Source organism: Pleurodeles waltl, chromosome 11 (assembly GCF_031143425.1).
Source record: "Pleurodeles waltl isolate 20211129_DDA chromosome 11, aPleWal1.hap1.20221129, whole genome shotgun sequence".
Lineage (NCBI taxonomy): Eukaryota > Metazoa > Chordata > Amphibia > Caudata > Salamandridae > Pleurodeles > Pleurodeles waltl.
This window is the reverse complement of record NC_090450.1, coordinates 215,347,828-215,419,916: the sequence shown is the minus strand read 5'-3', so window position 1 is coordinate 215,419,916 and position 72,089 is coordinate 215,347,828.

The following is a 72,089-nucleotide window of genomic DNA, read 5'->3' as shown; positions in this document are numbered from 1 at the left end:
ATGACTCCAAATCAGATTTAATTCTACCCTTAAAGGCCCTAAAGCGGCAACTCATACAAAGATCCAACATTTGCAAGCCAGCCTGCGGGAGCAAAGATAAAAATGGGCTCGAGATGTGTGAAATACACCAATGCTAATCTTCCTCTCCAGCGACTTCATTATAGAGTATTTATGGCTCAAAACAGACATGTAAATCCCAGCCGCAATCACAACCAATTCTTTCTCTACTAAGGTGGAGAAATAATCAAGGGCTAAACATCTATAGTGAAGCCAAAAATTATGTAAAGAATGCAGACATAAATGTGGGTGATAAACTCATCTACAGGATATCCCGTCAAGAACAGCTTTTCCATCTTGTTTTATATAAGCAGTGAGCATCATAGTTCACCCCAATATATATTTTCACTTCTTTTGAAATGTTCCTGTTGTTCTTAAACGGAGAGGATCTACTCTATTTTAAAATATTTTCTTATTCATTGCTTTCCTCGCTACTTTTCTAAATCCCCTGGTTGCTTTTTCCTTTTACTGCTTCACCATTGCTTCCCAAACCTTATTCTATTCATTATGTTATGAAGTTCATGTGCTTGTAGGCCAAACCTTATAAACCTTGGCCTAGGTTTACTGACATCTTGGGCAGCACAATGAAGCAAGACTCTTGCTGCGCTGCGCCAACTGGAGAAAGCAGAAAGACACTATGGCCCTCATTCTGACCTTGGCGGGCGGCGGAGGCCGCCCGCCAAAGTCCCGCCGTCAGGTTACCGTTCCGCGGTCGAAAGACCGCGGCGGTAATTCTGACTTTCCCGCTGGGCTGGCGGGCGGTCGCCTTCAGACCGCCAGCCAGCCCAGCGGGAAAGAGGCTTCCACGATGAAGCCGGCTCGGAATCGAGCCGGCGGAGTGGAAGCTGTGCGACGGGTGCAGTTGCACCCGTCGCGTATTTCACTGTCTGCGCAGCAGACAGTGAAATACATGTAGGGGCCCTCTTACGGGGGCCCCTGCAATGCCCATGCCAGTGGCATGGGCACTGCAGGGGCCCCCAGGGGCCCCGCGACCCCCCCTACCGCCATCCGGATCTCGGCGGTCCGACCGCCGGGATCTGGATGGCGGTAGGGGGGGTCGGAATCCCCGCGGCGGTGCAGCAAGCTGCGCCGCCGCGGAGGATTCAATGGGGCCGCGGTACACTGGCGGGACCCCGCCAGTGGTGCCGGTCCGACCGCGGCTTTACCGCCGCGGTCGGAATCCCCATTGGAGCACCGCCGGCCTGTCGGCGGTGCTCCCGCGGTCCTCCGCCCTGGCGGTCAAAGACCGCCAGGGTCAGAATGACCACCTATATTTACAATGATATGGAACATTCTTGCTCTCTCTCTGTACTGGTGCACTGAGTGTTGTCTAGAGACAATGCATACAATATTCTGTGTTATGAGCAGGATTATTTTTGTGCCAGAGGGACATCTTCCTGCGCAATAACAATTTTTAGAAGCATACTCTTCTTTCTTTTGTATAATGCAGAATGAAGAACAGGTAGAAAGACTAAATAATGAAGAAAATAAACATATTCTCCTTCTTATGCCTCTGGATGAAGTACCATTTTGACGCATAACCAGGGTTTCTAATCTTAGTAAATCTGGGAATGCACCAAAAGCCATGGGTAAAAGCACACACTCCACTCATGAAACGCTTTCCCAATGCAGAGTAATCCAAGGCAGTATCTTGTGCTGACTTGGATTGCTCTAAATTTACTAAGCCACGCTGAGCCAGGCAAGGTGGCTTTGTGGTACTGATTGAAGAAGAAAGTTATAATTGTTTTTCTCTTTTGTTCTGTCATTAACAGAGCATGTCAAGTAGTATTAGTATATACTGAGACAAACCTAATATTAGAGTTCCTGTGTCGTGGGTGTACAAACCAAATTTTGCAAAACACGGACGTTTCCCAGATATATGCCTAGACTGAAAATGTATACAGACATCTGAAATCTCTATAACAATATCAATGCTATTGATACCAGTTGTTTGTGGGGTTGCATTTAGGAATGAAATTGAGTAAATTGAGAAACAAGTAAAAAACGTAATATTATATCAACACACACATCATTCAAATATGAGATGTAACTTAAAATGATACTTCTATGTGACACAACTGAAGAGGGGAGTTAGAAGGGAGATGGAAGGTTTTTTTATTCACCAATTGTTCCAGTTGCTTAGTAACATTTACTTACTATTGTCAGTTCATATGGCTGAGAGTTGCGGCACGAAAGGAGATGCACAAACAAGTTGAGCCTTGGGTCATCAAATAAACATTTGAAGTTGCCTTCAAATGGGAACAACTTTTATTGCTAATTGGCTCATTAAGCTGCTGTTGTTCAAAAGAGAACCTTTGGTTACACTGAACTGAACTTTTCTCTAAATGAGATTTAGAGCTTATGTCTTCTGGTAGCTTCAACAAAAGTGAGAATGTATAGAGCTCCTTACAGTATGAAGCAGAAATGGCAAGCTGCAGTAGGGAGTAATAGATCTATTTTAGCCATACTGCTTTTAGGTGAATAGAGTAACATGAGATTTATCAGGTTGCTAAACTAAATATTTTTTCCAATGTGTTCTTCATGCCGTTTGAGATTAAAATAGACGTGTTGACGATTTAGGTTATTTATGCTCAGCTTGAAGACTTCAGGTCGCATTTAGAGTTTGGCAGAAGAGAAGCAGTGCAGTGAATTAATGTTGTTTTGACTCCATCAAAGTCACTATTCCCCCATTTTTAGGTTTCACCAGCAAAGCGCTTGAAATCTATTGTGTTTAATATAAAGGGACTTACATCCAGCTTTTCATTGGATTTTGTGCTTGCTACTTAGCTTTCTTCTGTTTCTATTGGCTGTTGCACTATTTCTTGCATTTACCAATGCTTGCTCCTCTATGTTTCCTCTTATCAGTGTCCCGAGAACCTAGTACTGTGTTCACATCTGCTTTGGTTTCCTAACTTCCTTTCTTAATTGATTTTCTACATAACACATAGCACAAACTCCAAAGAAGGTATAGGAGTGTTTTACAGGCATGGAAAGATTAAGGGAAAGATTAAGGCCCTCATTACAACCCTGAAGGTCGGTAATTAAGTGGTGGTAATACCACCAACAGGCTGGTGGTAACTACCACCAAACTATGACCATGGCGGTGAGAACTCAGATAGACAGCCCCTTTACCACACCGACCGCCAGGGCGGAAACAGCAGAGGTAACCGCCTATAGCCAGGCAGAAGCCAATGTTCTGCCCACCATAGTAAGACACACAAATCCGCTGACTTTTCCGGGATGGTACCAACGACATCAAAAGCCTGGTGGAAACATTGCACAGAAGTGAAAGGACTCACCATTGGAGGCACAGGGAACAACCACGCCACCATTGAGCCGGAACTTCAGATATTCCTGATGGTTTTAAACGTCCTGCTCCACCATGGACACCAACGACAGCGAAGACGACCACAGTGAGTACAGCCACCCAACACACAGGAGAGGAAGGGAGGAAAAAGAGTGTGACACAGCCACGCAACACCCCCACCCCCAACACCATACACACAATCAGATGCAGTAATAAAACATATTTACCATGTACCCCTCATGAATAATGCAAGAACTACAAGAATGTGATAAAGTGATTGTAGTAATACAAATACAGTAGAAATACGAAAATTCAATCAAATGGTATATACGTATGTACAGTTCAAGGGACACTGCCTACTCCTCATTGTGTGTGGGCTACAGGGCCACAGGCCAAAGTCCAAGGCCCCACATGTCACCTGCAGCAACACAGAGAGAACGCTGCAGGGGCTTCAGTTGGAAAATAGGCAGGCACCTCGGGGATGGGGAAAGGGGGGCACCTCAACTGGCAGATGAAACAACACCACTGATCCTGGACAGGGCAACATGCCCTATGCTTGGTCCTGGGGAGTGCAAGGCCACAGTCTCTCAAGTGGGTGACTTGCCCACATGCTCTGGAGGGGGCAACATGCCCTGTGCTTGGTCCTGGGGAGTGCAAGATCACAGTCTCTCAAGTGGGTGACTTGCCCATGTGCTCTGGAGGGGGTAACATGTCTGTGCTCTGACCTGGGGAGTGCAAGGCCACAGTCTCTCAAATGGCTGTCTTATCTACTGGTTCTGGAGGGGGCATCATTCCCTGTGCTCTTCATCCTGGGGAGGCTGAGGTTGATGGGTCTCTTACAAACTGGTTCTGAAGGGGGCATCGTGCCTTGTGCTCTTGATCCTGGGGAGGCTGGGGTTGGTGGGTGGCTTACCCACTGGTTTTGGAGGGGGCATTGTGCCCTGTGCTCTTGATCTTGGGCTGGCTGGGGTTGGTGGGTGTCTTACCCATTGGTTTTGGAGGGGGCATCGTGCCCAGTACTCTTCATCCTGGGGAGGCTGGAGTTGGTGGGTGTCTTACCCACTGGTTCTGGAGGGGGCATTGTGCCCTGTGCTCTTGATACTGGAGAGGCTGGGGCTGGTAGGTGTCTTACCCACTTTTTCTGGAGGGGGCATCGTGCCCTGAGCTCTTCACCCTGGGGAAGCTGAGGTTGGTGGGTGTCTTACCCAGTGGTTCTGGAGGGGGCATCGTGCCCTGTGCTTCTATTCCTGGGGAGTGCAAGGTCACGGTCTCTCAGGTGGGTGTCATACCCACAGGATTTGCTGGGGGAAGGACGCACAGCAGCCCATGGAGGCAGGACTACATACTGTCCATCGGCGGTGATGGCTGCTCAGTGGTACTGCTGCTGCTGCTAGTGGTGGTGGTGGAGGGAGGCTCCAGCCCATCCCCTGCAGCCTCAGACAGCTTCCCACTGCTGGTGGTGGTGGTGCTGCTGCTGGTGGGGGGCGCTCCAGCCCATCCCCTGCAGCCTTGGACGGCTACCCACTGCTGGTAGTGGTGGTGGTGCTGCTGCTGCTGGTGGTGGGGAATGCTCTAGCCCATCCCCCACAGCCTCGGATGGCTGCACAACCATGGTTGGTGGTGGGGGCTCCGTCTGAGTCCCTGCACCAGGACTCTTGTCCTTTCTGCCTGCTGATGCAGGCCCCTTGCCCTTCCTGGCAGCAGCTGGGGCAGGCTCCTTGCCCTTCCTGGCAGCACTAAGGGCAGGCTCCTTACCCTTCCTGGCAGCATCTGGCGATGGCTCCTTGCCCTTCCTGCCAGTGCTTGGGGCAGGCTCCTTGCCCTTCTTGGCAGCACTGGGGGTAGGCACCCCTTCCTTAAGGCTGCCGGTGCCCTGGATCCTTTCCCACCTCAAGTGGGTGCGGAAACTACTGGTCCCATGGACCTTGTGGCTGAGATGCTTGCCTGGGTTTTTGCCACCCTGGCCAGATGTGAAGGACTGGGAGGAGGAGTATGGGAGAGATGAATGGTGGAGAGGAAAAACTTCTTAGGGACATTGGGGTGAGAAGAGGGAAAAAGTTTGAGAGTGGAGGAAGAGGGAGTGGTTGTAGGAGGTATCTGTCCGCTGTGTTTGGATGCAGGTGCATTGGCCGGATTCTGTTGTGAGCTGGATGGATGTTGGGTGTCTCAGTGCTTGTGTTTGTGTACCTTGGGAGGGGGTGAACAGCCACAGTGGGAGAGGACACAGGTGTGTAGGTGTGAGTGTAGACGCAACTGGGAGGGAGGTGGAGAAGGAGGGGGGGAGACAGTGGATGCAATGGATGTTTTCGTGTATGCAACTGTATGGTGTTTGTGTGAGTGCCTGTGGGATGATGTGTGGTTCTTCTGTTTGCCTGTGCCACTCTTGTGCGTTGTCCTGTGTGCATGCTCCTCTGCCTGTGTGCATGGGATGGGTTGGGGTTGAGGGGAATGGGATTGGGAAGAGGAAGTTGGAGGGGGGAAACTGGGACAATGGCTGCCATCAGAGAGGAGGCCAGAGCCTCGATTGATCTCTGTTGGGCCAACAAACCAGTGTGAATGCCCTCCAGGAATGCATTTGTCTGTTGCATTTGGGCTGCCAGCCCCTGGATAGCATTCACAATAGTTTACTGCCCTACAGGGAGGGATCTCAGGAGGTCAATTTCCTCCTCACTCAGGGCAGCAGGGCCCACTGGGGCAGGGCGTGAGGTGCCTTGGGCGAAGGAGATGCCCACTCTCCTGGGTGAGTAGGCACGAGCAACTTGCTGATGGGCTGCTGGGAGGGCGGTGCTGGTACCTGGTGGTGGCTGTACCTGTAGCTGAGGTAGTCACAGAAGTGTCCACCACCACCAGGGAGCTTCCATCAGAGGAGGTATCTGTGTCTGAACTGTCCCCTCTAGTCTCTGCCGTGGTGCTCCCCTCACCCTCCATCCCACTGGTGCCCTCAGCGTCGGTGGGCTCTGCCTCCTGTTGGATGCAGCTCCCTCCATCACCGGTGCCTCTGCTCCTCTGCCAGATTATGCTAATGCACATAAGGACAGGGTGACAAAACAAAAAGGGGGGGAAGAGACAAAGGATACACTTGGTCAATGGCTGCACCAACACTACAGTTGGCGTACACACCATCATCACACACACGGAACAGTCCTCCACACTATGCAATGCACTACCAGTAATAATGCTAGTCACCAGGGCATGGGGAGGTGCTCATACCACCAACTGCAGCACACCTGGGACCCACACAGCCCTGACCAGTTGTGGATACCTACAAGCCAGGTAGCAGGATTATCACTTCAGAACCCTGCCCAACATAGGACCTACTCTGCAATGTCAGGCCTGGCCTAGGGGCACCCACTGACACACATCCCCCACCCAGGTCCCCCCTACCATGCATACGTTGTAATGATGGGAACTGTACTCACCCTCTTGTGGCAGCTGTGATGCCCTCAAATGCCCATCCAGCTCTGGATAGGCCACCTCCAGTATGCGAGCCATCAGGGGGTCAGGGTTCGACGGGCACCCCTTCCTCATTGGGAGGCCATCCCCAGCTGGGCCTCCGCGGTCTTCCATGCCCAGTGTCTCAGGTCCTACCACTGTTCTGACAGTGGGTGCTCTGCCTGCCATAGACCCCAGGGTCCGCACGTCCTTGGCGATGGCATGCCATGTTCCCTTCTTTTGATGGGCGCTGACCTACAGAGAAATACACACAGAAAAGGGTATCAGTCTGACCATCCTGCCTGTTACTACTATGGCCTACCATACTTTTTCACATTGCCATTTGCACACACAGGGCCCACCACACAAGCTGCATGCCGCCCAGGGGACATCCACCAATCCACTCTACATGAGGCCTTCACACACACCACTCCATGCATTCATGTCCCATGCATCGTGCTCACAGTATACTCACCTATTGGTCTGGAGGCACATACAGCTTTTGGTACTGGGGCAGGACCCTATCCACCAGTCGCTCCAACTCCGGCGAGGTGAAGGCAGGGGCCCTTTCCCCGGTCCCATCCTGTTGAAGGCCAGGTAGCAAGTGAGTGATCAGACAGAAAATGGCGGTCATATCCGCTGCAGTGCATACCGTCACTGCCAGCGTACATCACCATTGGCCCCTGTACCCCATAGGGCCCAATGTTAACCAATGAGGATTTGCACGGCAGTGCCCGTCCACCTCCCGCAACGGTGCACAACATCAGCGGAATTACCTCACTTCCACATGTCCCTCTACAAAGGACAGGTGGACGCCATTTGAGGGGTAGGGGGGTCAGGCCCTGGACAATAACTGCGTCATGGTTCAAAATTAGACATACAGCTCAAATACCACTTATACATTAAAAATTAACATCATGCATTGTACTGTTGTGGCTACGATGTTCAGTTTGTGACCGGTTCCTCACTTTTTTCTCCCTTAGACTGCAACCACTGCGGATAAATAGGAAATATAGACATACCCCCCTATACAGACCCCTGGTGGACTTGGCAACAATGGAGGATAGTCACATTATCCTCACCCTTAGACTTGACAGGGCCACAATCACGGAGCTGTGTGCCCAACTGGAGCCTGACCTAATATCTGCTACCTATCACTCCACTGGGATCCCCCCTCTTGTGCAAGTCCTATCTGTGCTCCATTTTTGGGCAACTGGTTCTTTCCAAGTGACAGTGGGCTTGGCAGCAGGAATGTCACAGCCAATGTTCTCAATAGTGTTTACAAGAGTGTTGTCTGCCCTCATTAAACACATGTGCATCTACATTGTTTCCCCCCAGATGGAGGATTTGGCCACAGTGAAGGCTGACATCTATGCAATGGGACATATCCCCAAGATAAATGGGGCAATTGATGGAACACATATTGCATTTGCCCCCCCAGGCAAAATGAACAGGTGTTCAGAAATCAAAAGAGTTTTCACTCCATGAATGTCCAGATGGTGTGCTTGGCGGACCAGTACGTCTCCCACGTCAGTGCTACGTATCCTGGGTCAGTGCATGATGCCTTTATCCTGAGGAATAGCAGCATCCCAAATGTGATGGGCCAACTACAGAGGCACAGGATGTGGCTCATAGGTGAGCCAGGGAACCCACCTAGTAGATGTTGGTGTATGGTGTGGACCATATAGGATAGTGTGTGCCTAAATGTTGTCCCTCAATATTTGCAGGTGACTCTGGTTACCCAAACCTATCATGGCTACTGACCCCTGTGAGGAATCCCAGGACAAGGGCAGAAGAACGTTACAATGAGGCACATGAGCGAACAAGAAGGATTTTTGAACGTACCTTTGGCCTCCTGAAGGCCAGGTTCCGGTTCCTCCATCTAACTGGGGGATCCCTGTGCTACTCACCCAAGAAGGTCTACCAGATAATCGTGGCATGCTGCATGTTGCATGTTGCACAACCTTGCTTTGAGATGCCATGTGCTTTTTCTGCAGGAGGAGGAGGCTGGAGATGGCCGCGTGGCAGCAGTGGAGCCTGTGGACAGTGAGGATGAAGAGGCAGCGGATGAGGATGAGGATGAGGACAACAGAACTGCAGTGATTCAACAATACTTCCAGTGACAACCAGGTAAGACAGTGGTACTTCACATTTCATTGTCATTTTTTGGATTATCTTTGTCACAGGCATGCTGTTATTTCCCACTTCTATGCCCACTCGCTGTATCCTTTGACAACTCATTTTGCAGATGTTGGTGCCACACTATCCTGGTGTGATCCCTGCAGCCAACTACAGTTCTTTCCTATGTGAACATTACTGTGCAGTTGAATAGCAATGTTTGAACATGGTTAAATGAATACATACCTAAAACAGTTGACATACACCATATTTGTATTTATTCAAAGGGTGTTTATTGAAGTGCTAAAAAAGGAGAGGGGCAAGTGCATTATGATGGGGTGATGATGGAGGAAAGTCCAGGGTATTGTTTCAGTCTGTTTGTAGCACTGGTGCATTGTCCAAGGAGACATAGGAAGGAGAGCAATGGCAGTGCAAGGTGGACAGGGTGACAGAGTGGGACACAAGGGTGACAATCAGGAGAGTCTCACTTCCTGGCGGGGCTCTTGGCAATAGTCTCTGGCTTCTGCCTGGATCGCAGGGAACGTTTGCGGGGTGGTTCACCTTCTGTAGGGGGAGGGGTGCTGTGGCCTGTTGGTCCAGTGGCGGGGCCTCCCATCCATTAGCGGCAGCGGAGGTGAAAGGCAGTTCAAATGTCTGGCTAGTGGCATGTGTCCGCTGTTGTAAGACTGCCTCCTTCATGATGTTGACCATGTCTGCCAGCATCCCTGTTATGGAGACCAGTGTGGTGTTGATGGCCTGCAGGTCCTCCCTGGTACTGTCCCTCCAACATTGTCTGGGCTACCTCTGTGGATGTAAATGCAGTGTTATTGTTTCTGTGTGTGGCATGTTGTGCATTAGTGGGTTGTCAATTTTGTTTGCCTGGCATTTTTTTCATTAAGCCTCTACAATCTGACAGTGGCTTTTTGTTTGACTAAAGGGCTGACAGGTCTATAAGTAGCAAAAAAAAAACATCATATTGTTAATTGTGACCTACTTGTCACGCACCTTTAAGGCACCCTCTTACATTTTCGTTTACTTTTACTTTAAGTTTGGCAAAGCTGTTGTAAGCCCTTAAGAAAACATTCTTAGAAGAGTTTGTTTTAGGGTGTGTATTTCATCTGCTGGCCACATTATAGCGTTTTATTTTAATAGACATGATGCACGTACCTAGCACTGCTGTGTGACATGTCTAAAAAAAATTGACAAAACCAATAGATTTTGCAGAGGCAAAACCCATTGGCTTTGCCACAGCTTGTTCTTTACAGCTGCGGAAGCACTGTGTTTACAGTAGCAGAGCCCACTCTGGCTTCAACAGTGAAATCCTCTAACAGCTGACTGTCAAGCAAGGAGCTGCCAGGTCACAGAGATGGCTGTACAACCCCTTTCAGAGAGACTGTCACTCACATTCCCTGATAGTGTCAGGTGCAGGGAAAACATAGAATGGCCCCCAAGCACAGGGTGAAAGCTCCCTTCACTTTTGAGCCATTTATTTTTTGAAAAGTCAAAAAAATATCCTACTTTGGGAGTTTATTTTCTCAAACAAAAACAATTACTGAGTGGGAGCTTTAAACATGGTGCTAACTTGCCAACTCATCAATGCTATGAAGGGAGCCACAAAAGCAATCGCTCCCTTCTAAGCACAAAGATCAAACTAGGTAGGTGGAGATATCTCAATAGGAAGGTGGTCCTCCATCGTGGGGGTAGACGTCATGGTCTCCATAACTCTTTCACGCAGTGTGCTACCCGCCAGGTTTTATATGACATCATTTGTTACTAGACTTTCTAAAGGCCATTAGTCTCCACTTTATGTTCCAGCAAGGACCCAATGCCTCACACTGACACCTCCACTCCTTTGCCCACAGCACCTGAACCGATGCTGCACCGGATACAGCAACACCTCGATCGCTGACTCTGTGCACCGGCTTGTTTCTTCATTTTTACAAGGTAATGTAGAGGGGCGTCCTTGTGACTCAGTGACCGGCCCCGTTGGGGTCGGATTGTTGGAAACAACTCCATCACGATTCAGTGATATCACCAAATTGAAGCATGTGTGTTTCTAAGCACTACATTGAAGTTTGATCTTTGAAAATTCGTAACTCGACTTGTTCATGTTGTATTTTTGTCGTTTTGGTCTTGTTTTACTCAGATAAATATTGGCTATTGTTATAAACTGGTGTTGCGTGATTTTGTGGCGTTTTCACTGTGTTACTGTTTGTGTTGGTACAAACACTTTACACATTACCTCTGAGATAAGCCTGACTTGTTGTGGCAAGCTAACAAGAGGGTGAGCAGGGGTTATCCTAGGTATGTATCTCCCTTACGCTGACTAGAGTGAGAGTCCCTGCTTGGACGGAGTGAAAACTAACTGCCAACTGGAGACCCCATTTATAACACTTTGTATTATCTTTCAGCAAGGATCTGAATAATAGAGACATAGGTGTGAGGTTTGATCCTGGGTTTATGGATAAGCTGCCTGTTGGGGATGATCGTGACAGATGTGAAGGTACCTTTAAAATGTATGTGCTTGCCAGTATAATTTTTTTAAGCTAACTGCTTACCTAGAAGTGCAGCATGTGATTAATTTACTGTTGGGTGCTGTTAATTATATATTCTGGATATAGGTGTGTAAAGTGCATTGAGTTTTCTTTCCTCAATCACCATTACACTGATTTTGTACTTTCTACTGTTTATTTTCATCTGTCTCCTCCACACTACTTATTATCTAACATTTTCTGTCTCCCTAATTCAATTCACCTCCTCCCTCTTATCCTCCGGTCCTCTTTCTCCTTCTCCCAACTACAAGGACCACTTATTGACATTGTGTTATTTGCACTATTTCTGAAATCTAATTTTCCTGTTCTCATGTCCCTTCTCTGTCTCATAGTCTGGTCTGGCTTCCATTCAGACCATACCTCACCTAGCTTCTATAGAACATGCTCACTTCTCTTTTTCCCTAATATTCCTTTCAATCTTTGATTTTGTTCTACATAATGTTCTTCCTTTACATCTGTTTTGGGCCCTTCTTTAACTTTCCACCTATTGGATTCCAACACTATTCTCAGACTTTTATGTCCTAGATCATGATGGAATATTATGTTTTCTTACCTTTAAATTCCAACACTAAAGATGGTTCTCCATTCTTTCTATTGTAGTGCCTGGCAGATGTAACTTTGTGCTATTAAAACAACAATAACGATTTCCCATCCTCAACAGTATCATCTACAATACCAACCATTGACCACATACTACATGCCAATGTATTATTTTATCTCACAGATAACTAAATAGCAATGTGAATCTGAGACCAAAGAGGCCCAACCAAACAGCTGATGCAGATATTGAGCAGTGGGAAGGGCTTGTGGGGACTTCCTTGGAAGTCAAGGAAGAGGTACCCACCTGTTGATTCTGCTCACCCATTAAAAATGTGCCCAGCTATTCTGTGAAACCAAGGACTCCCTCTTCACACTAAGGTATCAGTTTGATCACCTTCTGGGTACAGAATCATTGAATGTAAATAGAAGTAAACCACCAAAACTGATTTGTAACTACATTTGAAGCTAAAACATGGGTCAAGCTGGGAGCAATATGCACATTATGGTGGTGGCTATATGGGTACACTCATGAGTTGCTACGGTGAACTCTGAGGAGCACTGAGAATTATTTTTATACTCCAGGCTAATGACATCTGTAGGATGAAGTTATTATTTTAACCTAAAGTGAGAGATAGAATACAAGCCGAAAAGCAGGGGTTCTGAACAAAATCCCTTTTGACGCATTAAAAAAAGACCAAACACAAAAGACGACACCACCAGACACTATTTACCTCATTTTTTCTTCACCTGGATATTTGAGGGTGACACCATAGGAGGGAAGGTTGAGTATGGATTAGGAGCCTAAATGGAGGAGGTAGGATACATGGCAGCTGTTGTGTCCTGTGACTGGAGAGCAATCTGCTATCTAGCATTTTCCATTTGCATCCAGAATTCATGTTGAGTGCATGTAGGAGGCTAGCCTGGTTTGTAGTGGGTACCTTGGGTACTTACACCTTACACTAGGTCCAGTTATCCCTTATTAGTAAAATGTAGTAGTGTTCTACCAGCTTAGGCTGATAGAGGTAGCTATAGCAGAGCAGCTTAGGCTGAACTAGGAGACATGCAAAGCTCCCGCAATACCACTTATGGTTACCCAGTATTTATACATAAGTAAAGACAATACTCAGTGTTACCAAAAATAAAGGTAGTTTATTTGAGTGACACAGTACCAAAAATATCTTAGAGGCAATACTCCTTCTGGAGGTGAGTATTATAAACAATATATACACTAGACACCAAAATAAAGTAAGTAATTAGACATAGGATAGAGCAATCAATAAATGCTATAGAATGCAATGGGAGAAAATCGGTCTAGGGGCAACACAAACCATATACTAAGAAAGTGGAATGCGAATCACAAATTCCCCCAAGACAAGTGTAGTGTGTAGAGAATAGCAGGGAGAGTACGAATACCATAAAGGTAAGTAAAATACCCCACCCCAAAGCCCAGGAAAGTAGGAGTAAAGTACTACAAGTTTCCTTAGTACACACTACAAGTTGTGATTAGAGTTATTGCAAGAACCAAGCAATACTTCAAACAACAAATGGTGGATTCCTGGACCTGAAGACCTGCAAAGAGAGGAGACAATGTCCAGAAGTCGGAGCAGCTTCCAGGAAAGACAGGAACCCCTACCAACCTGTAAGAGGGTGCAAATGAAGAGTCCCCTGTTGGACAAAGACTGCAGAAATGCACCAAAGGAAGATGGCTGCGGGTTCCTGCATGATGCAATGGATGTCCCAAGTGGAAATGTTGGATGCAGGTGAGTTTCGGTGCTGGATTCGTCCAACAAGCCTTTGTTCAAGCAAAGTCGCAGATTGCGAAAAGTGGCGCTGCCTGGACACAGGAGGGACCTGGGTGCCTCAACTCAGACTGAGGAGGCAGAGTGGCCTCCCAACACTGGAGGGAACCCACAGATGACCAGGCAGCACCCACAGAGGTCCCAGGACACGGGGACAAGGAAGGTGTAAATTGCAGTTGGTGCAGCACTACAAATGAAGGTCCCACGCTGCCGGAGGACAACTCAGTGAGTTGAGCATCACAGTATAGAGTGCTGGGGACGTGGGCCCGGCTGTACATGAAGGATTCTTGTAAATAGTGTACAGAGGCCTCAGGAGGTGAAGATGATGTGGTGCACAGAGGTATTGTCAAAAATTGGGAAGGCAAGCTCTTACATCCTACAAATTTGGACAGCAGGACCATAGGACAGTCTGTGTCAAAGGGGTTCACCGCCTGTGTTCCAAGGAGCACGCTCATCGCCAGGAGAGGAGTCCAAGAGAACTGGTCATCATCTTAGAATGTGCCTGCAGGAGCAGGGATGGGACCCTGTCACTCAACAGGAGATTTATTTGGTAGAAAGTAGAATCTGAATAGAAACCCACAGGAAAGACCCTAAATATCCCTGAGAGGGGGATCGGCTAGCTTATCAGGTAAAGACCTATCAGGAGGGGTCTCTGATGTCACCTGCTGGCACTGGCATCTCAGAGGTCTCCAGAGTGTCCACAACACCTTGGAAAACAACGTGGCTGAAGCCTGGGACACACTGGAGGAGCACTGGGCATGACCCCTGGGATGGTGATGGACAGGGGAGTGGTCACTCCCCTTTCATTTGTCCAGTTTCGAGTCAGAGCAGGTACTGGGGGTCCCTGAACTGGTGTAGACTGGCTTATGCAAGGAGGGCACCGTCTGTGCCCTTCAAAGCATTTGTGGAGGCTGAGGGAGGCTACCCCTCCCCAGCCTGTAACACCCATTTCCAAAGGGAGAGGGTATAACACCCTCCTCCCAAAGGAAATGCTTTGATCTGCCTTCCTGGGACTGAGCTGCTCAGACCCCAGGAGGGCAGAACCGTCTCTGTGAGGTGGCAGCAGCTGTAGCTGTAGTGCAAGCCTCAGAAAGAAGCTGGTTTGGCAGTACTGGGGGTCCATGTTGGAGCCCCCAGGATGCACAGACTTGGTACACCAATACCAGATTTGGAATGGGGGGCAATTTCATGATCTTAGACACCTTACATGGGCATATTCGGGGTTACCTTTGTGAAGCTACATGTGGGTATTGACCTATATATAGTGCACGCATGTAATGGCGTCCCCGCACTCACAAAGTCCGGAGTATTGGCTCTGGACTGCGCGGGGGCACCTTGGCTAGTGCATGGGTGCCCTCAGACTTAGGGGCATATTTATACTCCGTTTGCGCCAAATTAGCGTCGTTTTTTTCGACGCAAATTCGACGCAAAACTAACTCCATATTTATACTTTGGCGTTAGACGCGTCTAGCGCCAAAGTTCATGGAGTTAGCGTCATTTTTTGGCGTGAACACCTTCCTTGCGTTAATGAGATGCAAGGTAGGCGTTCCCGTCTTAAAAAATGACTCCCAGGCATGTGCGTGGTATTTATACTCCCGGGCAAAAATGACGCCCGGGAGTGGGCGGGGCAAAAAAACCCGCATTTGCGCCTCTTTTTAACGCCTGGGTCAGGGCAGGCGTTAAGGGACCTGTGGGCTCAGAATGAGCACAAATGTGCCCTCCCCTGCCCCCAGGGACACCCCCTGCCACCCTTGCCCACCCCAGGAGGACACCCAAGGATGGAGGGACCCATCCCAGGGAAGAAAAGGTAAGTTGTGGTAAGTATTTTTTTTACTTTTTTTTGTGGCATAGGGGGGCCTGATTTGTGCCCCCTATATGCCACTATGCCCAATGACCATGCCCAGGGGACATAAGTCCCCTGGGCATGGCCATTGGGCAAGGGGGCATGACTCCTGTCTTTGCTAAGACAGGAGTCGTGTTAATGGGGGATGGGCGTCGTAAAAAAATGGCGCAAATCGGGTTGAGACGATTTTTTTGACTCAACCTGACTTGCCCCATTTTGAGACGCCCATACGCCATTTTCCCCTACGCCGGCGCAGCCTGGTGTACGTGTTTTTTTTTCACGCACACCAGGCAGCGCCGGTCGGCTAACGCCATTCTATAAATATGGCGCCCACATGGTGCTTCAGAATGGCGTTAGCCGGTGCTAATTTTTTTGACGCTAAATGCTGAATATATGTAAAACCTGAGGTGGCAATAGCAAACCAAGATATGGTAATTACATTTATTGCTAAATACATGTATACAACATGACTTATTTAATTAAAATATTCATATGAAAATGCTTTCGGCAATACAGTAAAAAATTATCGTCAACTGCTAATGCCATACCTGGGGAGCAAGCACCCTGCAATAATTCCCTGCTTCAGCTATATTAATATCTAAGGATGATATGAGCAACTATCATACTTGTCCACAGGTACCCCAGGTAATATCAGCCGGCAGCATGTGCCACATCTACCCAATCCTCCACCAGAAGAAGGTCCCAAGTGATGACAGGAACTCTGGATGTCTGGATCTGGAAGATCTCCCTGGCACATCTGGCACCTCTGGTCAGTCAGACACCACAAGCGTCACCCAGCCCACACCAGAACACTTCACATTGGAGTCCACTACAACAGCGGCCACCCAATGTCCTCAAACCTCTGTCCCCAGGACACGTCGATCAACAGAGTGCCCACCTTCACAGTGACTGGAGTCGACACCTCCCAGTGGGAGTGGGCAAACAGTTCAGGGGACACAGGCACAGGGGGCCAGGGCCATTGGAAGGGCATCTGTGCTTCAAGGGGTGGGTCAACACAGGGAACCTGGCTAGGAGGCACTGTCTCAAGTCCTGGGAGCAGACCAGATATCCCAGGACAGGTAGGGCCATGTACTCACCACCTTGCAGGAGAACCAGAGGCAAACACCACCAGGAGGTCATGCAGCAGTTGCAGGCCTACAATGGCAACATGGCCTCCATTGCAGGGGTGCTTAGGGAAACTGCCACCACCATGCGTGAGTACTCAACACACCTGCGGGCCCCTTCCACTAGCCAGAGTACTGACCAGCCCTCTACATCTGCACAGCTAGTGGACTAACAGCCCACCAGCACCCCACCCACTGTAGCAGAGGAACTACCCCACAAACGTTCCCTGCGAGCAAGACATCCCACAGAGACTGTAGCCAAGACTAAAACCACTGCCAGGAAGTGAGCCTCTCCTACATGTCTCCCTTGTGGGCCACTGAGACACCTTGTTTACTTTGGACTACCATTGCTCCTTTTCCCTATAGCCCCATGGATACTGGACCTGTGCTACAAACCAACTGGGCCACTACACTGACAATTTCGTCCATCATCACCCCACTCTATTGCACTGTACCGTCCTTTTTCTAATTTAAATAAACACACTTAAACACAACCGAAGGAGTTGTGATTTTATTTTATCAATATGAAATGTCTTGACCTTTATTATCCTGTGCAAATGTAATGTAAATTGTAAATCCATCCAATGTACAGTCCGCTTGGGGTACACATCACCAGTGTACGTGCTTGCCACAAGTTACCATCCACCAAACTGTGTGAAAGCAGTCTGTAGGCATTCCATGAGTACTCAGTAGTGACCACACCAACATCTTAAAAATGGGAACCTTTAGTGACGTTCAAATTATGAGTAAAGGGAAGTAAAGCAACACGAGCCGCTGTAACACACACATGAGGAATGCATGGTCAGCATGAAGCACTACCAATCCCACAATGCATCACCATACACTAACCAAATGTTCAAATCACTACACACATTCCATAGGGAAACCTATCAATGCTGAATATATTTACACCTGTAAAACCTGAGGTGGCAATAGCAAACCAGGATATGGTAATTACATTTATTGCTAAATACATGTATACAACATGACTTATTTAATTAAAATATTCATATGAAAATGCTTTCGGCAATACAGTAAAAATATATCGTCAACTGCTAATGCCATACCTGGAGAGCAAGCACCCTGCAATAATTCCCTGCTTTAGCTATATTAATATCTAAGGATGATATGAGCAACTATCATACTTGTCCACAGGTACCCCAGGTAATATCAGCCGGCAGCATGTGCCACATCTACCCAATCCTCCACCAGAAGAAGGTCCCAAGTGATGACAGGAACTCTGGATGTCTGGATCTGGAAGATCTCCCTGGCACATCTGGCACCTCTGGTCAGTCAGACACCACAAGCATCACCCAGCCCACACCAGAACACTTCACATCGGAGTCCACTACAACAGCAGCCACCCAATGTCCTCAAACCTCTGTCCCTAGGACACGTCGATCAACAGAGTGCCCACCTTCACAGTGACTGGAGTCGACACCTCCCAGTGGGAGTGGGCAAACAGTTCAGGGGACACAGGCACAGGGGAACAGGGCCAGTGGGAGGGCATCTGTGCTTCAAGGGGTGGGTCAACACAGGGAACCTGGCCAGGAGGCACTGTCTCAAGTCCTGGGAGCAGACCAGATATCCCAGGACAGGAAGGGCCAGGTACTCACCACCTTGCAGGAAAACCAGAGGCAAACACCACCAGGAGGTCATGCAGCAGTTGCAGGCCTACACTGCCAACATGGCCTCCATTGCAAGGGTGCTTAGGGAAACCGCCACCACCATGCGTGAGTACTCAACTCACCTGCGGGCCCCTTCCACTAGCCAGAGTACTGACCAGCCCTCTACATCTGCACAGCTAGTGGACTAACAGCCCACCAGCACCCCACCCACTGTAGCAGAGGAACTACCCCACAAACGTTCCCTGCGAGCCAGACATCCTACAGAGACTGTAGCCAAGACTAAAACCACTGCCAGGAAGTGAGCCTCTCCTACATGCCTCCCTTGTGGGCCACTGAGACACCTTGTTTACTTTGGACTACCATTGCTCCTTTTCCCTATAGCCCCATGGATACTGGACCTGTGCTACAAACTAACTGGGCCACTACACTGACAATTTCGTCCATCATCACCCCACTCTATTGCACTGTACCTTCCTTTTTCTAATTTAAATAAACACACTTAAACACAACCGAAGGAGTTGTGCTTTTATTTTATCAATATGAAATGTCTTGACCTTTATTATCCTGTGCAAAGGTAATGTAAATTGTAAATCCATCCAATGTACAGTCAGCTTGGGGTACGCATCACCAGTGTAAGTGCTTGCCACAAGTTACCATCCACCAAACTGTGTGAAAGCAGTCTGTAGGCATTCCATGAGTACTCAGTAGTGACCACACCAACATCTTAAAAATGGGAACCTTTAGTGACATTCAAATTATAAGTAAAGGGAAGTAAAGCAACACGAGACCCTCTAACATACCAGCCTACATTCATCTGGTCACATCAACTTAATATTATGCACTGCAACTAACTCCAAACACTAGTAGTGACAAGGCACACATTTTGTAAGGGCTTTAGGTAATATACAGGTTTAGCTATGCCATGTTGTCAGTGTGCCAATCACTCCTCTATAACACCTCGTCAAGGCCAAACAGTCAGGCACAATAAAATCACAGAGTGGTTGTGTAAGCACATTGAAACTCAAATTACATTCTGTAGGAAAGTACCATCTTTCTTGGCATGTTACCCCCATTTTTACCTGTATGTCAGTATGTTTCTGCCTGTCTCACTGGGATCCTGCTGGTAAAGACCCCAGTGTTCTTAGTTTATGGCCTAATGTGTGTGGTGTGTACAGTGTTTGACTGTGTCACTGAGGCTCTGCTAACCAGGCTCTCTTTTTTTAAATTTGTCACTATAGGATAGTGACTTAATTTGCCAATTTCAATAGGCACACTGGACCCTCCCTTGTAAGTCCCTAGTATATGGTACCTAGGTACACAGGGCATTGGGGTTCCAGGAGATCCTTATGGGCTGGAGCATTTCTTTTGCCACCCATAAGGAGCTCAGACATACCCTTCCACAGGCCTGCCATTGTAGCCTGCGTGAAATAGTGCACAAACTATTTCACAGCCATTTTCACTGCACTTAAGTAACTTATAAGTCATCATCATTTAACTTTATTTCAGTAAGTAAAAAACATACCATAAAAGTACAGTGCAGACAATAACAGTTGAAATTAAAAGACACTAAAAGTACATGCACATTAGAGAATTAAAAAATACAAGAGGGTTAAAATCCAACCAAAGTATCAAAGATGAGTCTCTTAACAATAAGGGGGTCCCCTCAACAAGGGGCCACTACCCAGGGTCCATAAATACTCGATAATATAGTAAAAAAATAGCTTTGTGGTAAGAGGAAAAATGTAAAACCAGTCATCACGAGTCAATAAATATGCATAAATAAGTATAAAAATTAACTACCCTATATTTTTCTTTAAAATACCTAATCTAAGGCGCCAGATCGCTTCGAGAAATTTTGCCACTGGAAAAACTACTTGGACAGATGGATCATATTTTAAAATTCTCTCAGCATGGAGATGAGACCTGACACCTATAGATTTACAAAGCGGGATAATCCAAAGGGCACTTTGTTAGAGGTATTCATGACAGTAAAAAAAAAACATGTGAAACAGACTCTTCACTGTTACAACCCATCGGGCAAAACTTGGATCTGTTAGTGGAACTAGGCCAATTGTGCATCAAAGAACATAAAGGAAGGGACCCTACTCTAAATCTAACAAAAAGAGCTTGTGCTAATGGAGATAGTGCGATGTCCATGAAGGGCTCGAGTTCGTAATGGCATTTGATTAATAAGAACTTGTCCGATATTGACAGAGCTATAGATATAAGTCACCTATATGTCTAACCCTCACTTGCTGAAGCGTAGGTGCAAAGTTACTAAGTGTGAAGGCACTCTTACACTGGCAAAGGTGCCCCCACATAGTTCAGGGCCATTTCCCCATTTCCCCGGACTTCATGAGTGCGGGGATGCCATTACACACGTGCACTACAAATAGGTCAATACCTATTTGTAGCTTCACAATGGTAACTCTGAATATGGCCATGTAAGGTGTCTAAGATCATGGAATTGTCCCCCCATTCCAAATCTGGTATTTGGGAGCCAATTCCATGCATCCTGGGGGCTCCACTATGGAACCCACTACTGCCAAACCTAGCTCTCTGAGGCTTGCACTGCAGCTGCAGCTGCTGCCACCTCACAGACAGGGTTCTGCCCTCCTGGGGTCTGAGCAGCTCAATCACAGGAAGGCAAAACAAAGCATTTCCTTTGGAAATAGGCGTAACAGGCTAGGGAGGGGTAGCCTCCCCCAGCCTCGGAAACGCTTTGATGGGCACAGATGGTGCCCTCCTTGCATAGGCCAGTCTACTGTGGTTCAGGGACCCCCAGTCCCTGCTCTGGCGTGAAACTGGACAAAGGAAAGGGGAGTGATTACTCCCCTGTCCGTCACCACCCTAGGGTTGGTGCCCAGAGCTCCTCCAGTGTGTCCCAGAATTCAGCCATCATGCTTTGCAAGGTGTGGGGGCACTCTGGAGGCCCTCAGTGACCAGTGCCAGCAGATAACGTCAGAGACAAATGCTGATAGGTCCACACCTGATATGGTAGCCAATCCCTCTCTCAGGGCTATTTAGGGTCTCTCCTGAGGGTTCCCTTTAAGTTTCCAGCAGGAATCCTCAGCAACTACTACTTCATCCTTTGACCTCGGATCAACCGCAGCCTGCTCCAGGAAAACAGCAACAAAGTATCCAGAAGGGCTACTTTTCCTCTGCAACTTCAGCTCCAGCCAGCAACTGCAAAAGTTTCCATGGTGTGCACGCTCTGAGGACTCCCTGTCTTCACCTTGCACCAGAAGGACAGAAGAAACCTGCCATGGGTGACAGAGTTATTCCTCTGCTCACACAGGCACCTTCTAAGTCAATGACAGATTCTCTTGGACTCGTCTCCTGGTGACGAGCGTGCTCCTTGGAACACAGAGGGTGGACCCCCTCAACACAGACTGTCGTGAGGTCCTGCGGTCCCAATTTGGAGGAGGTAAGACCTTGCCTTCCCCCAGAATGACAGTACCCCTGTGTACTGCGTTGTCTTCACCTCCTGGGGCCTCAGTGCACTATTTGCAAAATTCCATTGTGTACAGCCTGGCCAAGGTCCCCAGCACTCTATCCTGTGACACTCAACTCGCTGAGTTGTTCTCCGGCAGCATGGGACCTTCCTTTGTAGTGCTGTACCAAATGCATTTTACACCTCTTTTGTACCCATGTTCTGTAACTCCTGTGGTTGCTATCTGGAATCCAGAGGGCTCTCTAAAGTGCTAAGAACCCCCTCTTCCTCCTCACACAGAGTTGAGGCCCCCAGGTCCCTCTGGGATCCAGATAGCACCTTGTTGATGCAAAACCCAACTTTGCCAGAACCAAGGGGGAGGAATCCAGTGCCAAAACTCGCCTGCATCCAACTTCACGACGTGGCACATCCAGTGCATCACCCAGGAACCCGCTGACATCTTCCTAGGGTGCATTTCTGCAGTCTTCGTCCAACAGGGGACTTTTCTTTTGCACCCTCTTCTGGGTTGGCAGGGGCTCCTCTCCTTCCTTGAACTTCTTTCAACTTCTGGACTTAGTATCTTTCCTTTGCAGGTCTTCAGGTCCAGGAATCCACCATTTGTTTTTGGAGACTTGGTTGGTTATTGCAATAACTCCAATCATGAGTTGTAGTGTGTCCTAAGGAAACGTGCAGTACTTTACTTCTGCTTTTCTGGGCTCTGGGGTGGGGTAATTTACTTACCTTTACTGTATTCTTACTCTCCCAGTGATTCTACACACACTACACTTGTCTAAGGGGGAATTTGTGATTCACATTCCACTTTCTTAGTATATGGTTTGTGTTGCCCCTAGACCTATTTTTTCCCATTGCATTCTATAGCATCTCCTATTGTTTGCACTATTTTATGTCTAATTACTTGCTTATTTTGGTGTCTATTGTACATATTGTGTATAATAATACCTCCAGAAGGAGTATTGTCTCTAAGATATGTTTGGTACTGTGTCACCCAAATAATCTACCTTTATTTTTGGTAACACTGAGTATTGTCTTTACATGTGTATAAGTACTGTGTGACTATATGTGGTATTGCAGGAGCTTTGCATGTCTCCTAGTTCAACCTAAGCTGCTCTACTATAGCTAACCCTGTCAGCCTAAGCTGCTAGAACTCTACTACCTGTCACTAATAAGGTGATAACTGGTGATGGTATAAGGTGTAAGTACCCAAAGTACCCACTACAAATCAGGCTAGCCTCCTACACATTCCCAGCCACAAAAGTTAAATACTGTATAAAATGAGGATGCAGTTTGATGTGGGCATGTATTTGAAACTGCCAAACTTTTCTCCATATTTCATACCTGTGACAACACTAACCACTGATGGAACAGTTTTACGTTTCAAAATGCACACATTAGAGATTTGTACATTATAGCTGCCACATGGCTCTTCATTAAAATAGTGGTATGAACAGAACTACAGACTTTCCTGGCTGTCATTGGAAGTACTGGTGTATTATATGTGTCCTGTCGTCCACATCATCTTATTTTTCATCTTCATCACTGTCCTGAGTTTCCACTGCTGGCACAGGTGCATTGTCTCCCCCCTCTTCCTGCTGTAATGGCACGTGCCTTCTGAGGGCCAAATTGTGAAGCATGCAGGTGGCCACGATTATCTGGCAGACCTTTTTACAGGAGTATAGTAGGATCCACCAGAAATATGTAGGTACCTAACGCTGGCTTTAAGAAGATGAAATGTACTTTCTATCACTGTTCTGGTCTGTCCATGTGCCTCATTGTATCGATCCTCAGATTCCTAACTGGTGTCAACAGCCAGGATAGGTTTGGGTAGCTGGAGTCACCTGGAAAAAGTGAAAATCTCACATTAAATGTTTACAATACTACAGAGGACAACTTAAAGGTAATATACTGTGACATACATTGAATGAAAACATCATACTCACCAATGAGCCAGACTCTCTCTCTGTAGTTGTGCCATGTCCTGTCGGACACTGCTGTTCCTCTTTACGTAAGCATCATGTACAGATCCTGGAATCTTTGCAGTAACGTGAGAAATATACTGATCAGCAGGGCACACCATCTGCACATTTATGGATTGGTAACTCTTCCTATTTCTAAACACCTGCTCATTTATCCTGGGAGGAACCAAAGCAATATGGGTCCCATCAACAGCCCCAATCACATGTGGAATATGTCTCTTTGTGTAGAAAGCATCCTTAACAGTGGGCAAATCATCACTTTGGGGGAATGTGATATAGCTATTTAAGTGTCTCAACAAGGCATTCAGAACTTTTTCAGCACTATAGTAAATATTGGCTGAGATATACCTGCAGCCAAGCCCACTGTCACCTGAAATGATCTACTGGCTGGGAAGTAGAGCACTGACTGTGGGAGGTATTGTAGTAGGACTACAAAGAGCAGGAATTTGATCTAGCTTGAATTGTGCACAGTTCAAAGATTGTCACCCAGTTCAGATGATTGGTGAGAATTATGTGGCCTTCCTCCATTGTAGCCAAGTCAACTATGGGTCTGTACATGGGTACCTTCCTCTCCTCCTCAGTGGTTGGTATCTAAACAAACGAAACGTCACAAGTGTGAGAAAGCATAAAGAATTTGAACACACAATATTACAGAACATAGAGCTTTCTAATACAGTTAAGACAACCAATATTTGCAATCTGCTCTGGCTGCCTCAACATGCACACAGACTTCTAATACTATTCAATATTAATATATGGTAATACTGCTTCACATTTGTAGTCTAAGTAGTAAGATGTTTTTTTAATCATAACATTTTCAATGATGTTCAACTACTCTTTAGTCAAGCAGTGCACTGATATGAGCGCTAATATTGTAAGGCAGAAATATGCCATCAAATGTACAATGTTAACATATAGGAATTGGCTTGGTGTGTACTATAAGTACCTATGATACACATATCATTGACAACAATGAGAACAAACTTCATAAAATGGCATCCACCTGTCCTGCATCCAGAGGAAAGATGGAAGTGACCTCACTCTGCCGGCGTTAGTTGTCATGGCGGAGGGTGGTCAGAACCGCTGTGCAACTCTTCATTGGATAACATTGATGTCTATGGAGAACAGGGGCCAATGATGATCACCGCTGGCGGTGACAGTGATTACCGGCGAGGACATGTCTGCCATTCTGAGAAGCCCATTTCAAATGACGCCTGACTTTCACCCTATCAAGACCTCCACTGAGTGAGCTGCTGTGTCCTGTGTCTGGAAGCCACAATGGCCCATGCTACAGGGGATAGGGCCCCAGCCTTCACATCTGAGAAACTCAGGGGTCTGTATGGACAGTTGTATGGGGCTGCAGATCAACAGAAGAGCACCATTTTGGCATATTAGATGCAACATGGTTGTATGTTGATGAATGTGTATGAATGCAGTGTGTCTTTTAGAGAGTATTAGTGCATGCAAAATGTACACAGAGGTACAAGTGATGTGTATGATGATTGTGAGATCGATACAGTATGTAGTCCCTTACTGTAACTGACTGAAGTGTATTGTTAATGGTGTCCTTCTGTCTGTGTCTCCCATGCAGATCAGCACCCATCAGAAGAAAGGGGTATGGCTTGCCATCGCCAAGGACGTGCAGACCCTAGGGGTCCATAGCCTTCGGAACACGCACTGCAGAAAGTGTGGGGGACCGTGAGACCCTGGGCCCGGAAGACTGAAGAGGCCCAGCTGAGGAGGTCCTCCCAATGTGGGAGGAGTACCCATCATACTGACGGTGGCCAACACAGAGATGGATGGGCGTTAGAGGGCAGCACAGCAGCCAAAGGGGATGAGTTCTCACAGTGTTATTTTTTTTCCTTGAAACTGGCATAGTCTTTGGATACCAAGGTAATAGTCAGTGTATGGCTAAGTATGCCATTGTTGGTAATGTTGTACAGTTCTGCATAGCAATGGTGAGTAGTATGTACAATAGGTATTAGTTAATTGCTGATATTCTACATAAGTAAGGCATACATCCTGACTCTCCAGTGTAGGAGTGATACTCTGATGTCCTCTATCTTAGTGTTATGTCCTGGCAATTGCAAGTTGTTCAGATACTGTAACGGAGTAAGTGAAGCTGTACCTTTGTCAACAGGCAGACATGGATTAGTGAGTCTTAATAGGTGTGCAGATTTCAAAGTACAGCATTGCTTATGGACAATGGTAGTTTGTTCAGATTTCATATTCAGCTGTTGTTCCCAGGCAATGGTGCGGTTTTGTGGTTGTCATTGCACAGTGCAAATTAGCAGTCAGTTATTATGATGTGTATGTCATATATGTGCTGTAATTGCTGTAATTGACCCTGTGCTCTATTTCTTTCTCCCCTACCCTCCCTCCTTTTCTTCTTCTGTCCTTGTGTGCAGTAGCATCATCCGGCGAAGGAGCAGGGGCACCGGCAATGTGGGAGCTGCAGCCCATGGGACCCAGGAGGCAGAGTCCACTGACGCCGAGGGGACCAGTGGGTTGGAGGGCAAAGGGAGGCACAGCAACATCATCTTCTGCCACCCCCATTCCAGCACCACCCTCCCAGTAGCTCCCCACCCACTTGCCCATGCCCGCTCACTCAGGAGGGTAGACATCTCCTTCAGCGCAGGCACCTCAGCCCCTGCCCCAGTCAGCCCTGCTGCCCTTACTGAGGAGCTATTGACCTCCCAAGGTCCATCTCTGTAAGGCAGTCAACCATAGAGAATGCCATCCAGGGGCTGGCATCCCAGATGCAGCAATGCAAAGCCTACCTGGAGGGCATTCACGTTGGCTTGGCTGGCCTACAGAGATCCTTTCAGGCTCTGGGCTCCTTTTTGATGGCAGCCTGTGTCCCTAGTTCTTCTGTGCCCCCCTACTACCTATAACCAGTCCCAGACCTCTCCTACCCGCCCATCCCAAGCACACAATCAGACAGGCACGCACCCAAAACAACAGAAAGGACTCGCAAAGACAAGCACATGCACCACAGATCACACCACAAACATACACACAGCCAACACACAGAAGCACACAGAAGAACAGCCACTGCCTCTACTGTCTCCCCCTTCACCTCCTCCCTCACAGTCACATCAGCACTCACACCTGCAACACTGCATCCTCAGTCCCAGATCCTGCAACCTGTTCAGCCTTGCCCACAGTAATCACAACAGCAGACACTCAGACTAGCACCCCATACACCATGTGCGCAGTCTCCACCACCACATAACAACCACATGCAGCACACCCACCTTACTTGCAGACTCCACGCCAACATACATACACACTACCTGCTGATCTTCTCCCACCCTCTCTTCCCCCTCCTCCCAAAACACATAAACACCCCCACTCACCCACCCAACAGTCATCCACCTCACACAAGCCCACTTTGCATGCACCTACATCCACATCCAGCATGCCCACATGTTCTACAACCACTCCCTCTACCTCCATTCCCAAACCTGCTCCTACAGTCCGCCCCACTGTACATAAAAAAACATTTCCTTGCCTGCCTTGACCTGCTCCTGACCCACCCCGTGTTGTCACTAAACATCAGGTTCCTCTCTCCCAGCCCAGTCCCTCTAGTTCCCAGTCCTCCCATGGCCCGCTAGTGTTTCCATTGTTCCGCCGTCCACCAAAAAACCTCCCTCTATGAAGCAAAAGGTAGCCATTCCCACCTCTCGCTCCAAACCCAAGTCCCCCCCCCAAACTGAAAAGTCCAAGGACCCCCCTTCTAAAACAAAACTCCCCCCACCACCCCCTCACCTTTTATAGAGCTTGTTTCCGCCAGGCTTTTCTTGGTGGTGGAACCACTCTGGAAATCCTGGCAGTCTGCTAAGTCACAATATGGTGGGCGGTGAATGGTCTTCCACCAGCCTGAAGATGGCAACAGCCGTTTTAGTGTACAGTGAGGGCCTCCTGAGTTAATTCCAAAGTGCACAGAGCCTGTCACACAGCAGATGGAAGACTTTGATGGCCCTGAGTCTTACACACAGGAGACCAGCTGAACGTGCCCTTGGAGTTCTTGTGAGTTCCTGGCTATAGGGAGCAGGATGCTTAGTGCAGTCCCTCCTGGCAACTCAGCAATCAGCTCATGGTAGGCCAACATAGCAAATCAATGGCAATGTGGCAATCTCAGCACAGCTTCTCTAGGACCCTGAAGTGAAATAGACGGGTCTTGGTTTGGGGTCCAGCTTTTATACTGTGATCCCAGAGTCTGGAGAGTTTGGGAAACTTCCAGGTCTTCCTTTGAAGTTCCCAGGGTCCCTTCCCTCCCTGGCTCCAGACACTATACAGGGGGTATGCAGCCCTTTGTGTGAGACCAGGCACAGCCGTATTCAGATGCAGGCGTCAGCTCCTCATTCCCACCTAGTCCAGAAAGACCCATCAGACTGGTGATGGGTCATCCATATGCTAAAGCCACACCCAAGCTCACTTTGTGCCTGCCTGTCTAGTGGGAATGTACAATGTCTAGCTGTCTTCTATCCCAGACATGTATTCAGGGACAGGCAGAGGTGCAGAATGGTTAAAGTAAGAAAATGCCAACTTTTCAAAAAGTGACTTTTTCAGACTCACAATTTAAAATCCAACTTCACAATAAGTTGTGATTTTGAATTGTGAGTCCAGGGACACCAAACTCTATATTTCTATCTTGTTCCATTTGGAAGTTAGACGTAAAAGATGTTTTAAGACAACCCCAGTGTTATCCTATGTAAGAGATAGGCCTTGCAGTAGTGAAAAATTAATTTAGCAGTTTTTCATTACCTTGGCATGTTAGTCTTAAAAGTGCATGTCCACATTTTTATATACATTGCACCATGCCCTTGGGGCTAACTAGGGCCTACCTTAAGGATTACTTGCATGTAGTAAAAGGAAGGTTTGGGCCTGACAAGTGGGTGAACTTGCCAGGTCGAAATGACAGTTTAAAACTGCACACACAGGCCCCTCAGTGGCAGTCCTGGGATATGTTTGAAAGGCTACTGTGGTGGGTGGTAAAGTTAGTGCTGAAGACCCAATAGTGGCATTTAATTTAGAAGCCTGGGGCTTAGTGTAAGTCCCTAATGCTCTTTATGATGGACTTACAAGTAAATTAAATGTGTTGATAGTGGAGAAGCCAATGTTACCATGTTTTAGAGGACATAGCACCTGCATTATAGCACTGGTCAGCAGCGGTGACATGCGCAGATGTCTAAAGGTCAGCAAAAACAGGTGAGAAAAATAGGAGGAGGAAGGCAAAAAGGCTGCAGATGACCCTGCAGAAAGGGCCATTTCCAACAAGGAGCAATTTTTCTGCACAGCATAAACCCTTGGAGGCATGATATTGTATGGCTGTGTGCCACAGAATGCACCACACATAGGTGGTAAGGGTTAGTGGGATGACTGAAGTAATTTTTCTATGGTACATATGAACTGGGGAGGGCAATTGATTTGAGACATTTCACAGTTTGCCTGGTGTTGGATACATGACATGCCTCATCACCATGGGTTTTACATGTGGACACAGCATTGCAACACAGTATTTTTCCAAGTGTTTCATTCCTCAGGATTGTTCCACCACTGAAAGAAACAAACAGTTTGACTTTCTTGGTTGCATTACAGATGTGCCATGATGTGTGGTGAAAGTATGAGGCAAACCCTTTCTACATGCACTGTCTCAGTCACCAAACCCACAGATGGCTATTTTACCAAAAATTATTTACTGTTATGAGGTATGTCATGTACTTCATTTGTACTTACCAACCAGTTGGCCATTCCCATATCTCTCATTCTGGAAAGGCTCATTGATGATGGAGTGCCTGAAGATGCAGACATCATGAGAACTCCCAGGGGTACTTTGCCAGCACAATTAGAAACACCCCCAGATGGCCCTCTATTCCCTGTACATTTATTGAGTAGGCATTCTTCCTAATTGTGGTACAGGTGGGTTGTTGCAGCAGGAGGCACTAGTTGCACATGTGTGGAATCCATTGCACCAAATACATTTTGGAAGCCATCTATGGCATAAAAGTCTTGCTTGGTGTCCAGTTGTTGCTGCTGTCTTGGGTAACATGATGTACTAGGGTGTCTAGCTGATGATGGCACCCAGGACAAAGGGCCGAAATGTCAAAAAATATGGCTGTGAGTTTCCTGCCACTCTGGCTGGGGTGGTCTGCGATGACCCAGATGCCAGCATGTGGAGAACTGACATCAGCTTGACCACTTGAACGCCAGGGATTTTTTTATTAGTTTATTTTTGTGGGGGGGGGGGTCCCCTTGGGCACGGGGTGCCCCCCCCAAGGGGGGCAATGACCTGTTGGCCATTTCTGCCCCCAAGGGGTGCAGAAGCCACGTAGACACCAGGGATAGTGTGTGTGTGTTAGTGAATGAAGGGGGCCTTAGGCAAGGGTCGCCCCCCACTTTGGGGGCACATGTACTGAGGCCATTTCTGCACCCCTTGGAGACAGATCGGCCTATTATTTTTAGGCTCATTTGCCCCCAAGGGGGGCAGAAACCACTAGAACCCCAGGGATTTTTTTTATTAGTTTATTTGTGTGGGGGGGTGTCCCCTTGGGCACGTGGCGCCCCCCCAAGGGGGGCATTGACCTGTTGGCCATTTCTGTCCCCCTTGGGGGCAGGGGGGCCTATTTCTTTAGGCCCATCTGCCCCCAAGGGGGGCAGAAGCCACTTAGACACCAGGGATAGTGGGTGTGTGTATGTTAGTGGATGGGTGGGGCAAGGGGGCACATGTACCAAGGCCATTTCTGCACCCCTTGGGGACAGATCGGCCTATTATTTTTAGGCCCATCTGCCCCAAGGGGGGCAGAAGCCACTTAGGCACCAGGGATAGTGTTGTGTGTGTTTCTTTGTTTTTTTTTGTTTTGGGGCTGCCCCCTTTGGCAAGGGTCGCTCCCCATGTGGGCACACTACTAAAGGTATTTTATGCCCTCCTTGGGGCAAATAGGCCTATTTTTTTAGTAGGCCCATCTGCCCCTATGGCAGAATCCACTTAGGCACCAATTTCTAAATGTTTGATGGTGGAGTGTTTGTCAACTGATGAAGTATTTGCATTTGTGATAAAAAATGTTTTCCTCCTTTTTGTTCTAGTTCAAAGCTTTTGCTTTATTTGCTGTGGCTCCTTATGGTATTGCCAGTGGTTGACCTGCAGTTTGCACAGTTGCATGTTTTAGGTAAGTAAAAACATTTTACTCCAAAGGAGTATTGTTGCCATGCATGAATGACATGTTTGTAGGGGGTGTACTAAATGCAGAATTGTGTGTGAAATTGTCCTTAGATTTGTGCACAATGATATTTGTTTTGTCTTATTACTAATTTGCCATTCTTTCTTTCTTTTTAGTGGGATATCATTGGTGATTGCTGAGTCTGTGCAGAGTAGTTGCTGGTGAATCAAGCTTTTTCAGGCAAGTGAGCGGTATAGTTTTTGAGTTTCTAACGCTTACTAACAAAGCTACACTTTGTTACTTGTCTTACACAGTGCTGGTTGTTGGTGGTGAATTTATCCAGTTAATTTTAGTAGGAAAGATCATGGCTAGCCGCAAGATGACCGCTCAGCAGGTGGTTGGTGTGCTTTTTGAGTCATTGTCTAATCATGATTATGAGACGGACTCTGCATCTGAGGCAGAGGAGGAAGTGAGAGATTCTGGCAGTGATGTTTCTGTTCGAGGGGAATCTTCTGATAATGAAGCCACACTCAGTGCAGATGAAGGGCCTGTTTTACAGGAGGACACTGATGTGCCATTAGTGCAGTAACCTGGGGCTGAAAGGTTTCCCGTTATAAGACCTGATGTCTGGGTTGCCCCAAACATGGAGCAGCCAGAGTTGCCTGCCTTTACTGGTCTCCCGGGGTGTAACGCCAATACAGAGAACTTTTTGCCTTTCTGTTTCTTTGAGTTATTCATGGATGATGTGTTTTTGGAAGTGATTGTTGAGCAGACTAATTTGTATGCGGAGCAGCATTTGAGGGACAACGCTGCTAGACATATTACCACACTCTAGAGCTGTCCAGTGGATTCCCACAAATTTGGAGGATATAAAAGATTTTTTGAGTTTGACTTTTTTGATGGGGTTGATAAGGAAGCCGTCACTGGCTTCTTATTGCTCTACTAGTCCCTTGATGGCAACAGCTATATTTCCTGCGACCATGAGTCGTAATCGGTATTTGCTTCTTCTTAGGATGCTGCATTTTGTTGACAATGCATTAGCCTTGCCACAAGATCACCCAGATTCTGACCGTCTTTTTAAGATTAGGCCTGTCCTTGATCATTTTGTAGATCGGTTTTCGGAGGTCTATGTTCCAGGCAAAGAGATAAGTAAGGACGAGTCTTTCGTCCTCTTCAAGGGTTGTTTGGTTTTTAGGCAGTACATTCCTAGCAAAAGGGCACGATATGGAATTAAATTGTATATGCTGTTTGAAAGTAGTAAAGGATATGTGTATAGTTTCCGTGTCTACACTGGTAGGGATTCCAATATTGACCCCCCTGGTTGTCCTCCCACTTTTGGAGTTACTGAGAAAATTGTGTGGGATCTTGGTAGATGACTGTTCATCAAAGGTCACCATTTGTATGTAGATAACTTCTACACTGGAGTGCAGTTGTTCAAGGAATTGTTTAAAGTGGACACTGTTGCTTGTGGCACAATTTGTTGTAACCGGAAAGGCTATCCAAGGGAGCTTGTTTGTAAAAAACTTGAGAGGGGACAGTGCTGTCCCTTGCGGAATGATGAGCTGCTAGCTTTGAAATTTTCAGACAAGAGGGATGTCTACATGCTAAGTACCATCCATGATGAGAGTACTTCCCCGTGACTGTTTAGGGCCAGGTTGCTGAAGTGCGCAAACCTGTGCGCATTTTAGATTATAATAAGCACATGGGAGGTGTAGATAGAGTTGATCAGAGGTTGGAACCTTATACTGCTATTCGTAAGTCTTACGTTTGGTATAAGAAGTTAGCAATTCACCTCTTCCACTTAGCAACCTTCAATGCTTTTATTGTGTTTAGGGATAGGTCTCCAGAGTCATAGATGACATTTGTGAAATTTCAGGAGTGAGTGATAGGGAGCCTTATTGTGGTGGAACAGGCCAGAGTTCCTAGAGAAGCAGTGGTGGAGGATGTGGCTAGATTGAAAGATCGCCACTTTGCTGAGCACATTCCTCCCACACCCAAAAAAGACTTTCCAGCTAAGAAATGTAGAGTGTGTTTTCGAAGAGGTATCCGGAGGGAGACTCGAATGTACTGCCCAGATTGTCCTTCAAAGCCTGGGCTGTGTGTGGGTGGTTGTTTTAAGAATTACCACACCCAGAATAATTTCTGGGAACAACCATGAGTGTAAACTCATGTCTGTTTTGTATTTTCATGTGTTCAGTTTCATGGTTAGCATTTCTGTCATGTACTTACTTAGAGCTTTTATGTTTGTAGTTTTGTAATTCTTTCTACTTAGTTAGGGGTTCCTCTGTTTAAAAAAAAAAAAAATTGTGCCATTGTGTGTGGAGTGGGGCTTGGCTGAGAGTGTACATATTGACTTGCTGTTGGCTACTGCAACACACTGCCAGCCAAACACCAGTCCACACACTCCCATCAGCTGGTGTGATTGTTGTATCAGGCATGTGGGCGTATGTAAGTGATAGGCCCTTGACTGGCGCTGTCTGTCGATGTGAGTATTGTAATGTGCTGGGCCTGTGGCTGGCGGTGTGAATGGTCTTGTGCTTGTCATGTATGAAAGTTGTGTGAATGGACTGTAAAGCGGTTGGTGCCTTGTCGCAGCTTTACAGCTCACAAGCTGTGAGTCATTGGCTCAGTTTTTTTACTTTCATTTATTAACAGTGCATTTCATATTTGTGAAAGCTCTTGTTAATACAATTTGATCTGCTGAACCATCACTCACCCTCGTGCCAAATCCAACTAGTATGTGTGGTAAAAATGACAAACCTGCTACGCTGTAATCAGGCGTCGCAGCACACCTGTGACACGCTAGGTGCCTCAGGTGGGACCCCGATGATGAAGCATGCCACCAACTTGGTTGGTGGGTAAGGGGTCTTTTTCACATTACCTAAGTGCGTTTCTTTTCACAATTTTTGTGTTTGGCACATCACGGACGTATGTGGACACATCAAAATGACATATTACAAAACTACCTGTGTTTGGGGGGGAGGGGGCACCTATGTTTTTGGTCCTGGGTGCGACCTTCATCTAGGGAAACCTACCAAACCCAGACACTTTTTAAAACTAGACACCCCAAGGAGTCCAGGGAGGTGTGGCTTGCATGGATCCCCCAACATTTTCTTACACAGACTCCTCTGTAAACCTCAAAATTTGCTTAAAAAAGCATATTTTCCTGACTTTTCTTCGTAGGATCACCGCTCCAGCACAAAATTCCTACTCCCCAGTGTTCCCCTCAGTCTCCCAAGTAAAATGCCACCTCACTTATGTGGGTCCCCAAAGCAGAGTCAGTCTAAAGATGTATAAAAGAATATGTCCTTATAAACTCACTGTGGTATCCCCTCTATCTCTACAAGTTTTGGGCCTTATTCTGTTCCAGGTACCGGGCCCACCCACACAAGTGAGGTATCATTTTTACCGGGAGACTTGGGGGAACGCTGGGTGGAAGGAAATTTGTTCCTCCTCTCAGATTCCAGAACTTTCTGTCACCGAAATGTGAGGAAAACGTGTTTCTTCAGCCAAATTTTGAGGTTTGCAAAGGATTCTGGGTAACAGAACCTGGTCTGAGCCCCACAAGTCACCCCATCTTAGATTTCCCTAGGTCTCTAGTTTTAAAAAATGCACAGGTTTGGTAGGTTTCCCTAGGTGTTGGCTGAGCTAGAGGCCAAAATCTACAGGTAGGCACTGTTTTCTATGAAAAAATTGGATGTGTCCACGTTGTGTTTTGGGGCATATCCTGTCACGGGCGCTAGGCCTACCCACACAAGTGAGGTACCATTTTTATCGGGAGACTTGGGGTAACGCTGGGTAGAAGGAAATTTGTCCCTCCTCTCAGATTCCAGAACTTTCTGTCACCGAAATGTGAGGAACAATGTGTTTTTTTAGCCAAATTTTGAGGTTTGCAAAGGATTCTGGGTAACAGATCCTGGTCAGATCCCCACAAGTCACCCCATCTTGGATTCCCCTACGTCTCTAGCTTTAAAAAATGCACAGGTTTGGTAGGTTTCCCTAGGTGCCGGCTGAGCTAGAGGCCAAAATCTACAGGTAGGAACTTTGGAAAAAACACCTCTGTTTTCTGTCAAAAAATGGGATGTGTCCACGTTGTGTTTTGGGGCATTTCCTGTTGCGGGCGCTAGGACTACCCACACAAGTGAGGTATCATTTTTATCGGGAGACTTGGGGGAACGCTGGGTGGAAGGAAATTTGTCCCTCCTCTCAGATTCCAGAACTTTCTGTCACCGAAATGTGAGGAAAATGTGTTTTTTTAGCCAAATTTTGAGGTTTGCAAAGGATTCTGGGTAACAGAACCTGGTCAGAGCCCCACAAGTCACCCCCATCTTGGATTCCCCTAGGTCTCTAGTTTTAAAAAATGCACAGGTTTGGTAGGTTTCCCTAGGTGCCGGCTGAGCTAGAGGCCAAAATATACAGGTAGGCACTTTGCAAAAAACACCTGTTGTCTTTTAAAAAAATGGAATGTGTCAATGTTGTGTTTTGGGGCATTTCGTGTCGCGGGCGCTAGGCCTACCCACACAAGTGAGGTATCATTTTTATAGGGAGAATTGGGGTAACGCTGGGCGGAAGGAAATTTGTGGTTCCTCTCAGATTCCAGAACTTTCTGTCACCGAAATTTGAGGAAAATGTGTTTTTTTATCCAAATTTTGATGTTTGCAAAGGATTCTGGGTAACAGAACCTGGTCAGAGCCCCACAAGTCACCCCATCTTGGATTCCCTTAGGTTTCTAGTTTTAAAAAATGCACAGGTTTGGTAGGTTTCCCTAGGTGCTGGCTGAGCTAGAGGCCAAAATCTACAGATAGGCACTTTGCAAAAAACAGCTCTGTTTTCTGTCAAAAAATGTGATGTGTCCACGTTGTGCTTTGGGGCATTTCCTGTTGCGGGCGCTAGGCCTACCCACACAAGTGAGGTATAATTTTCATCTGGAGACTTGGGGGAACGCTGGGTAGAAGGAAATTTGTGGCTCCTCTTAGATTCCAGAACTTTCTATCACCGAAATGTGAGGAAAATGTATTTTTTTAGCCAAATTTTGAGGTTTGCAAAGGATTCTGGGTAACAGAACCTGGTCAGAGCCCCACAGTTCACCCCATCTTGGATTCCCTTAGGTCTCTAGTTTTAAGAAATGCACAGGTTTGGTAGGTTTCCCTATGTGCTGGCTGAGCTAGAGGCCAAAATCTACAGGTAGGCACTTTGCAAAAAACAGCTCTGTTTTCTGTCAAAAAATGTGATGTGTCCACGTTGTGCTTTGGGGCATTTCCTGTTGCGGGCGCTAGGCCTACCCACACAAGTGAGGCATCATTTTCATCTGGAGACTTGGGGGAACGCTGGGTGGAAGGAAATTTGTGGTTCCTCTCAGATTCCAGAACTTTCTGTCACCGAAATGTGAGGAAAATGTGTTTTTTTAGCCAAATTTTGAGGTTTGCAAAGGATTCTGGGTAACAGAACCTGGTCAGAGCCCCACAAGTCACCCCCATCTTGGATTCCCCTAGGTCTCTAGTTTAAAAAAATGCACTGGTTTGGTAGGTTTCCCTAGGTGCCGGCTGAGCTAGAGGCCAAAATCTACAGGTAGGCACTTTGCAAAAAACACCTCTGTTTTCTTTCAAAAAATGGGATGTGTCAACGTTGTGTTTTGGGGCGTTTCCTGTCGCGGGCGCTAGGTCTACCCACACAAGTGAGGTATCATTTTCAGAGGGAGACTTGGAGGAACGCTGGGCAGAAGGAAATTTGTGGTTCCTCTCAGATTCCAGAACTTTCTGTCACTGAAATTTGAGGAAAATTTGTTTTTTTATCCAAATTTTGAGGTTTGCAAAGGACTCTGGGTAACAGAACCTGGTCAGAGCCCCACAAGTCACCCCATCTTGGATTCCCTTAGGTCTCTAGTTTTAAAAAATGCACAGGTTTGGTAGGTTTCCCTAGGTGCTGGCTGAGCTAGAGGCCAAAATCTACAGGTAGGCACTTTGCAAAAAACAGCTCTGTTTTCTGTCAAAAAATGTGATGTGTCCACGTTGTGCTTTGGGGCTTTTCCTGTTGTGGGCGCTAGGCCTACCCACACAAGTGAGGTATCATTTTCATCTGGAGACTTGGGGGAACGCTGGGTGGAAGGAAATTTGTGGCTCCTCACAGATTACATTACTTTCTGTCACCGAAATGTGAGGAAAATGTGTTTTTTTTAGCCAAATTTTGAGGTTTGCAAAGGATTCTGGGTAACAGAACCTGGTCAGAGACCCACAAGTCACCCCATCTTGGATTCCCTTAGGTCTCTAGTTTTAAAAAATGCTCAAGTTTGGTAGGTTTCCCTAGGTACCGGCTGAGCTAGAGGCCAAAATCTACAGGTAGGCACTTTGCAAAAAACACCTCTGTTTTCTTTCAAAAATTGGGATGTGTCAACGTTGTGTTTTGGGGCATTTCCTGTCACGGGCGCTAGGCCTACCCACACAAGTGAGGTATCATTTTTATAGGGAGACTTTGGGGACCGCTGTGTGGAAGGAAATTTGTGGCTCCTCTCAGATTCCAGAACTTTCTGTCACCGAAATATGAGGAAAATGTGTTTTTTTATCCAAATTTTGAGGTTTGCAAAGGATTCTGGGTAACAGAACCTGGTCAGAGCCCCACAAGTCACCCCATCTTGGATTCCCTTAGGTCTCTAGTTTTAAAAAATGCACAGGTTTGGTAGGTTTTCCTATGTGCTGGCTGAACTAGAGGCCAAAATCTACAGGTAGGCACTTTGCAAAAAACAGCTCTGTTTTCTGTCAAAAAATGTGATGTGTCCACGTTGTGCTTGGGGCATTTCCTGTGCGGGCGCTAGGCCTACCCACACAAGTGAGGTATCATTTTCATCTGGAGACTTGGGGGAACGCTGGGCGGAAGGAAATTTGTGACTCCTCTCAGATTCCAGAACTTTATGTCAACGAAATGTGAGGAAAATGTATTTTTTTAGCCAAATTTTGAGGTTTGAAAAGGATTCTGGCTAACAGAACCTGGTCAGAGCCCCACAAGTCACCCCATCTTGGATTCCCTTAGGTCTCTAGTTTTCAAAAATGCACAGGTTTGGTAGGTTTCCCTAGGTACCGGCTGAGCTAGAGGCCAAAATCTACAGGTAGGCACTTTGCAAAAAACACCACTGTTTTCTTTCAAAAATTGGGATGTGTCAACGTTGTGTTTTGGGGCATTTCCTGTCACGGGCGCTAGGCCTACCCACACAAGTGAGGTATCATTTTTATAGGGAGACTTTGGGGACCGCTGTGTGGAAGGAAGTTTGTGGCTCCTCTCAGATTCCAGAACTTTCTGTCACCGAAATGTGAGGAAAATGTGTTTTTTTATCCAAATTTTGAGGTTTGCAAAGGATTCTGGGTAACAGAACCTGGTCAGAGCCCCACAAGTCACCCCATCTTGGATTCCCTTAGGTCTCTAGTTTTAAAAAATGCACAGGTTTGGTAGGTTTTCCTATGTGCTGGCTGAGCTAGAGGCCAAAATCTACAGGTAGGCACTTTGCAAAAAACAGCTCTGTTTTCTGTCCAAAAATGTTATGTGTCCACGTTGTGCTTTGGGGCATTTCCTGTGCGGGCGCTAGGCCTACCCACACAAGTGAGGTATCATTTTCATCTGGAGACTTGGGGGAACACTGGGCGGAAGGAAATTTGTGGCTCCTCTCAGATTCCAGAACTTTATGTCAACGAAATGTGTGGAAAATGTGTTTTTTTAGCCAAATTTTGAGGTTTGAAAAGGATTCTGGCTAACAGAACCTGGTCAGAGCCCCACAAGTCACCCCATCTTGGATTCCCTTAGGTCTCTAGTTTTCAAAAATGCACAGGTTTGGTAGGTTTCCCTAGGTGCCGGATGAGCTAGAGGCCAAAATCTACAGGTAGGCACTTTGCAAAAAACACCTCTGTTTTCTTTAAAAAAATGGGATGTGTCCACGTTGTGTTTTGGGGTGTTTCCTGTCGGGGGCGCTAGGTCTACCCACACAAGTGAGTTATCATTTTTATCGGGAGACTTGGGGGAACGCTGGGTGGAAGGAAATTTGTGGCTCCTCTCAGATTCCAGAACTTTCTGTCACCGAAATGTGAGGAAAATGTGTTCTTTTAGCCAAATTTTGAGGTTTGCAAAGGATTCTGGGTAACAGAACCTGGTCAGAGCCCCACAATTCACCCCATCTTGGATTCCCCTAGGTCTTTAGTTTTCAAAAATGCACAGGTTTGGTAGGTTTCCCTAGGTGCCGGCTGAGCTAGAGGCCAAAATCTACAGGTAGGCACTTTGCAAAAAACACCTCTGTTTTCTTTCAAAAAATGGGATGTGTCAACGTTGTGTTTTGGGGCGTTTCCTGTCACAGGCGCTAGGCCTACCCACACAAGTGAGGTATCATTTTTATAGGGAGACTTGGGGGACCGCTGGGTGGAAGGAAATTTGTGGCTCCTCTCAGATTCCAGAACTTTCTGTCACCAAAATGTGAGGAAAATTTGTTTTTTTAGCCACATTTTGAGGTTTGCAAAGGATTCTGGGTAACAGAACCTGGTCAGAGCCCCACAAGTCACCCCATCTTGGATTCCCCTAGGGCTCTAGTTTTCAAAAATGCACAGGTTTGGTAGGTTGCCCTAGGTGCCGGCTGAGCTAAAGGCCAAAATCTACAGGTAGGCACTTTGCAAAAAACACCTCTGTTTTCTTTTTAAAAATGTGATGCGTCCACATTGTGTTTTGGGGCACTTCCTGTCGCGGGCGCTAGGCCTACCCACACAAGGGATGTATAATTTTTATCGGGAGACTTGGGGGAACGCTGGGTGGAAGGAAATTTGTGGCTCCTCTCAGATTCCAGAACTTTCTGTCACCGAAATGTGAGGAAAATGTGTTTGTTTAGCCAAATTTTGAGGTTTGCAAAGGATTCTGGGTAACAGAACCTGGTCAGAGCCCCACAAGTCACCCCATCTTGGATTCCCTTAGGTCTCTAGTTTTCAAAAATGCACAGGTTTGGTAGGTTTCCCTAGGTGCCGGCTGAGCTAGAGGCCAAAATCTACAGGTAGGCACTTTGCAAAAAACACCTCTGTTTTATTTCTAAAAATGTGATGTGTCCATGTTGCGTTTTGGGGCATTTCTTGTCACGGGCACTAGGCCTACCCACACAAGTGAGGTATCATTTTTATCGGGAGACTTGGGGGAACAGAGATTAGGAAAACAAGTGTTATTGCCCCTTGTCTTTCTCTACATTTTTTCCTTCCAAATATAAGAGAGGTTGTAAAAAAGACATCTATTTGAGAAATGCACTGTAATTCACATGCCAGTATGGTCACCCCTGAATTCAGAGATGTGCAAATAACCACTGCTCCTCAACACCTTATCTTGTGCCCTTTTTGTAAATACAAAGGTTTTCTTGATAGCTTTTTTTCACTCTTTATATTTCAGCAAATGAATTGCTGTATACCCAGCATAGAATGAAAACGCACTGCAGGGTGCAGCTCATTTATTGGCTCTGGGTACCTAGGGTTCTTGATGAACCTACAAGCCCTATATCTCCCGCAACCAGAGGAGTCCAGCAGACGTAACGGTATATTACTTTCAAAAATCTGACATTGCACGAAAAAGTTACAGAGTAAAACGTAGAGAAAAAATTATGTTTTTTTCTCCTCAATTTAAATATTTTTCTTTTTCAGTTGTTATTTTCTGTAGGAAACCCTTGTAGGATCTACACAAATTACCCCTTGCTGAATTCAGAATTGTGTCTACTTTTCAGAAATGTTGCGGTTTCTGGCATCCAGCATTGGTTTCATGCCCATTTCTGTCACTGACTGGAAGGAGGCTGAAAGCACAAAAAATCGTAAAAATGGGGTATGTCCCAGTAAAATGCCAAAATTGTGTTGAAAATTTGGGTTTTCTGATTCAAGTCTGCCTGTTCCTGAAAGCTGGGAAGCTGATGATTTTAGCACCGCAAACCCTTTGTTGATGCCATTTTCAGGGAAAAAAACACAAGCCTTCATCTGCAGCCCCTTTTTCCAATTTTTTGGAAAACAACAAAATTGTCGCTGTATTTTGGCTAATTTCTTGGCCTCCTTCTGGGGAACCCACAAAGTCTGGGTACCTCTAGAATCCCTAGGATGTTGGAAAAAAAGGACGCAAATTTGGCGTGGGTAGATTATGTGAACAAAAAGTTATGAGGGCCTAAGCGCGAACTGCCCCAAATAGCCAAAAAAAGGCTCGGCACAGGAGGGGGAAAAGGCCTGTCAGCGAAGGGGTTAAACCAGTGCAAATGTGTAATTTCTTATGCCTGGGTTGTTGATGTGCCAGAATTTTGATGCATTTCAGGCTCTGCATGCCAGTTGCTGATGATGTCTCACTTTTCCATTAACTCGTTCTGCATTGGAGATTACTAAGGAATGTCTACCTTATGTTTAAAGTTGCGTGACACAGCAGGTTTAGGCGCCTGCAGGAGGCTGGCCTGGTTTGTAGTGGGTACCTAAGGTACAAACACCTTATACCAGGTCCAGTTATCCCTTATTAGGGAAATGTGGGCAGTGTTCTAGCAGCTTAGGCTGTCTAGAGGTTGCCGTAGCAGAGCAGCTTAGGCTGAACTTGTAGACAAGCAAAGCTCCTGCAATACCACTGTAATTACACAGTACTTATACACAATTAGTGTTACCAAAAATAAAGGTACTTTATTTTAGTGACAGAAGGCCAAAAATATCTTTGAGGAAATACTCCTTCTGGAGGTAAGTATTACACACAATGTATTCTCTAGTAACCAAAATCAGGTAAGTAAACCGACATACAATAGTGCAACAGTAGAAAATACAATAGGACGTAATAGTGCTAGGGGCAACACAAACCATATACTAAGAAAGTGAAATGCAAACCACAAATTCCCCCCAGGCAAGTGTAGCATGTAGAGGGCGCTATGAGTGTAAGAAAACGCCAACGGGAAGTAAAGTACCCCATCCCAGAGCCAGGAAAAGTAGGAGTAAAGTACTGCAAGTTTCCTCAGGACATACACCAAGTCGTGATAAGAGATTTTGCAATAACCAAGCAAGACTGCAATCAACAACCAGTGGATTCCTGGACCTGAAGACCTGCGAAGAGAGGAGACCAAGTCCAGAAGTTGCAGAAGTTTCTAAGAAGGACAGGAGCCCCAGCCAACCTAGAAGATGGTGCAAAAGTGGATTCTCCTGTAAGAAGAAGAGTACAGAAGAGCACCAAAGAAGATGACTGTGGGTTCCTGCATGGTGCAGGAGATTTCCCACGTTGAATTGTTGGGTGCAGGCTGTTTGCGTCACTGGATTCCACAAACAAGCCTTGGTTCACGCAAGTACGTGGTTTGCGTCAAAATGGAGCTGCCTGGACCCAGGAGGGACCTGGGGGTCTCAACTCAGATTGAGGAGACAGATGGGGCTCTCAGCACTTGAAAGAGTCCAAAGAAGACCAGGCAGCACCCAGGGGAGTCCCAAGACATGGGGACAAAGAAGATGCAAAGTGCTGTTGTTGCAGCACAACAAAGGAAGGTACTACGCTGCCGGAGAACAACTCAGCGAGTTGTGTATCGCAGGATGGAGTGCTGAGGACCTGGGCTACACTGTGCACAAAGGATTCTTGGAAGAAGTACACAGAACCCCAAATATCTGGAGATGATGTGATGCACAGAGGTACTGTTGCAGCAGGGGTAGGCAAGCTCTTACCTCCACCAAACTTGGATAGCTAGACATTAGGACAGTCTGGGTCACGTCCGTCCACCACCTCTGTTCCAGGGAGCATGCTCGTCGTCAGGAGAGGAGTCCCAGAGTACCGGTCGTCACTGCAGAATGGCGCCTGTAGGGGCAGGGAAGTGACTGTCACTCCAATGGAGATTCCATTGGCTCAGGATGAAGACAGGCAGTCCTCAGAGTGTGCACACCTGGAAACTGGTGCAAATGCTGGCTGCAGCTGAAGTTTCAGGTCACAGGTGTCGTCCTGGATACTTTGTTGCAGTTACAGCAGTTGCTGGAGCAGTCTGCGGATGATCTGACGGAGAGAAGCTGAAGCAGAGGATGCAGAGGATTCCTGGTGGAGTATTGCAAGCTAAATGTGAGAAAAGACCCAGGGGAGAGACCCTCAATAGCCATGAGAGGGGGATAGGCTACCTACCCAGGTATGCACCTATCAGGAGGGGTATCTGATGTCACCTGCTGGCACTGGCCACTCAGAGTGTCTCCACAACTTGGAATCCAAGATGGCTAACGCCAGGGACACACTGGAGGAGCTCTGGGCACAACCCCTGGGGTGTTGATAGACAGGGGTTTTCCTTTGTTCAGTTTCGCGCCAGAGCAGAGACTGGGGGACCCTGAACTGGTGTAGGCTGGTTTATGGAAGGAGTGCACCATCTGTGCCCTTCAAAGCATTTCCAGAGGCTACCTCTCCCAAGCCTGTAACACCTATTTCCAAAGGGAGAGGGTGTAACACCCTCCTCCCAAAGGAAATGCATTGTTCTGCCTTTCCGGGATTGGGTTGTTCAGTCCCCAGGAGGGCAGAAACCTGTCTGTGAGGTGGCAGCAGCTGGGGCTGCAGTGGAAACCTCAGAGAGCTGGTTTGGCAGTACTGGGGGTCCATGGTGGAGCCCCCAGGATTCATGGGATTGGACACCAATACCAGATTTGGAATGGGGGTACAATTCCAACATCTTACATGGTCATATTCGTAGTTACCATTGTGAAGCTAAGTATATGTATTGACATATATGTAGTACACACGTGTAATGGTATCCCCACACTCATGAAGTCCAGGGAATTGGCCCTGGACAGTGTGGGGACACCTTTGCTAGTGCAAGGGTGCCCTCACACTTAGTAACTTTGCACCCACCCTTCAGTAAATAAAGGTTACACATATAGGTGACTTATAAGATACTTAAGTGCAATGAAAATGGCTGTGAAATAGTGTGTGTACTATTTCACTCAGGCTGCAGCTCCTTTGGGTAGCAAAATAAATGCTGCAGTCCATAAGGATCTCCTGGAACCCTAATGCCCTTGGTACCTAGGTATCATATACTAGGGACCATGAGGGGGGGCAGTGTGCCAATTGGAATTGGAATATGAAGTCACTAAACTATAGTAACTAATTTGGTAGGTAGAGAGAGCATAAGCACTGGAGTTCTGGTTAGCAGAACTTCAGTGACACAGTTAAGCACACTGACAACACACACATTAGGCCACAAACTATGAGCACTGAAGTCCTGGCTAGCAGGATCCCAGTGAGACAGGCAAAACACACTGACAAACAGGCAGAAATTGGGGGTAACATGCCAAGAAATATTGTATTTTCCTACACAACCCCACCAAACGAAGGACAATAAGGCTAACCTTGCCCAGATGAGTATTCTTTCTCTAAGTAGAACTATCTGGAGAGTCCATCTGCATTGGAGTGGTTTCTCCCAGGTCTATGCTCCACTGTAAAGTCCATCCCCTGTAGGGAAATGGACCACCTGAATAATTTAGGGATTTCACCTTTCATCTGTTTTAACCATAGGAGAGGTTTTTGGTCTGTCCGAACAATGAAGTGAGTCCCAAATAAGTATGGTCTCAATTTCTTCAGGGCCCAGACCACAGCAAAGGCCTCCCTCTCTATGGCTGACAAATGCTTTTCCTCCATGGCAGGCCCCCCTGTACCCAAGAGCTGAGCTGTGTCAGCTTGCAGCTCCTCTGGTGGAGGTTCTGCACAAGGAGCTGACTCCTCCTCATCAAAAGGGGTATCATCTGGAGAGGGAGGGATAGTGGACAGAGGTTTGCCCTTTCTACCCCTACTTTTTGGGAGCACTTGGACCATTGTTCCAGGTTCCAAGTTTCCCTGTCCTCTTTGCTTCTTGGCCTGAGCTCTAGTAAAAGCAAAGATATGCCCAGGAATGCACAGCATTACTGCATGGACCTCCATCTCCACTTCAGCCCAAGCTGAAGTCTCCAAATCATTTACTAATAGACACTCTACAGATAAGTCAGTAGATACCACAACTTTCTTTGGATTTCTTTGGACCAGTAACCCTCCCCAGTTGAGATTCACAACAACCATAGGGTGGCTAACAGTGTTGTTGTGCGCGTCTGACACTTTGTTCTGATGACCAAGTAGGTATTGCTCAGGGGGAACCAGTTTCTCCATCACCATCACCATAGTGACACTGGCACCTGTGTCCCTATAGGCCTCCACCTGAACACCATTATTTATATTAAGGGGGCAAGTCACTAAGGTGTTGATCAGTGTAGGGAATGGTGCAGAAGACATTGTGACATGAAGGGTTAATTATTCTGAATAGTGTAGATGAGCGTGTGCCTGCAGAAACCTGAAACAACGTGGAAAAGTCCACGATGTCACTTTCAAGCTTGTTTTCCAACATTCCATAGATAAAATTATCCGCAGCTGCATGTATAAGAAGCAGGAAGTGTGGGAGAGAAACGCAAAGGTTGTTCTAACCCTGAGAAAGGGAGTACAGGAAAAGGACAGAAAGAACAATGGCTGGTGAACAAGAGAGCAGCCATGCACACATGCTGATAACATAGCTAGAAGATGCGAGAAAGGGATAGAATCCAAACGTCTGGTTATTCAAGCACTGAAGCATGGGTGAGGGGATTGAAGCTTGCAGATGGAGTTGTGCAAGCTGCCATCAACCACATCACTGCCTCCCTGGCTGTGCTGTTCTTAGACCGTGACGCTCAAGGGGGAGAGAGGTTCAAGCAGGCGGGAGAGGGCTTCCCAGCATTGTGGATAAAGTTAAGTTCCACCCAGGGATGAAAGGCCTTTGTTTCTCTGCTTTATTCTGATTGATTAGCATACTTGCACTATGTTTATAATCTGAAGTATTCTGCTCATTTATATTTGCATTTTCCTTGAACGTCTTAAGGTGAACATGATGCAGTAACTGAAATATGTGTTTTGTAGACAGTTAACCAATGCCGCGTTCCCATCGGTGAACTCTTTGCTCATATATAAATAAATGGTCTTTATTGCTATTTTTCATTCTACTTCGTTGATGTGCCAAATGCATATATTTTATTGAAATTCTATTAAAGCTAAGTGTGTTCATTATTGGCGTGTGGACCTTCATTGAGCGTCCTTATTGACTTATATCGAACAGATCAGGTGTCAATCAATCACCTGGATAAGACGGGTGGCAAGGTCAATGCCACCATCAGAGACTAAAACAGCCTCAGTGGTCTCCCTAACTAGTCCAACCCCCACTAAATTACCAAAAGTGAGCCCAGATACACCCTTTGATTGGCTATTTGTAGTGTTTCTCCCACCACTACTGCTATTACTAGGGGCACTAGTGGAAGAAGTGGGGGTTGTGGTGGTGGGAGGTTTGGTGTTTCTTTTTGGAGAAGTGGGATCACTTGCGAAATGACCTTTGGCTTTACAGGGCTAACACCATGACTTTTCTGATTGTGAGAAGAGGATTTGGTCACACCACCCCCAGAGGTTTTTTGTGGGCCTGATGAAGACTCTGATGATTTTTTATCTTTGTCCCCACCCTTGTCATGAGACTTACCATCCTTCTTCTTGCTGTCTTTTACAGGCCCTCTCAAGTGCAGAAAACCACGTGTAGATGTGATCCCCATCCTTGTAAGGAGGGACAACTTTGTGCAGATTTCTTGAATCAAATGTAGGTTCCCTAACATTGGAATCCCTGCCTTTCCCTTTCCACAGCCAGGCATTCCCTTTCTAATGCCAACTGTTGCTGCTGTAGCCTCAGCCTGGCCTCCTCTAACCTCAACTTTCTGAGTTCCCTATCTAGGGACTAGTCCTCAGGGTTAGAAGTGTGGGATGCTTCTGAAACAGAAGTAACATGGTAATTGGCAGAGGCTGATCTTTGCCTAACTGGAACCACCCTAGTGACCTGGCCTCTAGGTATGAAGCAAGCCCTACAAGTGTGAGAACCCTTCCTACTCCCAGTTATACTAAAGGGTTTGTTGACAGAAAGATCAGCAGAAGGACCCTCCCAATGATTATCAGAATGCCCCTCTAAGCCTGCCTGGTTGGAATATTCCTCAACTTCCCCAACCTGCTGTTCCTGACCAGTGCTAAGTCCCTGGTCGTTCTTCAGGAGAAGATTTAAAAGAAATTCCTTATTGGGGCTTTTCCCAATCCCTAAACTCCGTTCAATGCAGAGACCCCTCAAAATTTTAAAGTTTAGATTTTCATATGTCGTTTTCACAACTCTAGGGGTAGCTTCTACAGTATACATGTTGAAAGAAAAAGAGTTTAGGAAAAAGAGTAAAAAGTTAGTAGACTAGCAGGCCTAACATTTTAGAGAAAAGAAGAAACATTTCAGAAACTTTGTAAAACCTTTGCAAAGTTTAAAGAACTTTTTAAAAAGTTAGAAATTACTTCTATGTATACTTATGTATAACTAATTCTTGGAGCAAGCTTTTGTAGTGAAAAACACTAGTAACAAAGTGGTAAAGCAATTGCAAGTAATTATCCCACCTCTGCACTACCAATATAGGAGGCAGGTCTGGTTTGCAGTGGGTACCTTAGGCACTTACACCTTATACCAGGTTCAGTTATCCCTTATTAGTGAAATGTAGTAGTGTTCTAGCAGCTTAGGCTGATAGAGGTAGCTGTTGCAGAGCAGCTTAGGCTGAACTAGGAGACATGTAAAGCTCCTGCAATACCACTATAGTTAGACAGTACTTATACACAAGTAAAGACAATACTCAGTGTTACCAAAAATAAAGGTAGTTTATTTGGGTGACACAAGGCCAAAAATATCTTAGAGGCAATACTCCTTCTGGAGGTACGTATTATACACAATATATACACTAGACACCAAAATAAGGTATGTAATTAGACATAGGATAGTGCAAACAATAGGAAATGCTATGGAATGCAATGGAAGAAAATAGGTCTAGGGGCAACATAAACCATTTACTAAGAAAGTGGAATGCAAACCATGAATTCCCCCCTAGACAAGTGTAGTGTGAAGAGAATCACTGTGAGAGTAAGAATACCACAAAGGTAAGTAAAATACCCCACCCCAGAGGCCAGGAAAGTAGGAGTAGAGTACTGCAAGTTTCCTTAGGACACAATACACGTCGTGATTAGAGTAATTGCAAGAACCAAGCAAGACTTCAAACAACAAATGGTGGATTCCTGGACCTCAAGACCTGCAAAGAGAGGAGACCAAGTCCAGAAGTCGGAGAATCTTCCAGGAAGGACAGGAGCCCCTGCCAACCTAGAAGAGGGTGCAAAAGAAGAGTCCCCTGTTGGACAAAGAATGCAGAAATGCACCAAAGGAAGATGGCAGCGGGTTCCTGCATGATGCAATGGATGTCCCACGTGGAGATGTTGGATGCAGGCGAGTTTCGGTGCTCAATTCGTCCAACAAGCCTTGGTTCAAGCAAAGTCGCAGATTGCGTCAAAGTGGCGCTGCCAGGACCCAGGAGGGACCTGGGGGCCTCAACCTGGACTGAGGAGGCAGAGTGGGCTCCTTATCATTGGAGGGAACCCACAGATGACCAGGCAGCACCCACGAAGGTCCCAGGACTAGGGACAAAGAAGGTGCAAATTGCAGTTGTTGCAGCACTACAAAAGAAGGTCCCACGCCGCTGGACGACAACTCAGCGAGTTAAGCGTCACACGATAGAGTGCTGGGGACCTGGGCCAGGATGTGCATGAAGGATTCTTGCAAATAGTGCACAGAGGCCTCAGGAGGTGAAGATGATGTGGTGCACATGGGTACTGTTGCAAACGGGGAAAGCAAGCTCTTACCTTCTCCGAATTTGGACAGCAGGACCTTAAGGCAGTCTGTGTCAAAGGGGTCCACAACCTGTGTTACAAGGAGCACGCTCGTCATCAGGAGAGGCGTCCAAGAGAATTGGTCGTCATTTTAGAAGGTGCCTCTAGGAGCAGGGAAGTGACTCCGTCCCTCCACGGGAGATGTCTTTGGTCCTTCTGGTGCAGGGTGAAGACAGGGAGTCCCTAGAGGGTGCACACTGTGGAAACTGTTGCAGTTGCTATCTGGAGTTGAAGTTGCATAGGAAAAGTAGCCCTCCTGGATACTTTGGTGCTGTTACAGCAGTTCCTGGAGCAGTCTGCGGTTGATCCGAGGTCAGAGAATGAAGTAGTAATTGCAGCGGATTCCTGCTGGAAACTCGCAAGTAGAATCTAAAGAGAAACTCACAGGAGAGACCCTAAGTAGCCCTGAGAGGGAGATTGGCTACCTTATCTGGGATGGACCTAGCAGGAGGGGTCTCTGACGTCACCTGCTGGCAATGGCCACTCAGTGGCCTCCAGAGTGTCCCCACACCTTGGAAAACAAGATGGCTGAAGTCCTGGACACTCTGAAGGAGCTCTGGGCACCACCCCTGGGGTGGTGATAGACAGGGGAGTGGTCACCCCCCTTTCCTTTGTCCAGATTCGTGCCTGAGCAGGGACTCAGGGACCCTTAAACAGTGTAGACAGACTTATGCAAAGAGGGCACCAGCTGTGCCCTTCAAAGCATTTCCAAAGGCTGAGGTAGTCTACCCCTCCCCAGCATGTAACACCTATTTCCAAAGGGAGAGGCTGTAACACCCTCCTCCCAAAGGAAATGCTTTGTTTTGCCTTCCTGGGACTGAGCTGCTCAGCTGCTCTGTGAGGTGGCAGCAGCTGTAGCTGCAGTGCAAACCTCAGAGAACTGGTTTGGCAGCACTGGGGTTCTATGGTGGAGCCCAAAGGATGCACGGAATTGGCTCTCCAATACCAGATTTGGAATGGGGGGGCAATTCCATGATCTTAGACACCTGACATGGCCATATTCGGAGTTACCATTGTGAAGCTACATATAGGTATCGACCTCTATGTTGTGCACGCATGTGATGGTGTCCCTGAACTCAGCCTTAGTAACTTTGCACCTAACCTTCAGTAATTGAAGGTTAGACATATAGGTGACTTATACATTTCTTACGTGCAGTGAAAATGGCTGTGAAATAGTGTGTGCACTATTTCACGCAGGCTGTAGTGGCAGTCCTCTGAAAGGGTTTGTCGGAGCTCCTTATGGGTAGTAAAAGAAATGCTGCAGCCCCTAAGGATCTCCTGGAACCCCAATGCCCTTGGTACCTAGCTAACATATACTAGGGAATTATAAGGGCGGTCCAGTGTGCCAATTTAAATTGGTAAATGAAGTCACTAGCCTATAGTGACAAATTTAAAAGCAGAGAGAGCATAAGCACTGAGGTTCTGATTAGCAGAGCCTCAGTGACACAGGTAAGTACTACTGACAACACACACATTAGGCCACAAAGTATCAGCACTGGGGTCCTGACCAGCAGGATCCCAGTGGGACAGGCAAAAACATACTGACATATAGGTAAAAAATGGGGGTAACATGCCAAGAAAGATGGTACTTTACTACACACATGTGGTTAGGTTTTCAGACCAGATGGTCATCTGTGCATTTTCTGACACATTGGCCCTCATTACAACTTCGGTGGTCTTTTCCAAAGACTGCCATGGTGACTGCTGCCAAAAGACTGCTGCGGAGGTGGTAATCCGCCTGCCGTATTATGAGTCACAAACACAAAATCGCCAGAAAGCAACAACAACATCTACACTGCCAGAGCTAACGACTGTGGGAGAGAGGCGGTCCCACCAACCTTACTGCCACAGCAACAACAAATCGCCCTCCAAATTATGACCCACAAATCACCACAGCGGTTTATCAACGCCGGTAATCTATTGGCGGTGCATTCGATATGGCCACTCTACAAGAACAGAAGTTCCCATTCGCCAAATTGAAAAACCCACACTAAAACCACACAACCCACAATTCCTTGCAAATTCACAAATTCTGCTACACAATGCAGCCCAAATATCTCAAGAACTGCACACACAAACCACAGCCACCTATACACCCTTCACGTATCACTCACCACACATCATTCCCCTACACCAAACACACACATCACCACTGCACTCAATCACTACTTCACAGCATCCCACATATCCACACACCCTACACCCACACCAAACACCCCTCCCTCTGCACAACACACACACACACACACTACACAGTCAGCATGTCCTCACAAAAGCACCCCCATTTCACTGATGATGAGTTGCGGGTCATGGTAGATTATATCGTTAGGGTAGAGCCATAGCTGTTCAGTGCACATGTTCAGCATATATCCATTGACAGGTAAATGAAGTTATGGTAGAGAATTGTAGACAAGGTGAACTCTGTGGGAACCCATCCACAGAGAGGGGATGACATAAGGAATAGGTGGAATGACCTACGGGGGAAGGTGCATTTAATGACATCCAGGCACCAGATTGCTGTAATGAGGACTGTCGGTGGACCCTAACCTCCTCCCTGTAGGAAAGTACCATCTTGCCTGGCATGTTACCCCCATTTTTTACTTGTGTGTTAGTTTGTTTTTGCCAGTCTTACTGGGATCCTGCTAGCCAGGACCCCAGTGCTCATAGTTGTGGCCTGAATGTGTTCCCTGTGTGGTGCCTAACTGTGTCACTAAGGCTCAGCTAACCAGAACCTCAGTGCTTATGCTCTCTCTGCCCTTAAAATTGTCACTGCAGGCTAGTGACCATTTTTACCAATTCTAATTGGCACACTGGAACACCCTTATAATCCCATAGTATATGGTACCTAGGTACCCAGGGTATTGGGGTTCTAGAATATCCCTACGGGGTGCAGCATTTCTTTTGCCACCCAAAAGGTGCTCAGACCAATATTACAAAGGTCTGCCACTGCAGCCTGAGTGAAATAACGTTTTCACAGCCATTTTACACTGCACTTAAGTCACCTATATGTCTAACCCTCACTTGGTGATGTTCGGTTCCTAAGTTACTCAGTGTGAGGGCACCCTGGCACTAGCCAAGGTGCCCCCACATAGTTCAGGGCAATTTCCCCAGACTTTGTGAGTGAGGGGACACCATTAAATGTGTGCACTACATATAGGTCAATACTTATTAGTAGCTTCCCAATGGTAACTCCCAATATGGCCATGCAACATGTCTAGGATCATGGAATTGTCCCCCCATGCCAAATCTGGTATTGGGGTGCCAATCCCATACATCCCCGGGGCTCCAGCATGGACCCCGGGTACAGCCAAAACAGCTCTCTGGGGTTTTCACTGCAGCTACCACTGCTGTCAACCCACAGGCAGGCTTCTGCCCTCCTGGGGTCTGGACAGCCCAGTCCCAGGAAGGTAGAACAAGGGATTTCCTCAGAGAGGGGGTGTTAACCCTCTCCCTTTGGAAATAGGTGTTAAGGGCCTGACAGGAGTAGCCTCTCCTGGCCTCTGGGAATGCTTTGAAGGGCACAGATGGTGCCCTCCTTGCATAAACAAGTCTACACCGGTTCAGGGATCCCCCAGCCCCTGCTCTGGTGCAAAACTGGACATTGGGAAGGGGAGTGTTCACTCCCCTGTCCATCACCACCCCAGGGGGTGCCCAGAGCTCCTTCAGTGTGTCCCAGACCTCTGCCATCTTGAATGTAGAGGTGTGAGGGCACAATGGAGTGGCCAGTCCCAGCAGGTGACGTCAGAGACCCCTCCTAAGAGGTGCTTACCTGACTAGGTGGCCAATCCTCCTCTGAGGGCTATTTAGGGTCCCTCCTGTGGGCTTATCTTCAGATAATGAATGCAAGAGATTACCTGAGTTCCTCCACATCTCCCTCTTTGACTTCTGCCAAGGATTGACCGCTGACTGCTCCAGGATGCCTGCAAACTGCAACAAAGTAGCAAGAAGACCATCAGCGACACTGTAGCGCCTAATCCTGCCGACTTTCTCGACTGTGTCCTGGTGGTGCATGCTCTGGGGGCTGTCTGCCTGCACCCTGCACTGGAAGACAAGAAGAAATCTCCTGTGGGTCGACAGAATCTTCCCCCTGCTAACGCAGGCACCAAACATCTGCTTAACCGGTCCTCTGGGTCCCCTCTCATCGTGATAAGTGTGGTCCCTGGAACACAGGAGCTGGATCCAAGTGACCCCGACAGTCCAGTGGTCCATCTGTCCAAATTTGGTGGAGGTAAGTCCTTGCCTCCACACGCCAGACAGTAATCCTGTGTACTGCGTGAACTGCAGCTGCTAGGGCTTCTGTGCACTTTTACAAGGAATCCTTTGTGCACAGCTCAGCCCAGGTCCCCAGCACTCCGTCCTGCATTGCTTAACTCACTGAGTTGACCACCGGCTTCGCAGGACCCTCCTTAGTAGTGTTTAGACGACCGTTGTGCTCAGTTTTCTTGAACCCGCGTTCAAGTATGTCTGCGGGAGCTGCCTACTTCTGCATGGGCTCTCTGTGTTGCTGAGTGCACTCTCTGTCTCCTCCTCCATGAAGTGACCTCCTGTTCCTTCCTGGGGCCAGACAGCACCCATTTTCTGCAAACGCAACCTTTAGAGCTAGCAAGGCTTGTTTGTGGTCTTTCTGCGTGGAAACAACTCTGCATCCTCCAGCACGCCGTGGGATATCTTCTATGCAAATGTGAAGTTCCTGGCATCTTCCATTGTTACAGAATCTTCAGCTTCTTCTACCATGAGGCAGCCATTTTGTGCCTGCATCCGGGGTTTAGTGGGCTCCTTCCCCCCCGGACACTTTCATGACTCTTGGACTTGGTCCGCTTCCTTTACAGGTCCTCAGGTCCAGGAATCCATCTTCAGTGCTTTGCAGTCAGTTGTGTTCTTTGCAGAATCTCCTATCACGACTTTAGTGTGTTTCTGGGGAAGTAGGGTAAATTTATTCCTATTTTTTAGGATCTTGGGATGGGGTATCTTGGACACCCTTAGTGTTTTCTTACATTCCCAGTGACCCTCTATACACTACACTAGGCCTGGGGCCCCTAAGTGGTTCGCATTACACTTTCTTAGTATATGGTTTGTGTTGCCCCTAGGCCTATTGCATCCTATTGTATTCTACAGTGTTTGCGCTACTTTTATAACTGTTTACTTACCTGATTTTGGTTTGTGTGTATATTTTGTGTATTTTACTTACCTCCTAAGGGAGTATATCCTCTGAGATACCTTTGGCATATTGTCACTAAAATAAAGTACCTCTGAGTATTGTGATTCTTACGATATAGTGCTATAAGATATAAGTGGGATAGTAGGAGCTTTGCATGTCTCCTAGTTCAGCCTAAGCTGCTCTGCTATAGCTACCTCTATCAGCCTAAGCTGCTAGAACACTACTAATCTACTAAGAAGGGATAACTGGACTAGGCACAAGGTGTAAGTACCATCAGGTACTCATTATAAGCCAGGCCAGCCTCCTACACTCCCCCACAGTTGACATCATGGGAGGAGAAGGTCTTGGCTATTCTGCATCCTGAGGGCTTCACTGGAATATCTGGCAGGCTGGACTCTGCTATGTCACCCATACTTCTCTATCACTATGCACACATGCGTGGCTTGTCTACCCGTCACCCTATTTCCCTTCAACTCACTCCATCCCAAACTCATACGCACCCCCTTAACCACCCTTTTCAATTTCCCTTGCATGCCAACCCACTAAAATAACACTTCTCCAGTGTCATCATTCACACACATGAGTAATGCATGGTCAGCATGAAGTACTACCAATCCCACAATACATCACAATACACTAAGCAAATGTTCAAATGACTACACCCATTCCATAGGAAAACCTATAAATGCCGAATATATTTACACCTGGAAAACCTGAGGTGGCAATAGCAAACCAGGATATGGTAGTGACATTTACTGCTAAATATGTATATACGACTGATATTCATATGAAAATCATCATCAACTGCTAATGCCATACCTGGGGAGCAAGCACCCTGCACTAATTCCTTGCTTTAGCTATATTAATATCTAATGATGATATGAACAACTATCATACTTGTCCACATGCACCCCCATCTAATGTCAGCCGGCAGCATGTGCCACGTCTACCCAGTCCTCCACCAGAAAAAGTGATGACAGGTACTCTGGATGTCTGGATCGGGAAGATCTCCCTGCCCCATCTGGCACATCTAGTCAGTCAGACACCACAAGCATCACCCAGCCCTCCCCAGAACACCCCACATTGGAGTCCACTAGAACAGCAGCCACCCAACGTCCCCAAACCTCTGTCCCCAGGACACGTTGATCAACAGTGTACCCACCTGCACAGGTACTGGAGTCAACACCTCCCAGGCAATACGAAGAAGGTCCTGGTGTAAGTGGGAGTGGGCACACATATCAGGGGACACAGGCACAGGCGGCCAGGGCCAGTGAGAGGGCATCTGTGCACCAAGGGGTGGGCCAACACAGGGAACTGACTGGCCAGGAGGCACTGTCACAAGTCCTGGGAGCATACCAGATATCCCAGGACAGGAAGGTCTAGGTACTCACTACCTTGCAGGAGAACCAGAGGCTGCTGAGGAAACACCACCAGGAGGTCATGCAGCAGTTGCAGGCCTACAATTCCAACATGGCCTTCATTGCAGGGGTGCTTAGGGAAATTGCCACCATCATACGTGAGTCCTCAAAACAGCTGCGGGCCCCTTCCACTAGCCAGAGTACTGACAAAACCTCTACATCTCCTGCAGCTAGTGGACTGGAGGCCCTGCCACAGCACTCACAACCCATTAGTACCCCTCCCTCTGTAGCAGAGGAACTACCCCGCAAACGTTCCCTGCGAGCCAGACATCCTACAGAGACTGTAGCCAAGACTAAAACCACTGCCAGGAAATGAGCCTTTCCTACATGTCTCCCTTGTGTGCCACTGAGACACCTTGTTTTCTTTGGACTGCCATTGCTCCTTTTTCCTGTGCTACAAAGTAACTGGGCCACTACACTGACAATTTCGTCCATCATCACCCCACTCTATTGCACTATCCCTTCCTTTTTGTAATTTAAATAAACACACTTAAACACAACTGAAGGATTTGTGCTTTTATTTTATCAATATGAAATGTCTTGACCTTTATTTCCGTGTGCAAATGTAATGTAAATTGTGAATCCATCCAATGTACAGTCAGCTTGGGGTACACATCACCAGTGTAAGTGCTTGACACAAGTCACCATCCACCAAACTGTGTGAAAGCAGTCTGTAGGCATTCCATGAGTATACAGTAATGACCACACCAACATCTTAAAAACAGAAACCTTTAGTGACATTCAAATTAGAAGTAAAGGGAAGTAAAGCAACATGAGCCCCTGTAACATACCAGTCTATACTCATCTGGTCACATCAACCTAATATTATGCACTGCAATAACTCCAAACACTAGTAGTGACAAGGCAGAACTTTTGTAAGGGCCTTAGGCAATATACAGGTTTAGCTATGCCAGGTTGTCAGTATGCCAATCCCTCCTCCATAACACCTAGTTCAGGCCAAACAGTCAGGGACAATGAAATCACTGAGTGGGTGTGTAAGCACATTGAAACTCATATTACATTCCCAGCCGCAAATGCTAAGTACTGTATAAAATGAGGATACGGTTTGATGTGGACATGTATTTGAGACTGCCAAACAGCTGGTACTTAGTATAGGCAGAATAAGCTTTCCTCCATATTTCATACCTGTGGCAAAACTAACACTGATGGAACAATTTTAGGTTTCAAAATGCACACATTAGAGATGTGTACATTATAGCTGCCACACAGCTCTTCATTTAAATAGTGGAATGAACAGAACTACAGACTTACCTGGCTGTTATTGGAAGTACTAGTGTATTATATGTGTCCTGTTTTCCACATCATCTTATTTCTCATCTTCACTACTGTCCTGAGTTTCCTTTGCTGACACTGGTGCATTGTCCCCCCACCTCCTCCTGCAGTAATGGCACATGTCTTATGAGGGCCAAATTGCGAAGCATGCAGCAGGCCACGACTATCTGGTAGACCTTTTTACGGGAGTAGAGTAGGATCCACCAGAAAAATGAAGGCACCTAAAGCTGGCTTTCAGAAGGTGAAATGTTCTTTCTATCACGCTTCTGGTCTATTAATGTGCCTCATTGTAGCGATTCTCAGCCTCTGTCCTCGGATTCCTCATTGATGTCAACAGCCAGGATAGGTTCAGGTAGCCAAAGTTACCTGGAAAAAGTGAAAATCTCACATTACATGTGTACAATACTACAGAGGACAACTTAAAGATAATGCACTTTGACATACATTGTATGGAAACATCATACTCACCAATGAGCCAGACTCTCTCTCTCTCTCTGTAGTTGTGCCATGTTCTGTGGGACACTGCTGCTCCTCATTACATGGGCATCATGTACAGATCCTGGAATCTTGGAAGTAACATGAGAAATATATTGATCCGCAAGACCCACCATCTGCACATTTGAGTAATGGTAACTCTTCCTATTTCTAAACACCTGCTCATTTATCCTGGGAGGAACCAAAGAAATATGGGTCCCATCAATAGAGCCAATGTCATGTGGAATATGTCCCATTGTATAGAAAGCAGCCTTAACAGTGGGAAAATCATCCCATTGGGGGAATGTGAAATAGCTATTCATGTGTCTCAACAAGGCATTCAGAACATTTTTCAGCACTATAGTAAATATTGGCTGAGACATATCTGCAGCCAAGCCCACTGTCACCTGAAATGATCTATGGCCAGGAAGTGGAGCATTGACTGTGGGAGGGTTTGCAGTAGGACTACAAAGAGCAGCAATTAAATCTAGCTTGAATTGTGCACACAGTTCAATGCTTGTCGCCCTATTCAGACTATAGGTGAGAATTATGTGGCGTTCCTCCATTGTAGCCAAGTCAACTATGGGTCTGTACACTGGTGCATTTCTCCTCCTCCGCAGTGGTTGGTATATAAACAAACCAAACATCACAAGTTTGAGAAAGCATAAAGGATTTGAACACACAATATTACAGAACATAGAGCTTTCTAATACAATTCAGACAACCAATGTTTGAAATCTGCTCTGGTTGCCTCAGCATGCACACAGACTTCTAATACTATCCAAAATTAATATATGGTAATACTGCTTCACAGTTGTAGTCTAAGTAGTAGGATGTTATTTGTATCATAACATTTTCTTTGGTATTCAACTACTCTTTAGTCAAGCAGTGCACTAGTATGAGCGCTAATATCGTAAGGCAGAAGTCTGCCACCAAATGTACACTGTTAACATGCAGGAATTGCCTTGGTGCATCTTATAAGTACCTATGATACACATATCATTGACTACAGAGACAACAAACTTCAGAAAATGGCATCCACCTTTCCTGAATGCAGAGGACAGATGGAGGTAACCTCACTCCGCCGGCGTTAGTTGTCATGGCGGAGGGCGGTCAGAACCGCAGTGCAACTCTTCATTGTATAACATTGATGTCTATGGAGAACAGGGGCCAATGACGATCACCGCTGGCGGTGACGGTGATTAACGGGCTGCCATTTTAAGAAGCCCATTTCGCTTGATGCATGACTCTCACCCTATTAAGACCTCAACTGCAGGGGCTGTTGTGTCCTGTGTCTGGAAGCAACAATGGCCCATGCTACAGGGGATAGGGCCCCAGACTTCACATCCCAGGAACTCGAGAAGCTTGTGGATGGGGCCTACACCTGAATGGACAGTTGTATGGGGCTCCAGATCAACAAAAGAGCACTATTTTGGTATATTAGATGCGGCATGGCTGTATGTTGATGAAGTGTGTGCATGCAGTGTGTCCTTTGGAGAGTATTGTCTCGTGCATGCAAAATGTACACAGATGTACAAGTGATGTGTATGATGATTGTGAGATTGATACAGTATGTAGTCCAATACTGTAACTGACTGAAGTGTATAGTTAATGGTGTCCTTCTGTCTGTGTCTCCCATGCAGGTCGGCACCCATCAGAAGAAAGGATTATGGCTTGCCATCGTCAAGGACGTGCGGACCTGGAGGGTCCATAGCCAGCAGGACACCCACTGCAGAAAGCACTGGGGGAACGTGAGGTGCTGGGCCCGGAAGACCGAGGAGTCCCATCTGTGGAGGTCCTCCCAACGCAGGAGGGGTGCCCGTCAGACCCTCACCCCACTAAAGGGCCCACATACTGGCGGTGGCCAACCCAGAGCTGGTTGGGCGTTAGAGGGCACCACAGCAGCCACAAGGGGGTGAGTACTCACAGTGTTCTTTATTTTCCTGAAGACTGGCATAGTCTTTGGATACCAAGGTAATAGTCAGTGTATGCCTAAGTAAGCCATTGTTGGTCATGTTGAACAGCTCTGTATAGCAATGGTGAGTGGTATGTACAATAGGTAATAGTTAATTGCTGATATTCTACATAAGTAAGTCAAGAGCTGCTACATCTGACTCTGATTCCACCAGCAACATCATCTTCACCACCCACCGTTCCAGCACCACCCTCCCAGTAGCTCCCCACCCGGTTGCCTGTGGCCGTTCACTCAGGAGGGTAGGCATCTCCTTTGCCGCAGGCACCTCCACCCCTGCCCCAGTCAGCCCTTCTGCCCTCAATGAGGAGTCTATTGACCTTCTGAGGTCCATCTCTGTAGGGCAGTCAACTATAGTGAATGCCATCCAGGGGCTGGCATCCCATCTACACGAAGGCAATGCCCACCTGGAGGGCATTCAGGCTGGCTTGGATGGCCTACAGAGATCTTTTCAGGCTCTGACCTCCTTTTTGACGGCAGCCAGTGTCCCTAGTTCTTTCATCCTCCCTCCAATTACCTACACCCAGTCTAAGACCCCTCTCCCCCACCCATCCCAGGGAGATAATAAGAGAAGCATGCACCCAAAACAACAGACAGGAATCGCAAAGACAAGCACATGCACCACAGATCACACCACAAGCATACACACAACCAGCACATAGAAGCACACACAACAACAGCCACTGTTTCAACTGCCTCCCCTCTAACTCCCCCCTCACAGTCACATCAGCACTTAAACCTGCAACACAGCATCCTCAGTGCCAGAACCTGCAACCTTTTCAGCCTTGCCTACAGTCACCACAAAAGCAGACAGTCAGACTAGCACCCCATACACCACATGCGCAGTCACCACCACCACCATAACAACCACTTGCAGCACACCCACCTTACTTGCAGACACCACTCCAACATACGTACACACTACCTGCTGATCTTCTCCCACCCTCTCTTCCCCCTCCTCCCAAAACACATAAACGCCCCCAGTCACCCACCTAAGAGTCATCCACCTCACACAAGCACACTTTGCATGCACCTACATCCAACTCCAGCATGCCTACATGTCCTACAACCACTCCCTCTACCTCCATTCCCAAACCTGCTCCCACAGTCCACCCCACTGTACATAAAAAAACTTTTCCTTCCCTGCCTTGACATGCTCCCTCGTCCTGACCCACCCTGTGTTATCCCTACACATCAGGTTCCTCTACTCCAGCCCAGTCCCTCTAGCCCCCCGTCCTCCTATGCCCCCCTAGTGTTTCCAATGTTCCTCCCTCCACCAAAAATCCTCCCTCTACGAAGCAAAAGGTAGCCATTCCTAACCCTCGCTCCGAACCCAAGCCAGCCCCTAAACCGAAAACCAATCCCCCACCTCCTCCAAAACTAAAGTCCAAGGACCCCCCTTCTGAAACAAAACTCCCCCCTCACCCCCGCCTCCTGCCCCCTGAGGTGCCTGCCTTCCATATGGGTGTTCCTGCCCAGTGGAGTCATTTAGGCGGTCAGGAGTCCAGTTGGGCCTGTTTGCATGCCATTCGTGCCCTGAGATATCTATGGACATTTGCTTATTGTTATTGTTTAATTTATTACCTATTTTGAGATAAAATACCCAGCTCAGTACAGTGGAAAAATCACAGGTATTTGTCCTGCCTTTCTTTTCTTATGGCTTATGTAATTGTTGTATTTTACAGCAGATTGTTCTCCATATGTGTGGTATGTGTACAAGGTGTCTGCTGTCCGTGGTGTGTCAATGTTGGGTGTACGTGTCTGTAGTTTATGTGTAGCGGTGTGTTTGAGGATGTGTGTGTGTGTATCTGGACAGGTGTTTGTTTGGGGTGTATGTATGCATCGCAGTCTGTGGCGGGTGTGTGTGTTGCGTGTGTGTGTGTGTCACTCTCCCCTCCCTCCCTTGTGTGCTAGGTAGCTGTGCTCACAGTTCTTGCCTTCGTCGCTGCTCCTAAACTTCCATTACGTGGTACAGCATACGGTTCCATGGCGGCCGCGGACTACTCTGTGTCCCTGGCGGTGAGTTTCTCCTTTTATAGAACTTGTTTCCACCAGGATTTTTGTGGCGGTGGTAGCACCCCGGAAATCCTGTCAGTCTGCTAAGTCGTAATATGGTGGGCGGTTAATGGACTTCTGCCGGCTTGAAGACGGCAACCGCCGTCGTCAGTGGTCGGGCTGCACTGGTGGTTATGGCGGGGCATTGACTGTATTTGAGTGGGATCTCCGCCGTGGTAGTAATATGGTGGTCTTCACTGTCAGCCTGGTGATGGTACAATTGTTACTGCCAGCGTGGCAGTCAGCTGACCACCAAAGTCGTAATGAGGGCCATTATGGCACACTAATTTGGAAAACGTCAGTGCGTGCTACCTTGGCAGAAGTGATATTGTATGTAGTCATACCTTCACATCCATTCATTTTTTTAAATATCATAATCTCTTTGTGTCCTATTTTTAATAACACACATAGACGGAACTGTAGGAGTGACAGCATTGTTTGTACCAGAGTGAGACACAGCTACACGGATCCCTTCAGGTAACAGTCACATCTTGGCCTAGTAGGGCAAGTGTGCCAGCATTGGATCTAGGTAGACAATCCAGCAACTGCACAGTTAAGGACTCCACATTTATATGTGTTATGTGACATACCATAATGATTTTGCTGGGTGTTTGCAAACTTTTATGTAGCATATAGTTACTATATGGTTTGCACAGTGTCCCAGAACACAAATGTGCCTCTATTCACATTCATCTGACTATGAGTTCATTATAGTGGTCTCCATGAGAATAAGGCAGTACAAATGGATGGATGTACAACATACACATGCAGTCATTGCACACTGTTTACAGTTACACTCCCTTTGGGTTGTGGTAGGATATCTGACAGTCAGTACGCTGTAGCAGCACACATACTCACTATGGGGGTCATTCCGAAGGACCGCGGGGCCGGGGTCGGCGGGAGCAGCGCCAACAGGCTGGCGGTGCTCCTGAGGGCATTCTGACCGCGGCGGTATGGCCGCGGTCAGAACCGGAAAACCGGCGGTGTCCCGCCAGTTTTCCGCTGCCCTGAGGAATCCCCAATGGCGGCGCAGCTTGCTGCGCCGCCATGGGGGATTCCGACCCCCTCACCGCCATCCAAACCGCCAGGAACAGGATGGCGGTGAGGGGTGTCGTGGGGCCCCTGGGGGCCCCTGCAGTGCCCATGCCAATGGCATGGGCACTGCAGGGGCCCCCGTAAGAGGGCTCCACTTTGAATTTCAGTGTCTGCTTAGCAGACACTGAAATTCGCGACGGGTGCTACTGCACCCGTCGCACACCTTCCAATCCGCCGGCTCCATTCGGAGCCGGCTTCCTCGTAGAAGGGTGTTTCCCACTGGGCTGGCGGGCGGCCTTTTGGCGGTCGTCCGCCAGCCCAGTGGGAAACCCAGAATGACCGCCGCGGTCTTTTGACCGCGGGACGGTCTTCTGGCGGTTCCCAAGCTCGGAATGACCCCCTATATGTCCACACTGTCCCACATTGCTAGCTTTTTTTATATCAGTTTTCCCCAAGCACATGCGTCTGCCACATGCTGATCATATTCACTCTAATTTGGATCAAGATGATGTTGTGATGGGATGAGTGTAATACCCAGCAAGATCCCTTTGGGATAGGCCATAATCATGCTTAGGATATGGGAGTGTTGTGATGTTTAAGGTGACTGAGATATGCAATTGGTAACACTAAAGAAGAGTATAAACATGTATTTACGTTTTGCAGACATCAGTTCATTATTTGAAATACAGTCCATCCAGACATAGAATATTTCTGAAAAAATAGACTGTACAATGATTGATTGTTTGATTTCTCCTCTGTCCTCATCCTTCACCTCAGCCATTGTTCTGGCTCCTCAGGGGGCACATCCCATGGTGCATTAGTCCTTACACATATATTGGGCAGTATGCAACATGTCAGGATTATTTTGCACACCACAGGAGGAGATTATATATATCTGCCGTCTGACATGTCCAGGCAGCAGAAGCAAAACTTCAGGTCCCCAGAAGCATGCTCCAAATACCCCTGGTCTTCCCCAGTGCTTGGTTGTAGTTGCACTGTGCCTCTGTCTAGAGATGTGCATGGAGTCATGACCCATGGCTGCAGACCGTATCCTCAGTCAGCTCAAAAGACAGGATAAGAAAAATTAATCAATAATCATGATGATTGATTGACTCACATTCAAGTACGTATCTGTTATATGTACCGAATGACTCATAAACATTTCTGCAAGTATGGGGCCTACACTGACATTGGATGGCCCACATGCCCTTTCATTTTTGTTAATATTGACACTGTTCTACACATACAAGTTTACTGGCACGTGTGATACACTTACTGAATGAAAAAAATATTTTTCACACTAGCATGAAAATGGTGAGTCTTTACTGATAAGGACAATGAACACGCCATTGAGAAGGCAGTTATCTCACACTTCTCTATTGTGTTGGCTTCGGACCATTCTTGGCATTTCTGGCCGACTACGCATATTATTTTTAATTAGTTACCCAGTGCAGATGATGTGGTCCTATTCATTCACACAGATTTAGATTTGACAGTAGTAGTCACTGTTGTTCAGTAGTTACAGCCATGAATAGATTAGTGAGTGGAGGTCAGTGTGGGTCATCATTGTCTACACATCGCAGTGCGTTGGGTCCACTATGTTGACAGAACACAAGGGGCCAAATATTTAGATATGTTGCAATATACAGTGAAACAAGTAGATTATCATCACTTCGCTGCCTCATTGAGTAAAGGCAGTGTAGGACATATTTAGTCCTGAGATTTCAAGCTGTACTGGCACACAATAGGCTGCGCAGCACCAAGGCAGGCACAATTGTAAAATGAAGTCTGGCTGCATTCTCTGTGAGATGCACTTTGAGCATGAAGAGTGTTAGAAATGAAACTGGGCCTCTACTTGGCAGGGTATGCACCCTGTCCAAGTAGAGACCACAATCTTAGTGAGGGTAAGACAGTTACACTTGTGAAAGTAACTTGTGCTCACACTCTGATAGCTTGGCACAGAGCAGGCAGGCTTAACTTAGAAGGCAATGTAACAAGTTATTGGGCAACACATATTTGCAGTAGTAGTAGTAGTAGTAGTAGTACGAACTTTATTCGACTTTCAACAAGTCATAATAGTATCAAATATTATACATTTCAGTATATAATAAATAAGATAACATTTTAATAAATTACAATAATAAAAGGATACGTACAAAAGCAGTATTTAAAATTTCTTTTAAAATTTCCTAGTTACGAACCATTAGATAAACTAGATAAAATTCCATCGCTACCCCCATACGCTTTCTTGTATTTAATACGGAGCATAAAAAGTTAGCCAAGGTTCCACACATCTCAATAGAGGATAGCACCTGGAGGCTGGCGTACGCAGTACGACACTGGGGCAAATTAATTGACCTTAAGAGAGGGGCTACTAAGCGCTTTCTCTGCTTGGCATAGAATTTACAGAATAAAACCATGTGAATTGTAGTTTGAGGTGCCTTTGCATCACATGGACAGACCTTCAGGGTGGTGCTCCAATCGTTCATAGTTGGAAAGGTTACTAAACGATGAAATATATCTAGCCTCAGTCTGGTGAGAACAAAACGGTGGCGGGGGTTTACCACATTCGTCAAATAAGGCTGTATGGCCTCCGTCGACAGAATTAATTGATTGTAAATGACGGTGGGCTTTTTTGATTCAACCTCCCATTGTAAATCTTCTAAATATTTTAATGCCAGAACACTCAGGTCCTTCCTAGAGATTTTTCCCAACAAAAAAAAACTCCAGTTGATCAATTTAAGGGTAATGCATTTGTGAGTTCTGGTAGGGTGCTAAGCAGAATGAATCTGCCTGTCACAAGTTTGTCAGAATCTGTGGTTGTGCTCACTGTACTCCCCGCAATGAGAGGAAAGCGTGGGTAAACCTTGGCGAGCTAAAATGACTACTGTGTGGATGAAAAGTGTTTCCTCTCCCATAAGGCAAAGCCCTTGTGAGAATCAAGTCTTTAGACGAATTATGCAGGAGCTCCCTCTAGGGAGTTATGGTAGTTTGTGCTCCAGTCCACCGGCCACCCCGTCGATGGCAGAGGCAAGGGCTGGAATGCTGCCGAAGTCTCAACCTATTCAAGAGCTACAGTGAGAGTGCTGGCTTTTTTATCTTTCCCCAGGATGGCAGGGGCAAACAATGCCCTCGTCGGCCATGCGTCTCTGTCCTGAAGCATAAGTGTAGTGAGAGCCGGTCCTCCCGATTCTCGGTACGGGTGGCTCGGAATGCAGGGAGCACGACTATCACTCTAGCACAGCGGAATTGCTGGCAGTCCGCTCGGCGCTGAGGGCGCGGCTCACCAGTCCTCTGGACAATCTTTTGATGGGGGGGCTCCTCTCTTAGGTGCTGTGTCCTTTGATTGGTGCTGGGAGCATGGCTCACCACTCTCCTGGGCAATCCTTTGGTAGGTAGCGCCTCCTGGAAAGGCATTAGGATTGCAAGGAGGGCACGTCTTGCTCTCCCACTGGCTGAACCTCAGCGATCGTGCATCCCGGGGCAGTCCAGAGACTGGACAGTTTTAGTTTACATTGAGCGCCTCCTGAGTTAATACCATAGTGTACAGAGTCTGACACACAGCAGATGAAAGACTTTGATGGCCCTGAGTCTTACACAACAAGAAAACAGCTGAACATGCCCTTGGAGTTCTTGTGAATTCCTGGCTAAAGGGAGCAGGATGCTTCCTTCTTCACCTCCCCACAGATGCAGCAGGCCAACACAGCAGAGCCCAGTGCAAAGTGGCAGTCCCTCCTGGCAACTCAGCAATCAGCTTATGGGAGGCCAGCATAGCAAATCAATGGCAATGTGGCAATCCCTCCGGACAGCACAGCTCCTCCAGGACCCTGAAGTGAAATAGCCTGTTCTTGGTTTGGGGTCCATCTTGTATACTGTGATCCCAGAGCCCGGAGAGTTTGGGAAACTTCCAGATCTTCCTTTGAAGTCCTCATGGTCCCTCCCCTTCCCTCCCTGGCTCCAGCCACTATACAGGGGGTATGCAGCCCTTTGTGTGAGACCAGGCACAGCCGTATTCAGATGCAGGTGTCAGCCCCTCCTTCCCACCTAGTCCAGAAAGACCCATCAGCCTCGTGATGGGTCATCCATATGCTAAAGCCTCACCCAAGCTCCCTTTGTGCGTGCCTGTCTAGTGGGAATGTACAGTGCCTAGCTGTCTTCTATCCCAGACGTGTATTCAGGGACAGGAAGAGGTGCAGAATGGTTAAAGTAAGAAAATGCCAACTTTTCAAAAAGTGATATTTTCAGACTCACAATTTAAAATCCAACTTTACCATAAGTTATGATTTTAAATTGCGAGTCCAGGGACACCAAACTCCATATTTCTAACTCGTTCCATTTGGAACTTAGATTTAAAAGATGTTTTAAGACAACCCTAATGTTATCCTATGTAAGAGATAGGCCTTGCAGTAGTGAAAAATTAATTTAGCAGTTTTTCATTACCTGGGCATGTTAGTCTTAAAAGTGCATGTCCACATTTTTATATACATTGCACCGCACCCTTGGGGCCAACTAGGGCCTACCTTAAGGATGACTTGCAAGTAGTAAAAGGAAGGTTTGGACCTGGCAAGTGGGTGCACATGCCAGGTGGAAATTACAGTTTAAAACTGCACACACAGGCCCCTCAGTGGCAGTCCTGAGATATGTTGATTGTGGAGAAGCCAATGTTACCATGTTTTAGAGGACAAAGCACCCGCACTTTAGCACTGGTCAGCAGTGGTGACGTGTGTAGAACTCTAAAGGTCAGCGAAAACAGGTCAGAAAAATAGGAGGGGGAATGCAAAAATGGCTGGCGATGACCCTGCAGAAAGGGCCATTTCCAACAAGGAGCAATTTCCCTGCCTGCACAGCATGAACCCTTGGAGGCCTGATATTGTATGACTGTGTGCCACAGAATGCACCACACATAGGTGGTAAGAATTAAGAGGACGACTGAAGTAATTTTTCCATGGTACATATGAACTGAGGAGGGCAATTGATTCGAGCCATTTCACAGTTTACCTGGTGTTGGATACAAGACACGCCTCATGACCATGGGCTTTACATGTGGACACACAGACATGGAAGCTCTTCCTTGCACGCAGCAATGCAACACAGTATTTTTCCAAGTGCTTCATTCCTCAGGATTTTTCCACCACTGAAAGACACACACAGTGGCTTAGCGTACCCTAACATGTGTGACATGTGGGGTTGCATTGCAGATGCGCCATGATGTGTGGTGCAAGTATGAGGCACACCCCTTCTACATATGCACTGTCTAAGATACCAAAACAGAAATGGCTATTTTAACAAAAATTATTTACTGTTATGAGGTATGTCATGTACTTCAAATGTACTCACCAACCAGTAGGCCATTCCCATACCTCTCATTCTCGAAGCTCTCATTGACGATGGAGTGCTTGAAGATGCAGACATTATGAACACTACCAGGCCAGTACAATGACAAACATCCGTAGATGGTTCTCTATTCCCTGTGCGTTTATTGAGTAGGCATTCTTCCTATTGTGGTACAGGTGGGATGATGTAGCAGGAGGCACTAGTTGCACATGTGTGCAATCCATTGCACCAAAGACATGTGGGAAGCCATCTATGGCATAAAAGTCTTGCTTTGTGTCCGGTTGTTGCTGCTGTCTTGTGCAACATGATGTTCTGGGGTGTCAAGATGATGATAGCACCCAGGACAAAGGGCAGGAATGTCAGAAAAGATAGCTGTGGGATTCCTGCCACTCTTGCTGGGGTGGACTGCGATGACCCAGATGCCAGCATGTGGAGAACTGACATCAGCTTGCCCGTCAGAGGGATGTTGGTTCACCTCTGTGATGTTGGCTGCAGCCTTGGTGCGATCTGGTTCAAGAACTGTATGATGGAATCCCTCCTGAGCCTGTTGTAGTTGATGACTTTTCCTCCCTGAGGTCAATGAGGGTAGTCCTTTGACGGTATATATGCTCCTTTCTCCAACGCTGCCTATATGGTGTTGGTAGAGAAGGTAGTGGTCTTCTCACTGCTCCTAGCTGAAGTATTCACACCTCTACAGAACAGTTGAGCTTGACGAAGTGATTTGGGTGTGTTCTGTTTATAAACCAGTGCAAATGCATAATTTATCATGCCTGGGTTGTTGATGCACAGGAATTTTGATGCATTTCAGGCTCTGTATGCCACTTGCTGATGATGTGTCACTTTTCCAATAACTCGTTCTGCGTTGGATATTACTAAGGAATGCCTACGTTGCATATATTTAAAGTTGCATGACGCAGCAGGTTTAGGCACCTGTAGGAGGATGGCATGGTTTGTAGTGGGTACTTAAGGTACATACACCTTATACCAGGTCCAGTTATCCCTTATTAGTGAAATGTGGGCAGTGCTCTAGCAGCTTTAGCTGCCTAGAGGTAGCTGTAGTAGAGCAGCTTAGGCTGAACCAGGAGACTTGCAAAGCTCCTGCAATACCACTACAGTTACACAGTACTTATCCACAATAATAGACAATACTTAGTGTTACCAAAAATAAAGATATTTTATTTTAGTGACAGAAGGCCAAAAATATCTTAGAGGCAATACCCCTTCTGGAGGTAAGTATTATACACAATATATACACTAGTAACCAAAATCAGGTAAGTGAACAGTCATACAATAGAGCAAAAGTAGAAAATTCAATAGAACGCAATAGGCCTAGGGGCATCACAAAGCATATACTAAGAAAGTGAAATGCGAACAACAAATTTCTGCCCAGGCAAATTTAGTGTGTAGAGGAGCGCTGGGAGTGTAAGAAAAGACGAAAGGTAAGTAAAGTACCCCACCCCAGAGCCCAGGAAAGTAGAAGTAAAGTACTGCAAGTTTCCTCAGGACACACTATAAGTTGTGATAAGAAATTTTGCAAGAACCAAGCAAGACTGTAATAAAAAACCAGTGGATTTCTTGACTTGAAGACCTGTGAAGAGAGGAGACCAAGTCCAGAAGTCGCAGAAGTTTCCAAGAAGGACAGGTTCCCCTGCCAACCTAGAAGATGGTACAAATGTGGATTCTCCTGTGAGAAGAAGAGTACAGAAGAGCACCAAAGAAGATGGCTGTGGGTTCCTGCATGGTGCAGCAGATGTCCCACGTTGAGTTGTTGGATGCAGGCTGTTTGCATCGGTGGATTCCACCAACAAACCTTACTTCACGCCAGTATGTGGTTTGCATAAAAATTTAACTGTCTGGACCCAGGACGGACGGGGGGCTCTAAACTCAGACTGAGGAGACAGGGGGGGCTCTCAGCACTTCAGAGAGCCCACAGAAGACCACTCAGCACCCACTGGAGTCCCAGGACATGGAGACAAAGACAATGCAAAGTGCAGTCATCGCAGCACAACAAAGGAAGGTCCTACGTTGCCGGAGAACAACTCAGCGAGTTGTGCGTCATAAGATGGAGTGCCGGGGATCTGGGCTACACTGTGCATGAAGGATTCTTGGAAGAAGTGCACAGAAGCCAAAGAACCTGGAGATGACGTGGTACACAGGGGTACTGCTGTAGCATGGGGAGGCAAGCTCTTACCTCCACCAAATTTGGACAGCTGGACCTTAGGACAGTCTGGGGCTCGTCATCAGGAGAGGAGTCCCAGAGTACCAGTCGTCGTCGCAGAAGGGTGGCTGCAGCAGCAAGGAAGTGACTCCGTCACTCCACTGGAGATTCCTTTCGTTCTTCGCATGAAGGATGAAGACAGGCAGTCCTCAGAGTGTGCACACCTTGGAAACTGTTGCAAATGCTGGCTGGAGCTGAAGTTGCAGGTCACAGGAGTCATCCTGGATACTTTGTTGCAGTTACAGTGGTTCCTGGAGCAGTCTGCGGTTAATCTGACGGTCAGAAGCTGGAGCAGAGGATGCAGAGGATTCTTGGAGGAGTCTTGCAAGTTGAATCTGAGGAACCACCCAGAGGAGAGACCTTAAATAGCCCTGAGAGAGGGATTGGCTACCTACCTAGGCATGCACCTACCAGGAGGGGTCTCTGACGTCACCTGCTGGCACTGGCCACTCAGAGGTCTACAGAGTATCTCCACACCTTAGAATCCAAGATGGCAAATGCCAGGGACACACTGGAGGAGCTCTGGGCAACGTCCCTGGGGTTGTGATGGACAGGGGAGTGGTCACTCCCCTTTCCTTTGTCCAGTATACTCCAGAGGGAGTCCACCATAAGCCTGCTGAACCAGATTGCACCAAGGCTGCAGCCAACAACTGACAGGTCCACCAACATCCCTCTACAGGTCAAGCTGATGTCAGTCCTCAACATGCTGGCATCTGGTTCATTCTAGGTCACAGCAGCCAGAGTTGCAGGAATATCCCAGCCATCCTTCTCTGCATTCCTCCCCTCTGTCCTCGATGCAATTATTAGCCTTACACCCCACTACTCCCTGTTCCCCAAGACACATCAACAACAGCTGGACACTAAGCAAGGCTTTTATGCCATTGCTAGTCTTCACATATCTTGGGGGTTATGGATTGCACACATGTAGAACTGGTTCCGCCTCCTGCAACATCACATCTATATGCGAACCAGATGCACACATACTCAGTCAATGTGCAGGAAATCTTGGACCATCAGGATCTCCACAAATGTACTGGCAAGATATCCAGGAAGAGCACTTGATGCATACATATTCTTACACTCCATCAAAATGACCGGTTCCAGGATGGGCAATATGAGAATGGTATATTTGTTGGTAAGCAAAACTGAAATACACTATAGATCAACTAACAATAACAAATGTATTACATAATAGCCATCTCTGTGTCTGTTGAAGAACATAGGGACATATGTCTTATGTGTGTTTCATACATGCACCAGCAATCATGGTACACATGTAATGCAAACATCCAAGTCACACAGGTTAAGATACACAAAGTCACTTTCTGTGACTTTGAATGATGCAAAGGTACAGAGCTGTGCAATGCTGCCCAAAATGCAGTGTAGCATCACTGTGTGCAAGGGAGGGGTTCCATGTGTGTTCTGAGGGAGTCTCCACGCAACTCCCATGGTTCAAGAGGCAAGTGATGTATCACACACCAGGTGAACTTTGAAATGTGACAAATCAACTGTGTCCTTCAGGTGATGTGTAACAAGGAAACTGAATTGAAGTCAGCCAAGTCAGTAACACGCCTGTACATGTTGCAGCCAGTGGCAAAAATACATAGACAATCAAGGCTCTGAAGGTGCATCATGTGCAGGAAGGTGCCCTCCTGCACAAATACAATCCTGCATGCCATGCAGGCACCCAAGTACTGTGGTGCAAGTGTGTCTGTGTCCATGCTAAGTAGCACATTGTTCCACATTAATGGGGAATTGTCACAGGGCAGTGCAGTAAGTTTTCTTGCTCCGCAATCCTACAGCAATGTGAAGGGCAGGAATTTATGGAATAAGGCACATTGGTCTTCTTTCCCCCTGTGATCGGGTTGTGTTGCAAGAGGATTGTGTTTGTGCATGAAGGGACTTCTTCCTACACAAAACAATCTCCCGAGGTATATTCCTCTTGCCATGTGTGCTGCACAATGCAGCACACATCGAAAGATGAAATACGAGAAACAAGGAAAATAATTCTCCCTGTTACGCCTGCTCTGGGAGGTGAGTGGTTTTAGCACTGCCCCAGGTTTATGTGTTTAAGCAAATCTGGGTATGGATCACAGTTAGGGGCGGCTCCTCTGCAATAGTGGAGGAGCATCACCCCACTGGCTAAGAGCCAGCAGCAGAAAAATAAAACAATACTTGAATATTGTTTTATTTTCTGCTGCTGGCTAAGCCAGCATGTGAAGGGAGGGGCAGGGCTGATACCCGGGAAGTCGGAGGAGGGATGAGGAATTGTGTGCACTAAGTGCACATGTGTGTCTGGATGACATAAGACGGCCGTCCAAACACACATGCACACTTAGGTTTCTCCAGCCCAGCTGGGTACACAACCGGACTGGAGAAACTGTACAAGCCCCAAGGTTGTATCTGAGC